At 42.6% G+C, this 72,089-nt stretch overlaps 1 protein-coding gene across 1 annotated transcript; it reads right to left on the bottom strand.

Annotated features, from left to right (window-relative positions):
- Nucleotides 1–20,321: 20,321 nt before the first annotated feature.
- Nucleotides 20,322–69,475, bottom strand: LOC126336414 (hemocyanin-like). The gene is made up of 12 exons (XM_050000105.1): nt 69,368–69,475; nt 66,141–66,274; nt 61,945–62,283; nt 57,075–57,280; nt 53,874–54,102; nt 44,578–44,739; nt 38,030–38,158; nt 37,396–37,548; nt 35,719–35,899; nt 29,010–29,146; nt 25,955–26,062; nt 20,322–20,884 (listed from the first exon to the last, which is right to left on the bottom strand). The coding sequence occupies exons 1-12, from the start codon at nt 69,435–69,437 to the stop codon at nt 20,696–20,698; spliced, it is 2,037 nt and encodes a 678-aa protein (XP_049856062.1). The 5' UTR covers nt 69,438–69,475; the 3' UTR covers nt 20,322–20,695.
- Nucleotides 69,476–72,089: the final 2,614 nt, after the last annotated feature.

The following is a 72,089-nucleotide window of genomic DNA, read 5'->3' as shown; positions in this document are numbered from 1 at the left end:
CCAGAAAAACACCTGACGTCCCTCCAAAGGTAGTACCACCGCACTAGATATCGATAACCGCTGTTGCTGCCACTCATGGACAGACAACGCTAGCAAACGTACTGGCCCCAGTAAACACAAGAAGAAAACGAGACGCCATGGCACCAACGCAAGCCGCAACACGACTCAACCGCCTTGCCTCCCAATGTTGTTGCCACCACTCACTATGGTTGCGGTCCTCTTGCTACTTGCCCAGCGCGAGTGGTGGTGCATCTGTCTGCTGTGGAATAAATGACTCCCACACGACGTGAGGCTAGGAGAGTTCTTACCAGTGCATATGGGTAAACAAAGAAATCCTCCCACACTCTATCCAGCAACAGCAGTGGAAACAGGTCGGCCTGCAGGCTACTGCAGGAAGACAGCATCCACCAGTCTTCCACATGCTCAAATTTTATTACTGCAGTATTTCCAAGAATGTGACTTTAACATTTCATCATCCTGGCAAGCATGATATCCCTAGCGCGATTATCCTGTACACAACTCTAACACACATTGGTCGCAAACATTTATAGAAGGACTAAACACTGGCATTGTAACGATACACTTTCTTTGATGGGTGGTCGATCTCCGGGACATATTAAAGTAATGAATCAACTGCATAACATAGATTCCCTCCATTCCATTAAGAGTAAACCCATCACTAGTGAACTGTATAGTAATCACCCATATTATAAGTTGGTAATAAGTAAGTGTATCTATATAATGTTAGTACATACACATAAAAATGCACGGAATAACATTATTACTCAGTAAACAGTGCTAATGTCTTGTGTAAGGGTGAGCCGAAGACTACATTTTATGGCCTGAATGTAACGAAGATGCAGGAAATCTATTCTGCACTACACATATTAGTTCCTTTTTAATTTATTGCTGCATGGTGCTGTATTTTCCTATATTCTTTGGTACAAATATACTGTAACAAGTCTTCCAATGCTGTCATTTAAACAACTGGTGTGGTAAACTAAATTTGCAGGTATTATTAAGTCTCATACCAGTAATTAGGAAGCAAGCATTAGCAATAGAGACAGACTGCGAAGAGATTTGTTGGTAAAACTTAGGGTTCAGTAACAACTCACTCTGCGTAGCTTTACACCACTGTTGTTGTTGTTGTGGTCTTCAGTCCTGAGACTGGTTTGATGCAGATCTCCATGCGACTCTATCCTGTGCAAGCTTCTTCATCTCCCAGTACCTACTGCAACCTGCATCCTTCTGAATCTGCTTAGTGTATTCATCTCGTGGTCTCCCTCTACGATTTTTACCCTCCACGCTGCCCTCCAATACTAAATTGGTGATCCCTTGATGCCTCAGAACATGTCCTACCAACCGATCCCTTCTTCTGGTGAAGTTGTGCCACAAACCTCTCTTCTCCCCAATCCTATTCAATATCTCCTCTTTAGTTATCTGATCTACCCATCTAACCTTCAGCATTCTTCTGTAGCACCACATTTCGAAAGCTTCTATTCTCTTCTTGTCCAAACTATTTATCGGCCATATTTTCACTTCCATACATGGCTACACTCCATACAAATACTTTCAGAAATGACTTCCTGACACTTAAATCTATACTCGATGTTAACAAATTTCTCTTCTTCAGAAACGCTTTCTTTGCCATTGCCAGTTTACATTTTACATCCTCTCTACTTCGACCATCATCAGTTATTTTGCTCCCCAAATAGCAAAATTCCTTTACTACTTTAAGGGGCTCATTTCCTAATCTAATTCCCTCAGCATCACCTGACTTAATTCGACTACATTCCATTATCCTCGTTTTGCTTTTGTTGATGTTCATCTTATATCCTCCTTTCAAGACACTGTCCATTCCGTTCAACTGCTCTTCCAAGTCCTTTGCTGTCTCTGACAGAATTACAATGTCATCGGTGAACCTAAAAGTTTTTATATCTTCTCCTTGGATTTTAATACCTACTCCGAATTTTTCTTTTGTTTCCTTTACTGCTCGCTCAATATACAGATTGAGTAACATCGAGTTGAGGCTACAACCCTGTCGTACACCCTTCCCAACCACTGCTTACCTTTAATGTCCCTCGACTCTTATAACTGCCATCTGGTTTCTGTACAAATTGTAAATAGCGTTTCGCGCCCTGTATTTTACCCCTGCCACTTTTAGAATTTGAAAGAGAGTATTCTAGTCAACATTGTCAAAAGCTTTCTCTAAGTCTACAAATGCTAGTAACGTAGGTTTCCCTTTCCTTAAACTTTCTTCTAAGAGAAGTCGCAAGGTAAGTATTGCCTCACGTGTTCCAGTATTTCTACGGAATCCAAACTGATCTTCCCGGAGGTCGGCTTCTACCAGTTTTTCCATTCGTCTGTAAGGAATTAGTGTTAGTATTTTGCATCTGTGGCTTATTAAACTGATAGTTCGGTAATTTTCACATCTGTCAACGCTTGCTTTCTTTGGGATTGGAATTATTATATTCTTCTTGAAGTCTGAGGGTATTTCGCCTGTCTCATACATCTTCCTCACCAGATGGTAAAATTTTCTCAATACTGGCTCTCCCAAGACGTCAGTAGTTCGAATGGAATGTTGTCTACTCCCGGGCCTTGTTTTGACTCAGGTCTTTCAGTGCTTTGCCAAACTCTTCAAGCAGTATCATATCTCCCATTTCATCTTCATCTACATCCTTTTCCATTTCCATAATATTGTCCTCAAGTACATCGCCCTTGTATAGACCCTCTATATACTCCTTCCACCTTTTCGCTTTCCCTTCTTTGCTTAGGACTGGGTTTCCATCTGAGCTCTATCTTACCCCTAGTGAGATAAGCCTCTACATCCTTACATTTGTCCTCTTGCCATTCCTGCTTAACCATTTTGCACTTCCTATCGGTCTCATTTTTGAGAAGTTTGTACTCCTTTTTGCCTGCTTCATTTACTGCATTTTTATATTTTCTCCTTTCATCAATTAAATTCAATATTTCTTCTGTTATCCAAGGATTTCTACTATCCCTTGACTTTTTACCTACTTTATCCTCTGCTGCCTTCACTACTTCATCCCTCAAAGCTACCCATTCTTTTTCTACTGTATTTCTTTCCCCCGTTCCTGTCAATTGTTCCCTTATGCTCTCCCTGAAACTTTGTAAAACCTCTGGTTCTTTCAGTTTATCCGGGTCCCATCTCCTTAAATTCCCAACTTTTTGCAGTTTCTTCAGTTTAAATCTACAGGTCATAACCAATAGATTGTCGTCTGAGTCCACATCTGCCCTGGAAATGTCTTACAATTTAGAACCTGGTTCCTAAATCACTGTCTTACCATTATATAATCTATCTTATACCTTTTAGTATCTCCAGGGTTCTTCCATGTATACAACCTTCTTTCATGATTCTTGAACAAAGTGTTAGCTATATTCAAGTTGTGCTCTGTGCAAAAATCTTCCAGACAGCTTCCTCTTTCATTTCTTAGGCCCAATCCATATTCACCTACTACGTTTCCTTCTCTCCCTTTTCCTACACTCGAAGTCCAGTCACCCATGACTATTAAATTTTCGTCTCCCTTCACTATCTGAATAATTTCTTTTATTTCATCGTCATCTGCAGAGCTAGTTGGCATACAAATTGTACTACTGTAGTAGGTGTGGGTTTCGTATCTATCTTGGCCACAATAATGCGTTCACTATGCTGTTTGTAGTAGCTTACCAGCATTCCTATTTTCCTATCTATTATTAAACCTACTCCTGCATTACCTCTATTTGATTTTGTGTTTATAACCCTGTAGTCACCTGACCAGAAGTCTTGTTCCTCCTGCCACTGAACTTCACTAATTCCCACTATATCTAACTTTAACCTATCCATTTCCCGTTTCAAATTTTCTAACCTACCTGCCCGATTAAAGGATCTGACACTCCACGCTCCTATCCGTAGAACGCCAGTTTTCTTTCTCCTGATAACGACATCCTCTTGAGTAGTCCCCGCCCGCAGATCCGAATTGGGGACTATTTTACCTCCGGAATATTTTACCCAAGAGGACAACTGCAGAACTAAAACGACGCATCGTACGAAAAAAGCTGTTCGAGGTGAAAAGTTAATAGTTCTACAGGGGACATATGTCTGTGCCACAACTGACCACCTCCTAACCACCCCTCCTTTGTGGACAACAATAGTTTTGCACATTCAAATGAGAATCCCAGATTTTTAATGCATATTCGGATTCCAAGACAAACAACTACACTTACATCGTAAATGAAATGTAAAATCCATTGTGTATTTTATTAACTGCAATAACAGGCACACTTGATATTTATCGATTACAGCGCCATCTACCACGAATGAGAACAGTGGTTTGAGTGAAGCGTACGTATGTTATTCGCACAGAATCCGAAAATGCAATAAAAATGTGGGGTTGCCATCTGAAAATACAATACCGACCGGGTCCACAAGAGCGGGGTTCTTAGAACAAGGCCAGATGTAGCAAAGATAGATGTTTACTAATATCAACTTTCACCTTAATTTTTATTTTCGTATGATGTGTCGTCTTGAGACATTTAGCTATCTCAAGGTAAAACAAACACCCTGTTTATATTGGGTGAAGAAATATTCTCGCAATCGGACTTCGCAACGCGGCTCCTCAAATACAATACATTTTTGTATAAAAATGCCTCACACAGTATTTCGTCCTGCGTATATTTCCGGTAGTAAATGGACGACGTATTGGAGTAGTGCTGTGCAGTTGCAATTTATAGCGTTTCTGTTAGCATGCGGAGTTTGAGTATTCAGTTCTGGACCCAGGCGAATTTGTTTTTATTTGCTAAATGTAGTCTGCGTGGTACGGTAACTAGCGTATTAATCGTTATACAGCGATTGCAGTGTATATTCTACAAAATACTTGTACTTAGATACTACGAACACAGAAACGGAGATACAATCGTTTTCGCAGGTCAGCTTTTAAAGAAGCCTTTTTCACATGCTGGACGAGAATTATTTCGTACCACAGCTATTTATTTTATTTATTTATTTATTTTTGAGTCTTTAGTTTCCTGACTGATTTGGTGCTGCCCGCCACGAATTCCTCTCCTGTGCCAAACTCTTCACCTAAGAGCACCAAGTGCAACCTACATCCTCAGTTATTTGCCGAATGTGTTCAAATCTCTGCCTTCCTCTACAGGCTTCAACAGCTCCCTCTAGTACCATGGAAGTCGTTCTCTGATGCCTTAACAGATGTCCTACCGTCTTGCCCATTCTCCTTGTCAGTGTTTTCCACATATTCCTTTCCTCTCCAATTCTGTGCAGAACGTCGTCATTCCTTACTTTTTCAGTCCACCTAATTTTCAACATTCGTCTGTAGCACCATATCTCATATGCTACGATTCTCTTCTGCTCCTGTTTCCCACATTCCATGTTTCACTACCATACAATTCTGTGCTCCAGACATACATGTTCAGAAATTTCTACCTCAAATTAAGGCTTACGTTGGATACTAGTAGACTTCTCTTGGCCAGGAATGCATTTTTGCCAGAACTGGTTTGCTTTTGATGTACTCCTTGCTCCGTCCGTCACTGGTTGTTTTGCTGCCTAGGTAATAGACTTCCATTACTTTATATATTTCGTGACCATCAATCCCGATGTTAAGTTTGTCGCTGTTCTCATTTCTGCTACTTCTCATTACTTTCGTCTTTCTTCGATGTAGTCTCAGTCCATATTCTGTACTCATTAGACTGTTCATTCCACTCAGCAAATCATATAATTCTTCTTCGTTTTCACTCAGGGTAATAATGTCGACAGCGCATCGTATCACTCATATAATTTCACTTTCAATTTTAATTCCACTCCTGACCTTTCTTTTATTTCCATCATTGTTTCTTCGATGTACAGTTTGAACAATGGAGGCGAAAGACTACATCCTTGTCTTTCTAATCCGAGCACTTCGTTTTTGGTTGTCCTCTCTTATTATTCCTCTCCTTAAAGCTTACCCCTATTTTTATCAAAATTTCGAACATCTTGCACCATTTGACATTGTCGAACGCCTTTTTCACGTCGACTAATCCTATGAACGTGTGTATATTTTTCTTTAATCGTGCTTCCATTATCAACCTCAACATCAGAATTGCCTCTCTGTGATATACTTTTTCTAAAGCCAAACTGACCGTCGTCTAACGCATCTTCATTTTTCTTTTCCTTTCTTCTGTATATTATTCTTGTCACCCACCTGGATGCATGAGTTATGAAGGTGATTGTGCGATAATTGTTACACCTGTCAGCTCTTGCCGTCTCCGGAATTGTGTGGATGATATTTTTCCGGAAGTAAGATGGAATGTTGCCAGATATTATACAAACCATTGTCAATAGCCACTTTGTTGCCATTTTCCCAAATACTTTTAGGAATTTAGGAAGTCGCTTACAAATAGATTCCTGTTTCTTCTTCTATCACATCAGTCAAATCTTTCCCGTCATAGAGGCCTTTAATGTTCTCTTTCCACCTATCCGCTCTCTCCACTGGATTTAACAATGGAATTCCCGTTGCATTCTTAATGTTACAACTCTTGCTTTTAATTTCAGCGAACTTTGTTTTGACTTTCCTTTATGCTGAGCCAGTCCTTCTCCCAATCATTTATTTTTCGACTTCACAATTTTTCAGCAGCCATTTCGTCTTAGTTTCTCTGTACTTCCCATTTATTTCACTGCTCAATGACTTGTATTTCTGTATTCTTGAATTTTCCTGAACATTTTTATACTTCCTTCTTTCATGGATCAACTAAAGTATTTCTTCTGTCACCCATGGTTTCTTCGCAGTTACCTTCTTTGTACCTGGTTTTTCTTTCCAACTTCTGTGATGGCCGTTCTTAGAGATGTTCATTCCTCTTCAACTGCACTGCGTACTGAGCTACTTCTTATTGCTGTATCTACAGCCTTAGAGAACTTCAAGTCTATATCGCCATTCCATAGTACGTCTGTATCCCACTTTTTTGGGTGTTGATACTTCCTGTCTGATCTTTTAAGCTTCGGCCTACTCATCACTACTACATTGTGATCTAAGTCTTTATCTGCTCCTGGGTATGCCTTACAATCCAGTATGCGATTTCGAAATCTCTCTCTGACCATTAAGTAATCGAAGTGAAATCTTTCCATATCACCTCGCGTTTTCCAAGTATACCCCGTCCTTTTGTGATTCTAGGACAGAGTGTTCTCTTTTACTAGCTGATCTCCTCTCAAATTCCTTGACCCAAGCTCATTCTCTCCTGTAACCTCTCCTCCTTACCCTGCAACTGTATTCCTGTCCCCCATGACTATTAAATTTTCGTCTCCCTTAACAACTTCTGTACTGTAAAACCCTTTCAATATCCTCATATACTTACTCTATCTCTTCATCTTCAGCTTGAGACGTCGGCATATATAGCCGAACTACCGTTCTCGGTGTTGGTTCGCTGTCAATTCTAATAAGAACAAACCTAGCACTGAAGTGTTCGCAGTAACACATTCTCCGCCCTGCCTTCATATTCATAACGAATACTTCTAACGTGATACGATTTACTGCTGCTTTTGATATTACACTATACACAGCTGACCATAAATCCTTGTCTTCTTTCCATTTCACTTCAGTGACCTGTGCTACATCTAGACTGAGTCTTCGCATTTCCCTTTCCAGATTTTTCTAGCTTCCGTACCATATTCAAGCTTCTGACGTTCCACGCCCCAACTCGTAGAACGTTATCCTTTTGTTGGTTATTCAATCTTTTTGTCATGGTCACCTCCTCCTTGGCTGTTGCCAGCTGGAGATCAGAATGGACGGATCTTCATGAAACTTTTTCAATAACAGACGTGGTGTGAACACGTTAAGCGTCGTTAATCCAGTGGCTTAGATTGTCTTGTGCGTCCTTATGCCGTTGATCATTGCTGAATCCTCCACCTTTAGGGGCAGTTTCCCACCCCAAGGACAAGAGAGTGCCCGGAACCTCTGTCCGCTCCTCCGCCGTCTTTGACGAGGCACAATGAGTGTGACTTTTTATGCTGGAAGTCTTCGGCCGTCAATTCTGGTTATTAACCAAAACTTAAGCAGCGGTGGGTTTTGATCGCTGGACAGAGGACGTTTTGAATATTAATCAAAGACGGTACCTGTTTTTTATTGTAATTTGTTGTCGAATTGATATTGCTCATTACTTGTCTGGACTTAATTGCTTTAATTGTAATATTTTTTTAATTATTTCTGCTTCTTTGTAACCTCATGTTAATAATCGTCGTAACGTTTCATTTGAAACTTCCTGACAGATTAAAACTGTGTGCCGGGTCGAGTCTCGAAACCGGGAGCTTTGCCTTTCATGGGCAAGTGCTCTGGTACGATGCCTCCCTCTTCCTGCCGCCGTGCTGAGGTTTAATTTTACTTATTTATTTCATTTTTTGTCCACATGGATATAGAGCGAAAACAAATTAAAACTAATCCACCCATCAGCAGTCCTGGAAATCCTGCAGGGTGATAAAGGGTGGCAGGCGGGCCGAATCCAATGTTTAGAGACGGCTTGTTTCATTCAGAATCGGGCGGCCACCTGCCAGAATGGAAACCCGCCAACGTGGCGGAGGCGTGGTGCTGTTAAGGTAATTTGCACAATACGAGTAATAACGGGAGCTGTGCACAACCTCCGCAAGTGGAGTCTGCAAGTACTGCCAAAAATGAAGGTGGGAGTGATGAGCATCTCCGTGCAGATATGCCCAAGTCCAGTCCGTCATCCAGAGAACCGCCTTACACTTTGTTGCAGGAAAATATTCCACTGCTGGGTAAAGAAAGGACTCGGGGACAGTGGCATGCGGCGGCACTCGTAGAAAACGCGCGACCCTTTGTCACCCCAACAACCAGACATCCGTTACGCTTACACAGTTGACTTGCTGATGATCATCGTCGACATTAGGGCAGACGCCGCAGAGGGGAGAGTCCGCCAGTCCTATGGCATGAAGCCACTGATTAGTTGCATATTTACTACAGGTCGCATAATACCAATTCGATTTGATATGCGTTGGAAAGAAGATGTGTTTAATGTGGCACCAAATCACAGTCCACTTCAGCAATGGGAACTTGCATTATACAATGTCACAAGTGACACCACGCATGAAAAGGACTTAGAAATCCTTCGCCCCCGGCACGCGCTTTCGTGCGAGTTCGGCGCGAGAGTAGCTGAGTTCCACAATGAAGACCGCGTTGTGTGCAAACGCGGGCACGATGCTGCCGACCTGACCCGTTGGGAGAGGGATACTGGCACAAGCAAATGGTGCGAAGTGGAGGCTTCGACACTGCGCCATTGTTTATGCGTCGTGGACGTGTAAAGTGCTGTCGCACGATAGAGGACGTTCGGAAGACCAAGCCCTCCTGCACTCGGGGGGCGTGTGAGCGGGTCACAGCGAACTTAAAAGATGGACCTAGAAGTCTGAAAATATCTGAATGTCGCTTGAATACAATGTCCTATCGCAATCGGCAACGGTAGAAAGTGCGCAGTATGAATCATTCTGGATGCTACACACACATTCAGGTAGACAACATGCTGTAAAGCATCGAGGCGGCGTAGGGATCTGTGACTGATCATCACATGGGTAATTGTTGAAACGTGACGAAAGCTGGCCGCCGCTGTACGGCGCGTTGACGACGTAAAGGTGATCTCAAGATGGCGGAGATGTTGGACACAGGGCAGGGGCGCCACATCTTCCCGCGGTCAGTAGACAGCGCCGTGGGTTTGCGCACAATCACCACACTTCCAGCCCCTCTCCCATAAGCCGTGATGGTGTCGAGGATCCGTGCGACCTCCTCCCGAGAACGAATCAGCAGCGGGAGGTCATCTACGTATGGATGACACCGGAAGGTGTAAGCACGTGAGGAGGGTCCAGACAGCTGCGCTGTCAGTATGCTTATGAGTGGCTCCACCACCACTACATAAAGTTACATGGACAGGGAGCAGCCTTGTCGACTGACCATTGAATCGTATCGGACTTGCACCATGACCAGTGACCTGGACCAAATAACGCGCGCTGCTAAAAAGCCGCTGAAGAACGCTGACGAACCGGGCAGTTAAGCGTCTCACTTCTAAGACAGAGTATAGGAAGACATGGGGCACCCTGTCAAATGCACTGTCGAAATCTATGGCAACAATCGCCGCATGAAGTCTGCGCGCCTCTGCCAGCGCAGTCACGTCACGACAGTCTCCAGCTGCTGTTTCGACGTTAACTGTGCCACCTGGTGTAGTTTGCGAAGTGGACAGGACACGTGGTAAGAAAGGTCTGCAGCACGCTGCCAATAACAGCAAAAAAATCCTGTAATCATTACTTAATAAGTTTATAGGACGGTAGTGGCCCGTAATAATTCCAGGCGTCGGTCTGTGAACGGGAACAATAATGCCCTCCACAAAGGCTGGCGGAATCGCATCTGAAGACATGATCGGTTCATTCTACATCTCCGTCCATCGTGTAAAGACGAACCACAAAACGAATGATAAAATTCGGTAGGGAGTCCGTCGATGCTTGGTGACTTGCACAATGCACCGCTCAAGATATCGGTAATAAAAGGTTCCATTAACGTAATCCCCTCCTGAACAATAAGAGTACGTGGAACGTTCTCGGCGCTAGGATCGTAGTCCAAGACGGCTCCATTATCGACACGGTAGACTCGGCGATAATTTGCGACAAAAACTATCGACTATGTCCGTTTCGTAGGTGACCTGCTGTGCACGATGATCTACGTGTTCGGTGACAGAGTTTTCTCTGCGGTGTCTCCGATTGGGCTCAATATGCTGCATGGAGACATTATCCCGCCACACCATACCAGGTCTACATGCACGCGCCACTGCCCCCTGAAGTTTCCGGCGAGTAATCGCTAGTAGCTTCGGTTTAATCATGTTGCATTGAGTTTACTTATGGGGAAGGTGCCGGGCCATGAAGGTCGCGGAGGGCGCTGAAGTAGAAGTCTGTAGTGTGCCTATGCCAAGCGGTCAAGTACCTGGTGTAAGTCTTGAATGTGCGCCTGAGCATTGGACTGGCACATTTCGTCCACCAGTCCACCACGAATGAGTAGGACTGGAGATGCCGTTAGCATCTTGTCCACGTCTCAGTGATACGTTGGCGACAATCAGGATTCTGTAAGATGCTGAGAGTTGAGTTTCCATGGTGCCCGACTCATCCAGACCTCCTGGTGGGGAAGGAGCAATGTGCACAGATAGGTAAGCGCAGTGGTCAGAGAACACCAAAGGCAAGCGCTCTACATCGAGCACGGCATCAACGAAGCTACGGAAGCCGAATGCCTCGAGTGAAATGTGAATCCCGGCGCTCCGTACCTCTCAAGTATACCACAGGGCTCGATCACTAACAATGAGACGCTGCTCCTGGCGCGGTGTAAAATTTGGGCATTGATCTACTCGGTCGAGTACTCAGCTAAAGTCCTTTCCATAGTTAAGATGTTAATGTCGACCTAATAACAGTGGGCAGATCTCCTCCTAAATAAAATCATATTCTTGCACGCCGACGTCTAGTACCACAAGACGCATTGACATTAACGACGCACGTGAAGTGAATCGTAAAAGCCATGTCCCTGGCAGACGGGAGATGCATGATCTCTTCAATGAGGATGACTTCGCGTACATAGACAGCCTTTCCAGGGCCAAAGTGATCGCCATGATAGGAACAGAAGTCGTATCCTGCGCGGCGTGGCGGGTTAGAATTGTGGCGTAAATGTTCGATGACTGTCTCTCGTCGTACTGTGCACTAAACAAGCTCCACCTACGTTAGTACTGCCTCTTGTCACCAGCCCGTTTCTTTGCGTACATAGATACTGTCCAGACGATGTTGAAAGCAGTGTTTAAGAAAAACACCGTCAGTACTTACACATCTGCAAAGTCCGCGCACTCTGGTAGTAAGCTATCCTGTAATATCTTACAATGAAATTCGTGTGGAGCGCGATTGCTTCATCTCTTTAGGAAAATGGCAGAATTGTGCAACGATTTCTTTTACTTCTATAGATTCAAAATTAAACAATTGCCGTCAGCCGGTATTTAATTAACGAATAATATCATTGACCTCAGCTGAAAGTTCTTACAACCCAGTAAACACACAAGGCAGCCAGGTATGTACCTAAGTCCCCCGAATTATTACGTGGGTTAGAGTCATTACTCCGCTACAGTATACGAGTTTCACATTCGGTCCTTTTTCAGTGAATTTCTAACAAAGAAACCGCTCGCCAAATATTCCATAGACGAATATGAATCATGCCACGCAGAATTTTACGAAGGCCGAAAATTCACACGTTTTTATCTCTCTAACAAATCACTTCATCAAGCTCAAATTGTCACAATCTGTCCGTAAATGCAACTGTTTTCACAATACGGACGCGGGAAACCGTTAAACTTCTTCATTTTACTCAAAATGTAGACGGACACATCCAACATGACCTGCATGTCCGATAGCTTGCCAGCGACTGACTCTCTGCCGTTCCTTCCAGGGCCTATAACAACTTGCAATGCGCGGGAAATAGTTAACTTTGATTGGTTGTTCAAAATGACCTGCCAATCAAAACAATCCTTCGAGTTCTTTTTCGCGCTAAAACTGTCTTACGCCAATCAACATTCACAGACACATTTACGTCACTTCATCGTGCAAATATTAATAAAATGTTTAACAAAACCAAACGAAAAGAAAACAAATCTTGAAACAACTTTAGAAAACTATTACTCTACAAATGGCTATTCTGGCTGCCTTCTTACAAAAGCAAGTACCTTTGAACACGCGTCATCAGCACGGTGGGGAAATTACAATTTCCATTTGCAACTTGCTTGCTTTTAACACTTTCCCATGACACAGTTACGAAATGTTTAACATGAGATAACACTGAATTTTTTCGTGTCCCACATACACACTCTCACTCATTCTCATTTACTCACTCAACAACACATTACATAAATAGTGATTTCTCTGAATTTTATATTACGAAAATTAAAAATAGTTAACTTTTTTTCTTACGAAAACTCAAACGAACTGATCTAACATTTTGTGAACTTCAGTAATGATTGCAAATGATACTAAAAGACAAACTGTTATGAATCCTAACTGACTTTAATCTTACAACTGTCGGTTTGGGGTGTTTTTGGTAATTTTCTCTAACTTTGAAAGGATGCCAGCTATAAAGCTGAGATTTCTACACAATTTTCTTTTTAGTAACAAAGGACAGTAAACTGACTTTAAACTAAATTGAATAATATGTAATATAGTTTATTCAGATTCTTAGGGGCTTGAATATTCTGTCGCTCGAATTGACACAGGTACCGCTTCCCATGGCTAGGCTAGCGACAGGTGCGAACGAGTCACGCTAAGATACATGCCGCTGTTTCTACCACCGCCAACGGCTCCAAAGCTACGAGCAGTACTGCAAAGTAGTGCAATAAATGCTATTGCGCATTAACTCGCAGCGTTACCGGAGTAGCGGTGCTAAGTTCACCTCCTGTAACAGTGCAGTGTGAAGTTCCGAAGCCCGTATAATTTCTTTCAGAAGATGTATCTTGATCGGCGTGCAGACGCCGTTGACATTCAGTTTCGCGATACGGTACGCGTGGAGAGGTGCCCTACCACGGTATGGGGCTGCAGGTCCCTGCTGTGGACATGCAGGGGCTGCAGGCGCCCGTCGCACGGCGCAGAAGTTGACATCAGCAGGTAGCCTCCTCTAACAGTGGAGACTTCTGTACGGGATCCGCGGTTTCTTCAAAATCCTCGCTCCATGCCCGCGGTGACTGCGTCGCTGTTATATCCATAAGATCAATGGCTGCTGACACTGCCTGCTCGGCTGGTATCGCTCCTTTTTCGATAGGGGCTTCAGAAGCAGGAACATTCCATTCCGTCTGTGCGAGAACCATTGATGGCCTCCGTTCCACAGACGCACTGACGATGCCGTCGTTCACGGTCTCAGACGCTGAAACGTTGACTTTCTCAACAGGCAGCGTATCATTTGGACAGGGCGAAGAGTCCTGTCCCGCCGTCGTACGGCGGCTCCTTTTGCGTCGTTTAGGGGAGCGTTGTTTACGCAACCATTCTTCCGTGTCCAAAGACGGCAGGAAGACATGCAGGTTAGGCAGACAGGACGCCGTTGGACGACCAGAGAGTACCCCAAGGAGGCTCGTTCGACACCAGAGTCGGCCATGGGCGCAGTCGGAGCAACCACCGGAATTGAGGACGTGGCTAAAGTCACCTCGTCAGTCAAGTCGTCCGCAACCGGTTCAAGAAGGAGCGTAGCACTATCCATCAGCTGCCCATTTGATTCCGAAAGCCACTATGCGGCTGGCGGGGACATTAGCGTCGTCGCACATGTGATCGGAAGTACCGCAGACGACGAGGGAAGTACTGCGCCTCCAGTTGGTAGCTGCGCCATTCGTCGCTGGAGACATTCATATGTGATGTGTCCCTCTTTTACACAGCCGGAACTTACGCGGGAGTCCGTCGAACATGATTAAGACCTGACATCCGCTGATCATCAGAGAAGACGGAACATGGGCGCACAAATCAATTGTGATCTGACGCATCTCGTTAAGAACAGGGTATTTGCGGAAGTGGGCCCGGCGTTCTCCCTTATAATCATCAACAGCGCCGTATGGCTGGAAATCCGTTTGACGTCCTCTGCAGGTACGTCGAATGGCAGTTCCAACAAGTGAATAGTTGTAACGCCTAATCTCACATGTTCGACTTTGACCTTGCTAACCTTACCATCCGCGTGACGGAAACGGAGTCTCCATTGGTCGCGATAAAACGCTTTCGCACGCAGTGTCTGTGATCATTTTAACGTACACGGTCTTGCTGAGAATCGAGAGGGGGATACCCTGCAGTTACGGTGGCGGGATCTTCGCGTCCTCGCGGCGGAAACGGGCCACATCTAAGGCATTATGTGGTGCATATTCTGCGCAAACATTGAAATGTAATATTGATTTCCTGAACTTATTTGCCATACCTCAGCGCTCGAAACCCGCGCACAGGTCAATTCTCAATGAAAACAAACATGAACTTCACCCTCAGCGGAAGTACGGCTCGTCCACTCCGGGCGGCCTTAAGCCGGACTGCACCGTAAACCACGGGCGCACTGCATCTACTCACTTCAAAAACTGTTTTCTGCGTACCCTGCCCCCGTGATCCCATCGATTAGTGCCAACTAATCTTCTTACCACGTCCAGGTCCATTACATTTCGTTTGGTATGTACTCTGTAAATGTCGAATGGGTGTGACTTAAGAAAGGGTGTACACTACAATATTATATGGTAGAATGAAACTGGAAAATAAAAACAAATACCCCAAGACCCAGAATCGAACGTTCGACCTTCTGCATGGTAACCCGCACATCACTAGTCCCGTCTCCTGACACAGGTACTTACCTTACATGTGAGAACAGTGTTGTCAGACGGCCTATCTTTGACTACCATTTACTACCAGAAATTAGGCCATCGAGAAATTTTGTGACAGACATTTTTGCATTGCTAGTATGTGAGGAATCGCACTGCGGATTTCGAGTACACGAATTTTTCTCCGAGCTGTATAAATGGGAGATTATGTATGAGTTCGAATATCGCTTTATCTTTACATGTTATTTTTGCTGTGTGATTCAAACAGAGGAAATTGTTCCGTTGTCAAAATAAAATGCTGCCATTGTCGAACAGAGCTCACAGGAACCTGTTAATTCTTTATTTGTGGAAGGAGATTACCACTATAGAAAAATAACGAGGGATTAGGACATTGTCGGAAGATTACCAAATTGTAATGTAATAATACACAAAGAGAAGCGCTAACATCAATAAACATACTCCATAGATGAAAGTTGAGTACCATTACTACTTCATACAACTGAATCTTCCTGTGGAGTGAAGATGCACAGTACACAACTAGTTCCGAGTACATAAAGATATGGGGGTTTAATACACGCGCTGTTCATTTTTCCCCTTAGTATTTGAGAGTGGAATGGCTTTGATATCGGATTTCGGCTATGGTAGTGTGTATCTCCTCATGCAAGTGTGGTGCACATATACGTATAGACGTAGTAGATGTTATCTTAGAAACAACCTCCTTACTTGCATTTATTTCCGATAGTGGAAGCGAACTTAAGCTTATAGCCTCTAATGTGACATGCAGACGGGGTTTGCGACCATTTGCCTTGTAAACCCAAGTCGGCCGGAGAATTGTTCGAATATCCACATATGGAGTCCCTGGCTGCTTCCTCTTCTATGCATTATAAATGGCATTCCATACATTTTAAGCTTTTTGTGTAGCCTAATAGTCTTTGCGGCTCTCTCAGAATCTAACTATAATGCATCCGTTAGATAATAACCTGTCTTGAACCCCCATCCATGTGCACGGACGTGAAGATGGGATAAAGTAAATCACACCTCTTTTAACATCTACCATAAGGAGTCAAGCCGACTAAACAAACGCTCTGCGGTGGATCCTCTATTAATCCAAGCTCGTAAGTGTCCCAGGCTGACGACCAATACAAAAAAGAGAGAAAGGAAAAAGAATAATAAGGTCACTCAAGTAAATGTTTTGTTAAATGCTTCTTTTGTGAATAGTTCACATTTCCTTAAGGTTCCTCCAAATAAATGTGAGCCCCTCCTCCCCCCTCCCCCCCCCCCCCCTCTGCTTTTGGTGTATGTAGTCATTCTATTTTAGATCCCTCCAGGGTGGACTGTGCGGCTGGTCCTTGCGGAGGTTCGAGTCGTCCCTCGGGCATGTGTGTGTGTGTGTGTGTGTGTTTGTTCTTACGATAATTTAGGTTAGGTAGTGTGTAAGCTTAGGGATTGATGACCTTAGCAGTTAAGTCCCATAAGATTTCATATACATTTGAACATTCCTCCAGGGACAGTTACTGCTAGGTATTATGTGCCTGTTACAGTTTCCACCGACTGTGTAATAGAACTGTACAGGATTTCATCTTCTACGTATCCAATTTCTGAATATGTTCACTTCACTACAGTCTGTCAGCAGTGCTGTCTTCTTCATATAGACAACCACATCATCAGCGATCAGCCTTTATACATTACGAAAAGCATCATGCTTGTGTTTTGTACACATAATGTAACTCCAGCCCCCCTCCCCTCAGAAGACCTACTTAGATAAGGTGATAATATAGCAAAACCCCAATCAATTAGCAACTTTTGTGATTATTGTAAGCCCACATGCGAATCACTGACTGACTGTAAGAGCGTCCAGATGGTTCCCTAGAGGGTGAGATACTATTAACTTATAAAATATTCATAGGTTAACAGTATCTCCCCCTTTAGTCAGGGTATATTATAAATTCGGTAGGTTGGCTACCGAATGTTAAATAGTGTCGGAGTCTGCGTGAAATCGACTTCCACATAGTACGTATGTAAGGTAAGCACTTTAGCAAAAGAAATGCTTGTTAAGTATATAGATTTTCAAAAGGTTAGCAAAGTGCTTTCCTACCACTAGATGCATACTGTGGTGTTCTTAAAACCAGGGTATATACACTGCAGAACACAGCACAAACTACAGCTTGCTAGTACGAGAAATTTTTAGCATCACCCTACAGTTATAAATCACAGTTTACTACCATGCTCTTTAGTCAGGAAAACAAGTGTTTTTGTATTTTATAAGATGCTTACCTAATTATAGATCTCTATGCATATCTCTCATACCCGAAGTATCAGTCAAACTAATGTGTTTTATGACATACAAGTACCCTTGTGTGCTTACTGGCACCTGCTACCCCAATACGGACAATAAGTGAGTCATTTGTATATTTCTACTGCTATGGAATAATTAAATTACGACAGTAATGCTACATAGGTGTATTATACCGGAAACGAAATCTTTAATAGGAAATTGTTGAAGTCTGTTCGATACATTGCATAATAACGTTGTTTGTAGGAACCAGTCCTAATTAGGTAATATCTATATTTAACAGTTCCGTGGAGAACAATGTCCTGAAATCAGCTGCAGTTGGTCTAGGAGTTTACAAGTGGATTAGTCACTTCCTAAACCATTCACTATTACTATCTGCTACATACCTCTTGGATCTTTCACGTATATTAAGAAGCTACAATTTATCAGTATTGTAGATTATCAAAGGACGAGTAATCCGTCATTGGTAGCTGATCATAGAGCTATTCTTTCTCTCTCCCTCTCTCTTTTTTTTTTATAAAGATCCGGTAAGATATAGTTGACTAAAGTCAACACACTCGCTTATGGTGCACTAACATTGTAACGTACTGAACTACCACCACAGTCCGTGTGTTTTTGGGTATATATGGAATAGGTTTGGGAGGTAGCATTTTTGTTTACAGAATTTTATGTACGTAGGCACTGGGAGGAAGAAGAGGATGTGCTCCCCAAAGCACTTTATAGTCTGGCTAGATGGTATATATATATATACAATGGTTGGGTGATAAAGGAAACAAGCCACACACGCTAGGGTAACAAAGAAGAACACAAATATTCTTGTACCAAATCTTTATTAATTTTCAAATACATGTACACGTGGAATCATATGTAAGTCAAGTAAATATTAGTGAAAGATGAATATTTTATTTCATGTGTGTATCCGCGCTACGAAGACTATAATTTAATGCACAAAGACTATACCAGGTGAGGGAGCTAAGACAGGTCATGGTGTGATTCGAATATCGTATACACAGTTATATTTTGAATAGTTTCACGAGCTAGTGCTTCAAGCGCGCGGGTGAACACCGGAACTGCACCTGAGTTACATGTTCTTTCTTACACCTGGTGCAGTTGAGTAGATGTTTATAGAACTTCCTCTCCTGGAACAGTAATTTTCGGCTCAGAAATGTTGTTATTGCTCCATCAAGCTATACGCAAATTATGTAGTTGTAGACCATTTCGAATGCTCTTTACGTTACTGCAGTTGCAAAAGATATTTGTTGGGGAAAATGCTTTTGGTTTTTCTCTTGGGGGGGGGGGGTCCAAAGAAATATTTGCTGAAAAACGTTTTACACTTGTCAGATTCTGTACCGGAACACTGTCAGCAACGTTGTTTAGCTCTACGACTGAAAAGTAACTGCAATGTTGAGTAAGTTTCTATCATCAGTCAATTATTCACGAGTTCCTAATTATGTCGTTTTTGCGAAGTGCGTCTCTTCAGCCAAACCAGAAAAATTTTTTCTTGAACTGTGTAGCGGTACAGCCTCCCCCAGGACTTAAATGAAATATCCGATACCATCTTTTTTTATATTCATCCGGATAGTTGTCAGACAATTCAGTGCTTCTTAAGGCTTTGTGTCTGTGTCTATATATCATTCTGTCCTATTTGATAAAAAACTTGATATTCAATGCGCAGGCCAGTGGAATGTTCTGGAAGGACGGGCGTTGTCGTAATTATCGGTGGATTATGTACATATACTAGATAAGGTAACTAATAAAGAAAATGAAGTAACATGTCCTTAGAAATAAAAAACTGCAGACTGCAGCGACGTTAGCATAAAAAATCAATGCTTCTAATTAACAAAATGGTAATATAAAAATCCAGTAACAGAAGACCACACTATCTTGAGAAACAGCTTAAAAGTTATTAGCAAGTGATGTATTTTCATTTGTTATATTACTTTTATGTCTTCCTCTATAATTAATATTCTTTGCATTTACATGTCTAATTAATTCTCCAATTGTTTGCATTTCACAGTTTTCCAGTTTCCAGAATTAGAGGCCTTCTTTGTGCATTTTATGTATATAACCAGATAAAGCACGATCTCTGTAGTACCAATAAATATTAGTAACCAATTCCAAACTGTAATTAATTACGTAACTAAAATAATATGAGAGACATTATTGTAATTAAAGTTCAGAATGATTTTCTTATGGAAAACTAAAGATATTAGTATAAAAGAATGTCACTGAATGTTGTCTTTTATACCTTATTCGGCTGTAACACAAGTTTCTTTATGTTTTATAAATTTTAATTGTAACATCAAAATTGTACAAAAGTAATAATGCTTTGTTTTGGAAGCGATTGTTAAAATTCTACATAAAGTGATGTAGAGATGTTGCGAAGAATCAGTTTTGAAGTTACTTTTGCAAGTCAAAGAGATCAGTGACGTCTGTCCCTGTTTTGTTTGCATGACGAGTGTCCAGTTAGGATGTTAATTAATGTGTATAAAGTTTTGTGAACCATGAAAATTTCCCATTCATTCATCAATGGATCAGAAGAAACTTAAGTAACATTCAACATGAATCGCTGCTACTGCAGTAACTGTTGTTAGAGAAGCAGTTTATGATCATATGCACTGGTAAATAACAAAGTGCTCTTCGTCTTTCTCTGGAGCGAAGAAAACAAAATGGTAGGAATGACAAAATGAATTAACAACAGTTTTGCTTGAGAGAGATTTATTTATACAATTAGGTAAGAAGAAAACACATGTTACAGCGTAGGCAACAAACTATGGTCTTGTGATATCTTCATTTACTTTAGACAGACCATATGTTATGAGCAGATGATGATATCCACAACTCACGCACATTTACTTTTGCCTGGGTGTAACTGTATCGTTAATAAAATACAAATGAGATTCTCCGTTGACAGCTATTGTCTGCCCACCAAATGCTGTACAGTTCATCGACTTTATGATGTGGATTTGGTTGTCGACTGCAGGCACCAAGATGGCTCTAGTTGCTGAAGCTGTTAACTGTGTTGTTCTGGTCGAGTCCGGCGGGCGTGTCTGGTTCTCAGGTGGGCATAACTTGCTACTTGGCGTTCTTGATGGTGATCTCGATGACTTTGGAGTTGGGCGTCATGAATTCATCGACAGACTCGATTCTACGGTCGAAGGGGAAGCCGAGCGGCCTGCGGTCGGGTATCTTGCCTTCCAGCACTCCACAGTAGCTGAGGGAGGTCAGGCTATCGATGTCATCAGGAGTCACCTTGTCGTCAACCTGGAGAGCAGACAAAAATGGTTAGTTCATGTACTCAGTCTGTGGGGTTTCAGGGTGGGGATAAGATATCACGGACCACGCTAGCATATTGTCTCACTCCTCATAGGTACAGCTTCATGGGGAATTAGCTTCTGATCCCCCAAATCCGAAGCCCTGGTCGACTAGGAAATGACTACACTCGTAATAACTTTTATGACAAATATAATTACGAATCATAATTGCTACAGCCTAAACAGTTATTAAGGCCAACGGCCTCGCCGCAGTGGTAACACCGGTTCCCGTCAGATCACAGAAGTTAAGCGCCTTCGGGATGGGCTAGCACTTGGATGGGTGACCATCCGGTCTGCCGAGCGCTGTTGCCAAGTGGGGTGCACTCAGCCCTTGTAAGATACTTGACTGAGAAGTAGCGGCTCCGGTCTCGCAAACTGACTGTATGCTGGCCTCAATTTCATATCACTTTGTCTAAAAAGTAATGTAAGTAGTCAGCTTCTCTCTGTCGAGCAATAAAACTAATGCTCCCATATCCTCCCAGTTACGTTTAGTTCTCTTTTCGCTTCTCAATCGGCCACGTTTCGTTCTTTCACTCTTCTCTCTCTTCTATCGTTGCCATTGTTTTCACATTAAAGCAACAGCCCGTCATGCATCTCTCTTGATCTACTTTTCATGGAATAATACATTTTTTTTCTATTATAGCTACTACCGTTTCCGTTATTTGTGTCCGCCTCAATTCATCTGCGTTACGGTTATTTCTAAGAGTATTGTCGCATATGTGTTTTACTGAACGCTATGTAAAATATGGTAAATGCCTGGTTAGATGTATACAAGGCCCTAATGACCCTAATTTTCGCAGAATAATAATAAAAACATAAACTACAGGGAAAAGTTCGCCGTTTAATGCATGACGTAGCCCCTAGTGATGTAAGATTCCAGCATGTGTTTCATTTATCTGCCAAATTCCATTGGCAACACTTCACCTATTACCAAAGCAGACCCAACTGTTACATCGGCCACTTACGCCGCTTTAACAGAGCAACAACGAGAGAGAACAGCTCCAAAATGTTATTCGTCGACAATATTTCCTCCCTCATCATAAAATTTGATAATATGTTGTCCTCGTCCACGTAGTTGGTAGTAGCAGAGTAACAACGAACAAGGGCTGACAATAAATAACATTATTCAGTAACGGAAGCAGGTCGTATTTAAGTGTGCATCCCTTGGGAGGGATGAGAGATGAGTTTTGCTGTAGTCTCTTTTCAGGGAGACCTGAGATATATGCAGACGATTTGAATACGGGCCACACTAATGTCTGCTGTTGTTCATAATACACTCCTGGAAATGGAAAAAAGAACACATTGACACCGGTGTGTCAGACCCACCATACTTGCTCCGGACACTGCGAGAGGGCTGTACAAGCAATGATCACACGCACGGCACAGCGGACACACCAGGAACCGCGGTGTTGGCCGTCGAATGGCGCTAGCTGCACAGCATTTGTGCACCGCCGCCGTCAGTGTCAGCCAGTTTGCCGTGGCATACGGAGCTCCATCGCAGTCTTCAACACTGGTAGCATGCCGCGACAGCGTGGACGTGAACCGTATGTGCAGTTGACGGACTTTGAACGAGGGCGTATAGTGGGCATGCGGGAGGCCGGGTGGACGTACCGCCGAATTGCTCAACACGTGGGGCGTGAGGTCTCCACAGTACATCGATGTTGTCGCCAGTGGTCGGCGGAAGGTGCACGTGCCCGTCGACCTGGGACCGGACCGCAGCGACGCACGGATGCACGCCAAGACCGTAGGATCCTACGCAGTGCCGTAGGGCACCGCACCGCCACTTCCCAGCAAATTAGGGACACTGTTGCTCCTGGGGTATCGGCGAGGACCATTCGCAACCGTCTCCATGAAGCTGGGCTACGGTCCCGCACACCGTTAGGCCGTCTTCCGCTCACGCCCCAACATCGTGCAGCCCGCCTCCAGTGGTGTCGCGACAGGCGTGAATGGAGGGACGAATGGAGACGTGTCGTCTTCAGCGATGAGAGTCGCTTCTGCCTTGTTGTCAATGATGCTCGTTTGCGTGTTTGGCGCCGTGCAGGTGAGCGCCACAATCAGGACTGCATACGACTGAGGCACACAGGGCCAACACCCGGCATCATGGTGTGGGGAGCGATATCCTACACTGGCCGTACACCTCTGGTGATCGTCGAGGGAACACTGAATAGTGCACGGTACATCCAAACCGTCATCGAACCCATCGTTCTACCATTCCTAGACCGGCAAGGGAACTTGCTGTTCCAACAGGACAATGCACGTCCGCATGTATCCCGTGCCACCCAACGTGCTCTAGAAGTTGTAAGTCAACTACCCTGGCCAGCAAGATCTCCGGATCTGTCCCCCATTGAGCATGTTTGGGACTGGATGAAGCGTCGTCTCACGCGGTCTGCACGTCCAGCACGAACGCTGGTCCAACTGAGGCGCCAGGTGGAAATGGCATGGCAAGCCGTTCCACAGGACTACATCCAGTATCTCTACGATCGTCTCCATGGGAGAATAGCAGCCTGCATTGCTGCGAAAGGTGGATATACACTGTACTAGTGCCGACATTGTGCATGCTCTGTTGCCTGTGTCTATGTGCCTGTGGTTCTGTCAGTGTGATCATGTGATGTATCTGACCCCAGGAATGTGTCAATAAAGTTTCCCCTTCCTGGGACAATGAATTCACGGTGTTCTTATTTCAATTTCCAGGAGTGTATTTGTAATTAGTCTTCGGCGAAGATAGAATAACACAAACTGAATTGGGTTGTAATCTTTTGCTTTGTCAGCTATTAAAACCGTGACCAGTGAAATACATTTAGGAAAAGACACAGTGTGTTGCTCAAAGTTTTAAAAATTACTCATTAAAATTAGTCCCGCGATTTGGATAACGACTTTCAGAAATTATAGTCAAGTAAAACACTGCAGAATAGAATATAAGGCCATCGGTTTTAAAGGCCTGCCGTTTATTGTAGTGGTACATTGCGGCAATCTGCTCGTATATGGAAAACAACAAAGGAGACGAATATGCAAAGAAGTTATAAAAATGCTTTCTGTGCGGCCATCATAAAGAAATGACAGCTGCTGATACCTTTATGTAAAGACAAGAGCACGAATAGTCCTTTACCTCTCTTAAAAATAATATGCAGTACACGGCACAGTTTAATGTTCCATACACTTAATATAGATTTAATCATCGATATTTCTCGACATTATATCATTCGTAATAAAAGCCCGGGTCTAAGACAGAGGATATGTAAGTGCTTCGAAGATGACACGAATAGGGAAAATATTAATTACTGAAATTTATTTAATTCTAACAATTTCTTTCTCTGATAGCGGACATATTTTTCGCTCTCTTATCGCACACACAGCCTGTCTCGTCATGTCGTGTGGAAAGACCTGTCATAAGTGGCACAATACTTTGTTAACTTTACATCTTCAGTGACAGTATCCATTTTTAAAACGTATTTTCGTTATTAAATCTTTCGTTTGTTAAATAGGTGTCATACTGGACTGAAAACATTCAAACAATGAGTATTTACTGCAATAAAACGTAATTACTCTTTTGTATAACTCCAGCGTCTGAACTGTAAAGAAGCAGACCACACACAAAATTATGAGCAATAGCCTTTTGTTACTCCCGAAGCGCAAACGCAGGTAAACAATGGCGAGGAAATTAGCTTCCGCGGAAATAATGACATCGAACTGCTATGGGTGAACTGAATTGTGATCAATAACCCGTCTTAGCAACACGCAGACAATCTTTATGAATGGAGTATCTTTCTTATTAAGTGGATGTTCCAGACAGACACTGTCACAAGAAATTAGAGTAGACCAAATACGAAGTAAATCCGAGTACATATTTCCTGCTATTTTCCAAAATAGGATATAGCTTACGCAGAGCACTATCAACTTATAGTGATTTTAATAGCTTCTTTTCAAGTAGCTTCCAGATACAGAGTCTTGATTCTGTCTTGCTGCCAGTGGGCAGATTTTCAATCAGAATATGTTTACAACTTTCGCCAGAGAAACTGTCTAGCCACTTGCACAGGCCAAACAACAGGTTGCACAAAGTTTATCAGATTTATTTTAATTGCTGCAGCTATTGACCCTCTTGGACATGTATGCTATATCAGGAGCAACTGTTTTTGAAACGCTATTCAGTTTCGATGTCTCTGATTTAATCTACGAAAACATCGTACCTTTCTGAAGACAAGTAACAAGATCCCGATGTTGTACTCCTAAAGTGCAATACCTGGTGAATCCAGTAAAGCAACTACCAGATACCAGCTTAATCACATCAACTACGACGGTGGAACTGCATTGAAACGCTGGGATCCCTAACAACTGTCATCTGATTATACAGTCCTTATTATTGTAGGTCGCTCCCTCTATGGTTTAAGGCACTGCGATAATAAACAGTGAAAATATCAACACGGATATTTTATCTCACGTCATAGTATTTGTGCTACGCAAACAAGAACTGTTGTACTGAGTCCACCTCAAGTAATGCCAACATCTTAGGTCATCAGTCCCCTAGAACTTAGAACTACTTAAACCTAACTAATCTAAGGACATCACACACATCCATGCCCGAGGCAGGATTCGAACCTGAGACCGTAGCAGTCCCACTGTTCCGGACTGTAGCGCCTAGAACCGCACGGTCACCGCGGCCGGCCTCCCCTCTCACTGCCTCTCCTCCACCGCAGCGATCCGTGACAAACAATTGCTTTTCATATCAATATTGCAGACAGCTTTTCTTTTACTTTTATGAGCAGTTTTTGTACTGTATGTTTAGGCTACTTACTAGTAGCAAGGTACCTCTTCACTACGAGCGAACACATGACAGGTCCATTTACGAGGTGTGGCCCATCACCTGCTACAAGATCCCTGATCTTTCAATATTCCCGTTTATCCTTTATTGTTTCCATCTCTGACTTCTCAATTAATGAGCCTGTAGATATGTAACTAGTATCTAACATACTTTTCTCTGCCTTGCTTTCCTATGTATGTTAGACTAATTATGATGTATACTCACCATGTCCTTCTGGTAGTCGGTGATGGTGACGTAAAGCAGATAGGGCATGCCCTCCTGCTTGCCCTTTGGCAGCAACAGGCGGTGTGGGAACCCACAGTGGCGGTGGTACTGCAACAGAATGACGACCTTGTGTTATTTACTCATCTGACTGGCGACGAGGGGCAGTCTATTTCCGATCATATTAGGAAGCTTATTCACTGGAATTAACAAATCGTCAGTGGAAAATTTGGCTGAGAAAGCTGAGTAGCAGGAATTACTGAAACTAAAGGAAGGAGGAAAGTTGTGCTTTTGCGCCACATTGACCCTGAGGGCGTTAGAGAAGTAGCAAAAACCCATCTACGACAAGGAAAAGCTCAGACGCAAAGCCAGAGCAACAACTGAAACGCTGAGATGATAAGGTATTAGGAAATACCAGTAATTTCTGTAATAAGATGCGCGAAGTACATGGATAGAAAAAAGAACCTCTCTCTTATTTTAGGTAGTACTGAGCAGCAACGTAATGGTATTTCACGCATATTTGCACATAACTTAGTGTTTCAAAAACGTAAGGAAGATTTATTAGTGTCACAAAAGAGACCCATTTTCTGGCAAATATGATTACGGTTGTGAATAAAAGTTACATATTTAATTTTATGTATTTGTATACGTAAAATGCTTCACATATATATGTTATGTCAATTGAAGGTGAAGTGGGGGAGGGGAGGGGGAGAGAGAGAGGTAGTAAAGGGAAATGAACGAATTCATGATGTCAGCCGCATCGGGCTTTTACGCGGAGTTATCGTCGTAACATATATGCCGGACTGGGGTTCGAACCCGTGATCTCCGTGAATGTGTGTTAACCACTGCGCCATCCAGACACAATCATTCTCTAAATTATGCAGACTGCTTCTGTACGCCCCTCGGCCGACCTACATTCGCAGCTGCAGCAACCTATCCTAAGGCCCCGTGCGTGACCACGTGCTGTCTATGTCCGAATGAACGGACACCACGTTACACAGTTTCTATTGTCGTCTCGAGTAGCAATGCAGAAGAATGGGAACAGAGACTGGTTATTACTGTAGGCAAACAGCTTCACGTTCCTCCAGATAACTGTGTTCTTAACTAAATGCAGATCAGTGGTGATTTTGTTAACGTTTAAGAAATATAAGGAAGACGGAGACTCTGCGGGATAAGGGACTGAATACCACTTCTCAATAGGTAAATCACATGAAGGAAAATGTTGGAATCCTGTGGAGATAAGTGGGAACATAGTGTATCGTTAGTATTAACGCCATCTTCTACATCTACAGCTATGTATATACTCCGCCAGCCACCAAGCGGTGTGTTGCGGAGAGCACAATTCGCACCAAAGTCATATTCCCCACCCCCTTTGTTCCAATCGCGGACCGCGCGAGGAAAAAATGACTATCTGAACGCCTCAGTACGAGCTCTAATTTCCCTTATCTTTGAATAGTGATCATTGCTTGATTTGAAAATTGGTAGTAATAATATATGCTCTACATACTCGGTGAAAATCGGATTTCGGAATTTAGTGAGCAGCCCCTTCTGTTTAGCGCGCCGTCTGTCTGCAAGTGTGTCCCACTTCAAACTTTCTATGTTTGTAACGCTCTCGCGACGGCTAAATGTACCACTCACGAATCTTGCCGCTCTTCTTTGGACCTTCTCAATCTCTTGAGTCAGGTTCAACTGGTTAAGGGTCCCATACAGACGAACAATACTCCAAGAATGGACGAGCTAACGGATTGTAAGCTGATTCCTTTGTTGAAAGACTGCATCGTTTCAGGATTCTACCAATAAACCGCAATCTTGAGTTCGCCTTACCCGTTACTTGTGTAATCTGATCATTCCATTTGAGACCATTTCGAATAGTCACACCCAGACACGTGACGGACGTTAGAACTTCCAAAGACTGGGCATTTATTTTGTACTCGTACATTAATGGGGATTTTCACCTTGTTTTACACAGTAGGTTACACTTACTAATATTGAGAGATACCTGCCAGTCATTACACCACGCAATTATTTTCTGCAAATCCTCATTGATTTGTTGACAACTTTCATATCATACTACTCTCCTGTAGACTACAGCATCATCAGCAAACAGTCTAAGGCTGCTGTCAATACCATCAACCAGATCGTTTACGTAAATCGTAAAAAGCAGAGGACCTATTACGCTGCCCTGGGGCACACCTGAAGTTACGCTTGTCCGTGTTGAGCTCACCCCATTCAGGACGCCTTACTACTCCCTGTCTGTTAGAAAACTTTCTATCCAACCACGTATGTCATCGGACAGACCGTAAGCGCGCACGTTTTGTAGCAATCGACAGTGCGGAACTGAGTCCAACGCTTTTCGAAAGTCGGGAAATATGACATGTTCTAACAGATGTATTTATGGGCGCCCCTCGTTAAGTTATTACGAAGACGTTTAAAACTGGGGCCAGAAAATTTGTGGAAACTCTGGTGAAAATGAACTCTACTCTCTCACATTTATTTAGGTGGCCGAATGGAATGAGAAACCTTGCGAAATCCGAGACTCCAGCCTGCGAAGGATATCTGTAGGATACAACTGTAGAAACAAAATGTCAAGTAAGCAACATAATCGCTCTATTCACAACTTACGACACGATTATTATCAACTAGTCGATTATAGGTACAAAATTTATTTTATTAACGAGCAGTCCATGAATTTTATCGCTTTGTCTCTGAAGGTCAAGAATGTACTTGAGCTCCAGAGTTCCAGTGCTACACAGATAACTAGTAATAAACTGTATGTAACAATCTCTACGACGTTAGTAGATTGTACAATAACTTATCTGTATGAATGAAAATCGTCCTCTTGGTGGCTTTTACGTGTTTGATTTTGATGCCGGACGAAATGTAGTAGGTATGAGAGGGAAATGATGTGTAAATTTCTGGGTTGGTTAACAATAACAAAAATTAAATTACAAGTTGATAGCTCGTAGCGCACGCAAGCATCGTCGTGTAAACGTACACTCGGCTTTGGGGGAAAGTGTCGGCGGCTCGTGGGTCAGTTGGGTTCTGTAGCCGTACTCACCTTGTCGAGGGCAAACTCCTGCTCTCCTCTCATGGCGGCTTGCACGTCCTTGACGAGGTCTGGGAAGCTGCGGGGCTCTGGGATGGTCACCGACGAGTCTTCAGAGCTGCGGACCACCACATTCTCGCCCACCCTCACTGCAACATCACACACACACATACGTACATATACCACACTTCCACTGCGTTCCACACTTCATTTCCGCTGTCTGGTGGGCTTGTCTGAGTCGTGTCTCTCCACGACTGGCCTACGACATCGCTTCTGCCGACTAGACTGATACAACAACTGAACGGATACGTTTTCTCTATCATTTCAGTCTGTGGTCTATATTAAGTGCCTCTAACACGTTGAGACGTTAATAATATGGGCCTGTAATTACGTTGATGACTCCTAATACCTTTCTTAAATACTGATGTGACCTGTGCAACTTTCCAGTCTTTCGGTACGGATCTTTCGCCGAGCGAACGGTTGTATATGAATGTTAAGTACGGAGCTAATGCATCAGCATACTCTGAAAAGAAACTAATTGGTATACAGTCTGGACCAGAAGACTTGTGTTGTATCCACTGACCAAACCAACCAACCAACCAACTCGCGCACGCGCGCCCTGACAGAACATCGTTGGCCACAGTTCCTGTCAAGGCCGTCGGCGTCTCAGGGCGTTACCGCCGACCGAAGAGGTCGCGCCATGGCTGAGCTCGGGTCCGCAGCGCCCTCTGCCTTTTGCATTAAAGGAGGAGCGCTGGCAGCGAGACGGACAGTCTATTGCCCATTGTCTATTGCTAGCCTTTCGTGGAGTTTATAGCGGAGCTATTGCAGTGTGATATTTGCAATTGTATTGGACTAGGCTCAGTACACGAATTACTCTTGGATATTACTAGGACTCGTATTTCTGGTGCACGTTTCGTCAGAAATAAAGATAAGTTATCTCTTCATTCTAGCTGGCGCAATTCTTGTCATTAATTATTTTTCGGCCAACAGACATAGCTACATCCTGGTCACTACTCACGCTTTATACAATTTGTGGTGGCTGCCCCAGAAGTACCGCCGAGGACCTTGGGTTTGGGAGCCGTCACAAAACAAGGACTGAATTCTTCGCTGTTGGAGGTACAGGAAGGGATCTTGTTATGGATGGTGCATCTATAGTGAAGTGTAGCCGTCCTCATAACTATTTAGGGACAATCATTTTGGCTACAGGTGGAAGCAACTAGGAAATAAAGCGCAGAATAGAGAACGAAAAGATGGCACTCAAGCTGTTACACTCCATTATTTAAAATAAAACAACGTCAAAAAATTTGCAAAGGAGTATATACGAAACTATAGATGAGAGCATAGTTATGTATGGTGCTGAACTGTGGGAAGTCTCCAGGGTCAATGAGAAGAAATTAAAGGCAATAGGAATGGATTTTTGGACAAAGTTGTGAAGTAACAAGAAGAGACAAAATACGAAATGAAGTGCTACTAGAATAAATGATAATTACAAGAGGTATTATAGACACAACTGAAAACAACGGCTAACTTGGTATGTACATCTTAGAAGAAAGCCAGAGGAAAGATGGTTCTCTAAAATATGCCACTGGAGACCTACACGATACAGTAAAGGGTAATGTACTTGCTACATTGGAACGATGAAGTGGAATGTGCGATGCAGGACAGAGTCAAGCGAGAAGAGGACTGGCATGATGGGAGAAGATGGAAACTTGGATGCGAGAGACGCTGCAAGCTGTAGAGAACTAGCAGAAAGGGGAGAAGAAGGCTATGAATTACGTGCCTGAATTTACAGACAAAGAGTACTGCTAGCGAGGTGAAATAACTGCAGTGCCATGTGCTGCGAGCATGACAAAAGGTTTCCATCGTCCGCGAGTACATTACGGACAAGTGAATTGTGCAGGTTACTGGAAATGTTACATGTAAATGTTGAAAATACTGAAGTAAATATGAACATATTAACATTTAGTACAGCACCAATATTTTCATGGACACGATTGTTCGCAATATCATTTAAAAGCCCTCTTTAAAATTGTAGTGTTGATGAACCATTTGTGTGGCACTAAACAGAGGCTATCAGGTATTTCCCTTTGAAATACAACTGACAAAAACTCTCTCTGCTTGACATACTGGAGATCAAGAGGCATCACTATGATAATCCAGAACAGGTAGTGAGTGATCATACAGACTATAGTTAGTCTCCATTCCCTAATTCTGCCAAACCCCACCAATTGGTCAATCCATATTTTTTCGTTTCAGTCCCACTACCAAGGCATTTCCAGTAATTTATTTTAATTGGGACTTACTTACTTGTACATTTCGTATCAGCAGTTAATTTCTTTGATATTTGTAAATTATTTGCTCTGTCTATGTTTGTGCTGGTAGACACAATAATATCTTTGCCACTGATGCTAGACAACTGTCAGACAACTCGAAACCTAGGTCGTAAAAATAAGTAATTAGTGAAAGAAATGGCGAAAATGTTTTTCTTCTGTTATTATATTCCAGCAACTAACCGCAGTGAATACAACAGCAGATCATAAGCCCTTGATTTCATACTTATCCGATCCTTTCTCTTCTTTCGTATCTTTCAGTTATACCTACTTTAGGGAGAATATAGCCCTCGCCTGTAATAGTTGTATCTTTACCAATAACTACCCTTTACCCTTCCTTTCCCATCATTTCCTATAAATTACATTCTTATAATGAAGTCTTTTTCACATCGTACCACGGTATGTTGAGTGACACTCACTTGTTTTCGTCAGTTTTCTACGTACTGAAATATTCTCCCTTCCATTACAACGTTTCAGTCATTAAAAACATTTTCTTCAAATGTGATATCCACGGAGTACTGACTTGCGAAAGTAGATTGAGCATTCGAATTGCTATCGTTCCAAATGAGAATTTGTAATTTTAACGCTTTGTGGTCTCTCTGCGAGCTCAAGTAAAGCTTCCATGGCGCGAAGATGCCACTGGGTTTAATTATACAAATGCACAGGCGTGACTAAAGTAGTTGGGGCCTGCGGCAGACCTAAAGTTTCCGGCCGTCCGCTACCGCCCCCACCCTCCCCAACCCCCGCCAACCTACGACCATTTCTTGATTAGTCCTCACCATAACCTACCAGTCCTTGTTAGTTTGCTGTATCTGGATGCATCAATAAAGCAAAATCGCAATTTGTGCGCTTTAATCAATTGCTGAATACTTTAGGCAAGAGTAATTTTGAGACTCTTTGGTTGCCTGTTCCAACAAGAAGTCAGCAAGCTTTCAATTCCAAAATCTACACAAACCAAATACTCTAAAATTGCAAGTTCTTAGTTATATGTAATGATACGTTGTTCAAATTATTGGGTATAGTTAAGTAAAAGGCCCACATATTAATGACTCTTTCTTCATATTGCAAGTTCACTACATGGAACAGTACACTGTCTCAAGTCGTATTGCTTGCGACAGTAACGCAATTCCATTTTCAGTGATTAATTGGCGCTCAATGCACAGTGTAATACATACAGTCATGGAACTCGCTGGTTCGAAAGTTGTTACGGTTTGACAGCTGGAGCGACACTAGCGCTCCAAACGGTGAGAAAGAAGAAAGTCACATGCGTCATAAGGATAATATTTGTTTGTAAGTATTTTCTATTTAACTAACGAAACAGTTGCTATTTTTTGCGCTCAGTGGGTAACTAAATAACCAAGAGGCAGGAGGTATCTTCAATACATATACAAAACAGCAAAGTCACACTGATTCAATGATATAAGATAGAACCTATTCATGAAGTAATACTGTCGAATATGTGTATATCTGTAGCTTATTCCTCTGAAAGCAAGAGACTATAAACGTATGCATGAGAAGCGTATGTGTGTTGTCGATATCATAGGCACTTTCTTTAACATTTAAAAATTTAGTTTAGAATCCAGTGATTCGGCCACTCTCACACTTTATTCGACTTTCTAATACAGGAACATTTTTGTAAATGTATTGAAGATTTTTGCCGTTTGTGTGTCAGATTCAGCAACAATTGTGGAATAGGTTTCCTCTGTTTTGGGAAACAGTTATATTGATTTAGACGATATGTTATCACAGCTGTCTGGTTTCCCCTTAAGCTACAGTTGTAGTGGCTTATTTTATACGTTAAATAATGTAGATATTACATTCCACATAGTTTCATACCTTCCACTTCAGTGATTTGGCTGGAAGTGTAACCAACAAAACTCTACTTGTTGGCTAGATACACGACGTCTTTCAGCAGAAGGTCAAGTACTCTGGTGTATACTATCAATTTTTTGTTATTAAAGGAAAACGACATAATTTAGTAAATGTCTCTAAGTTACAAGAGAATATTAAACTGTCTTGTAATGAACCGCTTTGTATCTCCTACGGTCCTTAGGCAACTAAATAATGACAAATGTTGCGTCATTTTTAGTTATTGTCGATTGTCACGGCACTACATACACTCCCAATTGTAAAAACTATATTAAAAATCAGCATAAATGCTAGTTTTCAGACTTATCCGATATCGTATGCAAAAGTGTTGATTGCTGGCTGATTGGGGCGCTGCTATCGCTGTGGTAACAAAAACAAGAGGGGCTGTCATGATTGTTATCTTACACTGTTGTCTTAGCATGAAAAAATACACGCGAAAAACGTTCTGCATTGTTCTGCTGTGATGGCTTACTTCGAATAATGAAAATAGCTGTATCTAGTACTCAATAACAAGAAATGAAGTCCTCTGTGCCAACCGGATTCACCATAGATCTATTGCTCATCACAGTCTAGTCCGAATCTCTTCATTAAACCCTTCTACAGGATTATTCGTTAAGTACCTCCAGTGTTCCAGAAGAAGATACGCGGAAACTACAAAACGTACAAAAGACAGGCACATTTCAATGGGTAGAGAATACTTACAAGTATTCTACTGATGTTACATGTCCTCAGTACCGTTTGTGACACGGCAAATGCCAATATCTGCGTGCAGTTCTTTGAAGTCGCTGATGCGAATTGCTCGGGAAGGCGCAACAACAGTCTGCTTTGGAAATCTATTAACTGAGTTACCTCTCTGTAAGCGTGAAATAATTTGATGCGTCAATATGTAGCAGATGATTTGTCTGCGCCCTAGCGCAGTTACGTCATTGTCGTATCACAGATCGATATTTGGTGAGATGCTCTACCTACTGACATGTATCATTTTTCTCTAGGTCCTTCAGTTATCATAGTTATCTTCTGAAATTTCGGATGTTCCTGTAAATAACTCTGTGTTTACCCACTCATCCATCTTTTTAGTTCCCTCCAATCCTTTCTTTTCCCTTCTTCTTCTACTTTTCCCTCACAGTTCATTCTGTAAAACTTTCCTTTTTGCCGTTTCTCTTTTTTCTTTCAAAAACTCATCACACTGAACTGCATTAACTGGTACTGGCCGTTTCGGGCGTAAGCTATTATCTGATACCTAACAACACAACATTGCAATTTATAGAACAAGATTAAGACAACACAAATTGGCACCTATTAATCACATAATGATACACTAACGAAAATAACTTAAAACATTTCATTTGTAATGACTACTGAAGCACAAAACACACAATATTTTAATCCAAGTAAAACACGTAATGAAAAACTCATTCTTAGCATTTACAAGTGCGGCAAACGTCCTAGTCATATGAGATGGCAACAAAAAATACAAATTGACTGGGTATCACTGCCCAAAGATTTCGTTATGTTGAAGATATCCCTAAGAAGATGTATCGATATGCATATTAATCAGCTTAAAAGTCTAAAAAATAACGTAATGAAAGCTAAATCTTATCTCCACTATCGCCATGTAGCAGACTAAGTTTTTTAATACAACCATGCCATCCTAACACACAGATAAAGGCATAATGAGAAGCATATATCTAGCTCTAAGTTGACCAGGTCACTATGTAAAGACTGAGTACGTAACACTGTATAAATTACGGTATTGCACAAATTATAATACAGACTAAAACAAAAACGAGACCTAACATAAAAATGGTACAACAACAGTCATGCACTTAAAGTTAGTGACAGAATAAGGTGAGATCTTCTAATTCTGTGGCTCATCCAAGTTATTACATATCCTGTCCATAAGCTTTTCCAGCTCTGTATAACTTTTTGACGAGGTAGATAACATTCTCAATATAAATTATCCTGTTAACGTACAGTAAAAGTACGAAGTGTGAAGACGTAGGTTACTGGAATTGCTGAACGAATGGTAATTAGATCAACAAATTGTACTTATCTCCAAAGTATGTTGCAACAGTAAAAATCTATCTCGATGACTAACCATTCGATTCACATGAACAGGTTATTTATCAAACAATCTGCCCTCAAGTGCTGAAATTCCAAGAATAAAACTCTACCTATATTAAAAACTGACAACAGATACTGTCATGTAAAGAGCGTAATTTATGATATGTCATATCAGTTTTATTCGTACTCAGTAATTTAGTACGAGTGGTCTGTTATAACTCATTGTAAAAACCAAAATTTTCCGCGTCCATTATCTTCAAAATGTGTTAACATAGTCAACATCATTCTTGATAACTAACCATTTGAGTGACACGTATAGAACAATCTGCACACAAATAGAGAAATTTCAAGAATTATTTTTTTCCCCTAGGACGGAAACGTCGAGTGGCACGCGCCCCGGTTGCTAAACACTAATCACCCTTCTGTAAAACTGTACAGGCGGAGCAGATACTCACACTTGACCGGGAATTTGTCGAGCTCGATGGTGCTCCAGCGGAGATCTTTGAGCGGCACCTGCTGGCCGAACCAGTTGAGCTTAGGCGCCAGGAAGATGCGCACCAGGCCATTCACCTCGCGCTCTGACCTCACGGTGATGACGTAGCGGAACGGTTCATGGTTCAGGCGGTTCACCACAGCCTGCGACACAAAAGGGTTACATCACTAGGATGATAGCTGCTACTCCGCTTAGAGGCGTAGGTTGAGTTGCGTTATGGAGAATGAAAATCGTTCTGAAGAGGACAAAAAGGTGAAGGATGTATAGGGGGCAGGAGGATGTTGCTATGAGAAAGAAATCTGTAGGGTGTCCGTTCAAGATGCCATCCACTCAACTGAACTGTTCATACTAAGTTGAGCACTGCAGAACTGAGCGAAATGAAATTGAACTAAGCACGTCTGCTTATACGTATTACTAATAGAAAAGTACACATATAAAATCATAGTTGCAGCTGTCACACACCCTTAGTCATAGTACTGAGAAAGTTGTTTGTATAAAGCTTAAGTGTAAAGTGCACCGCTATGTCTATCCACGTGTTTCATGAAGTCCAGAAACTGGGAAGTGATGGATTTGCTTCCATCGAGGACGTCTCGAATCTTTTTTAATATGTCCAGAAAGGGTATTTTCGGGACTTAGTACTGAAATGTTCATTAAGTAGTGAGGGAAAAAGTAACACTGAGCCCACATCTACAGCGTTAATGAATGCCAGGAAAACTGAAATATTCAGAACAAGGTGGCCGATCAGGAATTGACTGTACCTTCTCACAGTTAAGAAAATGGAACCTAAACCAGTCAGACCCAAGTCAAACATACGAAGACAGTGCGTGTATACAACAGCTTTACACGTGTAACGTAATGTTTCCTGGCCTCGATAATAGCTTATAATCTTACCGGCATTACGGGCTGATACTGCTACTTAAAATACCAGACGAAATGTTTAATTTCCCCGAGTACTCCAGAAACATTTCTGAGGCACTGTAACTGAAATTGCATGTTAAGCTTAAGAGATGTTCAACAACCATCATTTACTGGCATGGAGCACTGCAACCACATCTGACAGGCAACCTTTTGTGCAAGCGTCGTCAGCAGAAGAAATTAGCAATGCGTTAAAAGAAATGCCGATACACAGTTCATATATTTAAGTAATTTAGAATTTGTGAATTGATGATTCTATACTCTAAACGAAGCAAGATGGAATTAATTTGAACTTCCTTGTACGAGATTTCCTTACTTTCACAACTTTATACAAACGGTATTTTAAGCGATTTTTGTTTCTTTACCGATAGTTTGAGAAACGCTCACTTGCTGGGCCGCGTGCGGCCTGCGGGCCACGGGATGGAGACCCGTGGCCTAGGATGGGACTCTGGTGATCTACAAGTACAGCGTACATGTCGTTCCTATTCAGAATAGTCGATCGTAAACGGGTAGAGTAGTTTGCTAAACGCGCTAGATAATCCCTAAAAAATCAGACGGCTTTAAGCTAGTGGACGTATGTTACTGCATGTGTTCGGCCCTTCTTCTACTTGCATAACTCCACTGTTGAAAACTTAGCTCACTTTCAATTCAGTCGAAAATCCAAAGGCTTATTGTTGGGCAAACAGAAGCACCTGTCTACAGCACCTCTTCTTAGTTTACGCACCTTGATGTCGACTTCCGTCTTGTAGTCGGATTCGACGGCGTTGCCAAGATCGACGTGAGTCTCGTCGAAGTAGGTGACCAGCAGGTTGGGGACGCTGGCCTTGCACGTGCCCACCACTTTGACCGCTTCCACTTGGACGCCTGGGAAGTTAAGCTGAAACGCAAAGAGCACAGAGTGACAGCGGGTCCTGGCTTTCATATGTTGCTCTGTACGGAATGCTGTCGTGGACCGCACGAATCAATTTTACGCTAAGGGTGGCTGCAGAATTGATAGAGATCAAGGTAGAAATTTAGATGACGTAACTAAATAAGCAAACACAGGAAAGGAGAACAAAAGTAAACAAGGAAGAACTCAATGTAATTACAGGCTCGTCTGTGAAACAGGAGTGCATGCTTCGGATCAGGTGTACAAAGCACATCCAGTACAAATTTACAAACAATTACTGGGTACACCAAGAAAATCAATTGTTATCAAGTTATACTCCAAAAACTGCAATATCAACGTCTCGTATTACCACTTCTGTAAATTTTATCCAATCGCTTAAATCATTACAGACAACCCGTGTATTAAATATTGTGACGTGCAACCATTTCATTCAGGGAGGAGACTGACGACTAAGTGGGCGCATCCTTACCTCTTCTCTTTTGTAGGGCTGCAGGCGGTTCTTGTGCTCGTAGAACAGGTTGTCGATGTGCTTGTGTAGCCGGAAGAAGGCGGGGTCCCTGGTGGCTGTTTCGAAGTGCTCCATCACGCCGGGCGGCATCTGTCGATAGGAAAAGAGTTACTCCACTTGTAAACACACGAACTCAACAGTGGTGTCTATAGCACTCTTTCCTCAGAATAAGCATCAAACGTATTTGAGTGATAGTTTCAGAGTTTTAGAAAACTTCAGTTCAGTAACAAGGACGTACTTGTTTATGTGGTCTTCGGCTCGAGACTGGTTTGACGTAGCGCTCCATGATAGTCTATCGTCCTAAAGCTTCTTCATCTGTGCATAGCTGCTGCCACCTACATCCATTTGAACTCGCTTACAGTGTTCAGGCCTAGGTCCTTCTCAGCAATTTTTCATCCCGCCAATTCCCGCACACATTTCCTCGATTACCAAGTTAACTATTCCTTGATACCTCAACATGGGTCCTGTCAGCCGATCGTTCCTCTTGTCAAGATGTGCCATACATTTTCTTTTTCCCCATTTCTGTTCAGTACCTCCTAATTAATTATTATACCAACCCATTTAGTCCTAGGCATTTTTCTGTAGCAACATGTTCAAAATTTCTATTCTCTTCTTATCACAACTGCTTATCGTCCATGTTTCACTTCCAGTAGATGTAACACTCCAGGTGAATACCTTCAGAAAACATCCTAACACTTAAATTTACATCTGATGTTAAAAAATTCCTTTTTTTCAGAAATACATTTCTTGCTGTTACCAGTGTGCATTTTACGGCTTGCCTACTTCGACAAATGTCTAAATACTAAAACTCATTTAGTACTTTTCGCTTCTCATTTCCTATGCTAATTTTCGTAACATCGGTTACTTTATTCTACTACATTCCATTACTCTTTTTTTACTTTTGTTGTGTAGATCCTATTATCTTTCTTAACGACCCTATCTACTCCGTTCAACAGCTCATTCAAGTAATTTGCTGTCTCTGACAAAGCTTTTACTTTTTTCCTTGAACTTTTATTCTTTTTCGAAATTCCTAATTTTTGCTTAATTGCTTGCTCAATGCACAAACTAAATAACATAGCCCCGTTCCAGTTATTGCTATCCTTTCATGACCCTCGACTCTTATAACTACCGTCTGGTTGCTATACAAGTTGTAAATACCCTTTCGTTCGTTTTGCCCCGCGAATTTTATCCTCCCCCCCCCCCCCCCCCCCGTCCCCTCGCCTTAATTTATAACCCTTTATACAGTGCAGAAAAAGTACCAAAACACCACATTTAGTCGCAATGACCAGTATTTATTGGTGAAGATAAACCCCTTGTTTTGGCATGTATATTCAATACTAGGGCATAAAGAATGGTATATGACCAAATAACGTCGCTAATACATCGAGCCATAATAAACATAACCGCAAATGCATTGTGGTCCAAACTCCACCAGCAAAATTTCGAATTTTCTTCAGGGATGTTATCAGAGCTTTTTAATAACAGGTAGGTTTCGTCGCCCACCATGGATCGCTACAGTTTAATAATGTATTTAAAGTTTATTATGACTGTTATCCTTATTAGATTTGTAATACATTCACAACAAAGGCATGTAATTTTATTTCACAGTGTAGATAATTAGCACACCTACAAGAATGATGGGTCCTTATGGAAGTGAATATCAAAGAAATCGGTGAGACAGCTTTTCGCAAATGTTCATACATATAATATATGGGTGCCGCACTGATAAAGCTGGTTCACTGTACGATCAGCAGATGGTCTGCGTTCCTACAGACAACAGAATCATCCGCGAGCAGCCTTAAGGTGCTTCGACCTTGAATCACCGGAACAGTGATTTAAATCTTGAACAAAAAACATAGTACTGTGGTGACGGAAGTCATGGAATACCTTCTAATATCGTGTCGGACCTACTTTTCCCGGCGTACTGGAGCGACTCGACGTGGCGTGGATTCAACAAAACGTTGGAAGTCCGCTGCAGTAATATTGAGCCATGCTGCCTCTGTAGCTGCCCGTAATTGCGAAAGTGTTGCCGTTGCAGAACTTTGTGCACGCACTGACCTCTCGATTATGCTCCATAAATGTTCCATGGGATTCGTGCGGCCATATTACTCGCTCGAATTGTCCATAACATTCTTGGAATCAGTCCCGGACAATTGTGGCCCGGTGACATGGCACAATGTCACCCAAAAAAATTCCCATTTTTTGGAAAACTGAAGTCCGTGAATGGCTGCAAATGGTCTCCAAGTAGGCAAAAGTAACCATTTCCAAACAACTCTTTAAATTCCATGTAAACACAGCCCACACCATTACGGAGCCACCACCAGCTTGAAAAGTGAGTTGGTGACACAACCTGGTTCCATGGCTTCGTGGGGTCTGCACCACACTCCAACCCTAGCATCAGCTCTTGTCAGCATCTGAGCAGCAAACGGTTTTCCCGTCATCTATGGTCCAACCGATATGGTCACGAGCCCAGCAGAAGTATCACAGGCGATGTGCTGTTAGCGAAGGTATTCACGTCGGCCGCCTGCTGCCATCGCCCATTAACGCCACGTTTCGCCGCACTCTCCTAACGGATAGATTCGTCGTACGTCCCACATTGATTTCTGCGATTATTTCACGCAGTGTTGCTTGTCTATTAGCACTAACAACTCTACGAAAAGGGCGCTGCTGTTGGTCGTTAAGTGAAGGGTGTCGGTCACTGCGTTGTCCGTGGTGAGAGGTAATGCCTGAAATTTTGTGTTCTCCACATAGCCATGACACTGTGGATATTGAAATATTGAATTTCCTAACGATTTTTGAAATGGAATGTCCAATGTGTCTACCTCCAACTACCATTCCGCATTCAGTGTGTTAATACCTGTCGTGCGGCCATAATTAGTGCATAAACCTATTCACATCAGTCATCCAAGTAGGAATGAAAGCTGCGCCAATGCACCATCCCGTTAAATCTTGTGTAGGTGATACCAGTGCCATCTGTATATGTGACTTAGTGTAATACTGCCCTGTGCAACTCCAACAATTTCTTTCACATTTGCCGATTTAGGCTAGAACGGTGCATTGAACTCTGCTAGAAATTCATAAATATGTGACGAATTTCGTAGTTTATCTATCGATTTCTTCTTGGTGCAGCATCTTATCCTGTCAACATCCATTTCAATACAATTATATTATGTATAGCATTGTTAGAGGGCGGACTAGTCATTAGAATGAATGAAAATGAGCAAGGCAAACACCGAACTAAATTAAGAAAAGGTGTGATAGCCATAGTATAGTCTGGTGTCAAAAATTCAAGTAACAAACCGCTGTTTCTCCGTCCTGCGTCTAATTCACGATATAATCGTACAAACTGTGAACCAGATATCTGTACGATCGTGTTTTGCACGGAGGAAAGCATTCCGTTCATGGGCAACTATGGCAACGGTGACGTCAGGGCGGCTATGAAACGAGATAGTATTTGCCGGGTAGCCCCACATTCAGAATCCCTGTGTACACAGTCACAAACGTTGCAGTATGGCACAGAGAAGATGTCTGGCAGACTCTCTGCGGTGGAGGGCCAGAGAAAGAAAGGAAGCAGGACAGTCGCAAACTGATATGGCCCGATGGCTTGGTGTGAATTGTTCTGTTATTTGTCGGAAGTGGCGACAGTGAATACAGACCGAAATTCTATCCCGAAGACCAGGGCAAGGCCAACCACGTGTGGCTTCAGAAGAGAGATTCGTTATTTGGCTATAAGGGCACGACGGCACGGCATTAGTACTGCACGGCAGCTTGCATAGGACCTCACAGCATCCACTGGACGTGTTGTATCGAGGCAAAGTGTGTAGAGAAGGTTTCGGCAGAGAGGCCTTTAATGTTGGACTCCTATTGTATGTCTACCTCTGACGCGTCTTCACAGAAGGGAACATCTAGAGTGAAGTCATCAACATATCACCTACGCGGTCGAACAGTGAGCCAATGTTGTTTTCACAGATTAATCTGGAGAGTGATTCTCAATGGATTCGAATCTGGAGGGAACGTGGAACACGATTTAGGGAACCAAACGTTGTGGAAAGAGACCGATATGAAGGCGGATCCGTAATGGTGTGGGCAGGGATTGTGTTGACCACTTCAACATCTCTTCGTGAAATTGTACGGGTGAATCGGCAAGGTTTAGCTGCTGCCAGGTATTGTGACGAAATATTAGGTCTTAATGTGCGGTTGTTGCGAGATGCTGTGGGCCCAGACTTCGTATTGATAGACGATAATGCTCGATGTCGTAGAGCAAGCGTGGTTTCTGTTTTCTTGGAAACGGAAGGTACTGCTCGAATTGCGCGGCCTGCTCACTCTCCCGATTTGAATTCCTTAGAGCATGTCTGGGATGGACTAGGGAGAAGGCTTGCATCACGTCAGCATCCACCAACCACTCTCCAACGAATATGTGCAGCTCTGCAGGAACAATGGACGTTATTGCCGCACCATGAGACTGATGACATAATTCACAGCATGCCCCTTCGTCGTCAGGCCTGTATTACTGCCAGAGGTGGTCACACCCCACGCACAGCACATTAACGTGTTGTCGAAATGTGTTTGAAAATCCGTTAAGTTGGAAAAACGAACAATGTCTACTGTTATACATGTTGTAGTTGTTAAGTTGATCTACATCTACATTTACATCCATACTCCATAAGCCACCTGACGGTGTGTGGTGGAGGGCACTTTGAGTGCCTGTATCGGTTCTCCCTTCTATTCCAGTCTCGTATAGTTCGTGGAAAGAAAGAATGTAGGTATGCCTCTGTGTGGGTTCTAATCTGTCTGAGTTTATCCTCATGGTCTCTTCGTGAGATATACGTAGGAGGGAGCAATATACTGCTTGACTCCTCGGTGAAGGTGTATTCTAGAAACTTCAACAAAAGCCTGTACCGAGGTACTGAGCGTCTCTCTTGCAGAGTCTTCCACTGGAGTTTATCTATCATCTCCGTAACGCTTTCGCGATTACTAAATGATCCTGTAACGAAGCACGCTGCTCTTCTCTATCTCTTCTATCAATCATATCTGTTACGGATCACACACCTCTCAGCAGTATTCAAGCAGTAGGCGAACAAATGTACTGTAACCTACTTCCTTTGTTTGTGTATTGCATTTCCTTAAGAGTCTTTCAATGAATCTCAGTCTGGCATATACTTTACCGACGATTAATTTTATATCGTCATTCCATTTTAAATCACTCCTAATGCCTACTCCCAGATAATGTATGGAATTAACTGCTTCCAGTTGCTGACCTGCTATATTGTAGCTAAATGATAAAGCACCTTTCTTTCTGTGTATTCGCAACACATTACACTTGTTTACATTGAGATTCAATTGCCATTCCCTGCACCATATGTCAATTCGTTGCAGATCGACCAGCATTTCAGTACAAATTTCCATTGTTACAACCTCTGGATATACTACAGCATCATCCGCAAAAAGACTCAGTGAACTTCCGATTTTATCCACAACGCCATTTATATACAGTGTGAATAGCAACGGTCCTACGACACTCCCCTGCGGCACAGCTGAAATCACTCTTACTTCGGAAGACTTCCCTCCATTGAGAATGACAACCTGCGTTCTGATATCTAGGAACTCTTCAATCCAATCACACAGTTGGTCTGATAATCCACATGCTCTTACTTTGTTCATTAAAGAACTGTGGGGAACTGTATGAAACGCCTTACGGAAGTCAAGAAACACGGCATCTACCTGGGTACCCGTGTCTATGGCCCTCTGAGTCTCGTGGACGTATAGCGCGAGCTGGGCTTCACACGATCGTCTTTTTCGAAACCCATGTTGATACCTACAGAGCAGTTCTGTATTATTTACGTCGTTTTTACTTTACTACTAACTGTTTATACCGTTTTGTAGCAAAATAAACGCAACCATACAAAATTTACGTTTGTTGCTTTCATTTTGAACACCACTGTATTTTAATACAGCTGAAGGAAACTAGTTATCTTGTGCAAGCTTCTTCATCCGCCTGTACCTACTGCAGCCTACATCCTTCTCAATCTGCTTACTGTATTCATCTCTTGGTCTCCCTCTACGCTTTTTACCCGGCACGCTGCCCTCCAATGCTAAATTGGTGATCCCTTGATGCCTGAGAACATGTCCTACCAACCGATCCCTTCTTCTAGTCAAGATGTGCCAGAAGCTCCTCTTCTCCCCAATTCTATTCAATACCTCCTCATTCGTTATGTGGCCTACCCATCTAATCTTCAGCATTCTTCTGTAGCACCACATTTCGAAAGCTTCTATTCTATTCTGGTCCAAACTATTTATCGTCCATGTTTCACCTCCATACATGGCTACACTCCATACAAATACCTGCAGAAAGGACTTCCTCTTCAGAAACGCTTTCCTTGCCATTGCCAGTCTACATTTTATATTCTCTCTACTTCGACCATCATCAGTTATTTTGCTCCCCAAACAGCAAAAGCGAGATTACAGGTAAGTGAAAACAGAAGCGGTGGCGACGGTACGCGCGGACTCACCCCGTAGCGCTGGTCGGGGTCGACGATCTTGGAGAGCAGCACGTGGGCATCGTTGTGCAGCTGGCCGTAGTACAGCGGGTTCACGCTGTGCCTGGACGACTCGATGATCTCACCCAGCACGTTGATGCCGTCCGTCTCGTTCAGGTACAGCACCCCCGTCGGCTGCGGCACAAGCAACGCGTCATCAACTCACACGTCGGCGAAAGAGGCTACATCTACATGGTCACTCTGCACTTCCGGTCCAGACTGCATACCAGGTAGGTTCCTCTCAGAGTATCCTAATGCAATAGCTCCGTACTTAACAATCATACACAACCGCTCGCTCGACGAAAGATCCGTACCCAAAGACTGGACAGTTGCACAGGCCACACCAATATTCAAGGAAGGTAGGAGGAGTAAACCACTATATTACAGGACATTATCATTAACGTCGATGTGAAGCAGGGTTTTGGAACGTATATTGTGTTCGACAGTTAGGAATTACGTCAAAGCCGGCCGGTGTGGCCGTGCGGTTAAAGGCGCTTCAGTCTGGAACCGCGTGACCGCTACGGTCGCAGGTTCGAATCCTGCCTCGGGCATGGATGTGCAGGTTAGTTAGGTTTAAGTAGTTCTAAGTTCTAGGGGACTTATGACCACAGGAGCTGAGTACCATAGTGCTCAGAGTCATTTTTGGATTACGTCAAAGAGAACGGTCTATTGACACACAGATTTAGAAAACATCGGTTTTGTGAAACACAACTATCTATTTACTCACACAAAGTGTTTAGAGCTATTGACAGGGAATTTCGAATTGATTTCCTAGTCCTAGACTGCCAGAAGGCTTTTGACACTACGTCGCAAGCGGATTGTAGTCAAATTGCTTGCTTATCCAGTTCTACATCTACATCCATACTCCGCAAGCCACCTGACGGTGTGTGGCGCAGGGTACCCTGAGTACCTCTATCGGTTCTCCCTTCTATTCCAGTCTCGTATTGTTCGTGGAAAGGATTGTCGGTATGCTTCTGTGTGGGGTATAATCTGTCTGATTTTATCCTCATGGTCTCTTCGCGAAATATACGTAGGAGGGAGCAATATACTGCTTGACTCTTCGGTGCAGGTATGTTCTCGAAACATCAACAATAGCCCGTACCGAGATACTCAGCGTCTCTCCTGCAGAGTCTTCCACAGGAGTTTACCTATCATCTCCGTAACGCTTTCGCGATTACTAAATGATCCTGTAACGAAGCGCGCGGCTCTCCGTTGGATCTTCTCTATCTCTTCTGTCAACCCTATCTGGTACGGATCCCACACTGCTGAACAGTATTCAAGCAGTGGGCGAACAAGCGTACTATAACCTACTTCCTTTGTTTTCGGATTGCATTTCCTTAGGATTCTGTGACTAGATTCGTGATTTCTTGTCAGAGAGCTCACAGTTCGTAGTGACTGACGGAAAGTCTTCGAGTACAACAGAAGTGATTTCTAGCGATCCCCAAGTTAGTGTTTTAGCCAGTATCTTCTTCCTTATGCACATAAACGATTTGGGAGACAATCTGAGCAGCCGTCTTAGATTGTTTGTAGATGATGCTATCGTTTATCGTCTAGTAAAGTCATCAAAAGATCAAAACAAACTGCAAAAGGATTTACAAGAGATATCTGTATGGTGCGAAAATTGGCAACTGATTCTGAATAACGAAAACTGTGAGATCATCCACATGATTGCTAAAAGGAAACTTTCAAACTTCGGTTACACGATAAACCAAATCTGAAGGCCCAAATTCAACTAAATACCTAGAAACTACAATTACGAACAACTAAAATTGGAAGGAACACAGAAAACGTCGTGGGGAAGCCGAACTACATAGTGCGATTTATAGGCAGAATATTTAGAAGATGCAACAGATCTCCTAAAGACACTGCCAACACTACGTTTGTTCGTCCTCTTTTCGAGTAACGCTGCGTGGTGTGGGATTCTTACCATATAGGATTAACGCAATAAATCGAGAAAGTTCAAAGAACAGAAACACGTTTTGTTTTGTGGAGAAGGAGGGGAGAGAGTGTCACACACATGATAGAGGATTTGGGGTGGACATCATTGAAACAAAGGTATTTCTCGTTGGGGCGGATCTTCCTACGAAATTTCAATCACTAGGTATTTCGTTAACGGTGACCTGTATAGGGAGAAACGATCATCTTAATAAAATGAGGGAAATCAGAACTCGAACTGAAAGATATAGGTGTTCGTTTCTTCTGCGCGCTGTTCGAGAGTAAAATAATAGAGAATAATTGTGGAGGTGGTTCGCTAAACCCTCTGACAGACACTTAAGTGTGATTTTCAGAGTATCCATGTGAATGTAGATGAAAGGTCTGGCGTAGGGTTTACAGAACCATTATCAGACTATTTCTCTACCGCTCCACTCTCGAATAGAACTTTCTCTAAATGAAAACGTAAATGTTTCCGTGTGAGCAACGATTTCTCTTATTACGGTCACTATTTCTCCATATGTGTGTGAGAGCCTCAAAAATATTATCACATTCGGGGAAGAAAGCTGGTGATTAAAATTTCCTGAAAAGATCTCGCCGCAATGAAAAACGCCTCTACCTGAATGATTATGACCCCAATTAGCTCACTCTCTCCCCTATTTCGTGAAAAAGTTAAACGAACTGCCCTTCTTTGAACTTCATTGGTTTCTCCGTCAATCGTATCTCAAGACAAGTCTAACGTAGGCAGTGTCTATAGCAGATTAATTGCATCTTCTGAGAGTTTTGCCAGTAAAACACTACTTTTTTCACCTTCCTCAGAACAGTTTTTATAGAATGGTGGCAATTCAAGTTATATTTGTGTGATGTACCTTGTAATCGAAATTTAAAGGATTTTTTTTTAGTACTCACGTGGAGAATTTCTCCTTTGGTATTGTTAGGGTCAACTGAGTGTATTGCGTCATTTTAAAAATCGCCGGCCGCGGTGGTCTCGCGGTTCTAGGCGCGCAGTCCGGAACCGTGCGACTACTACGGTCGCAGGTTCGAATCCTGCCTAGGGCATGGATGTGTGTGATGTCCTTAGGTTAGTTAGGTTAAAGTAGTTCTAAGTTCTAGGGGACTGATGACCACAGCAGTTGAGTCCCGTAGTGCTCAGAGCCATTTGAACCATTTTTTTGAAAATCGTTTTGATCTTCTGATGACTTTACTAGACAGTAAACATAAACTTCATTTCAAGCAATGTAAGGCGGCTGCTCAGATTGTGTTCTGAATCGTTTGTATAGATTAGCAATAGCATAGGTTCTATAACACTTCCTTGGCGAACCTTAGATATGAGTTCTGATTCGGTCAGAGACTTTCTGCCAGTTACTGCGAACTGTGACCATTCTGACAGAAAATCATGGATCCTGTTAGACAACTGAGACGATACTGCACAGACAGATAATTTGATTAGAAATTCCTTCTGAGAGAATGTGTCAAACGCCTTCTGGAAATTTGGAAATGTAGAATCAACGTGCAATCCCCTGTCGATAGCACATTACCTCGTGTATATTAAGAGCTAGTTGTCTTTCATTAGAAAGATATTTTCTGACTGTTTGCTGGTTATGTGTCATTAGATCGTTTCCTTGGAGATATTTCATAATACTCGAGTACAATATATGTAGCAAAATCGTAGGGAAATTCGATAACTATTAGGAATTCTTCAGTGCATCGATTTAAGGACCTCGACAGCTACACATGCATGGATAGTTCAACGCCAATGCAGTGCCCATCCGAAGAACGTAAAAATTAAGAACGAAATACAAAAAACATATTTATAGGTGCGTCTGTCTGTCTCTCTCTCTCTTTCTCCCTATCACACTCACAGACACACACACACACACACACAAACACACACACACACACACACACACACACACAGCTTAACACTCCTAGAAAGGAGTGAAGATTACGTACCGATGTCCCATCTGAAATAAGGGTTAGGGACGTAGCAAAGAGAAGAAGAAGTTGATAAATCGACTAAGGAAAACCACACAGAACATAAATCTGGTGATTACGGTTGGGATAGGATCTCTGCTGTCCCGATTCATCCCTCATTAACGTTTTCGCACGGTGTACCGAGAGAACCGTACATAAGCCTGATATTTATCAGAGTGTGAAACACATTCTAAGTTGAACGATTAATTGATAAAGGAGTAACTGGACCCATGTGTCAGATTACTAACAATGATGTATACGCCGTCCTATAGAGCACGTACTTCATTAAATTTGTTATGAACGCGCGACTTGTTTGTCTCAGTAATTTGTACCCAGAAGTAACCTCATAATGGGGAAAAAAGTGTGATCTTACACACAACGTAATAACCGAGCAATGCATTTGCAAGCATCGCCTCGGCAGTTGCCTAGGAAATCAAGCTCTCTTTATTCACCATGAGCTCTGTGTACTTGTAATGTTTTATTGTACACATTAAAATCCATTATATTGACGACGTCGCGTAATGAGCGTACGATGTACTGTTGTTTACCGAAATACATTTATTCCTGTTCTCATGTCACATTTCACTGTTTCATTACGCATCAAAGCAGTGTTTCCAGGTTCCACGTTAAGTGAACGTGACAATTTAAAACCTTACGCTCATATACGATTGCGTCAATTCGTTATGAGTAATGCCCTCCTAAAGCTTATCGGAAAGCGAAAAGCATTCAGCTGCGATGAAACAATCGCGCAGATGGACGTTTCTGCTTTACAATTTTTCAGCGTTTGGAGGTCATAAATTATTTCGCCAGGCCAACAGCACTAATTGTATCACAGCACTAGGGAAACTGCAACAGCCTTTATTCATGCAATCTTAATTTCATATTCCGAAATTTTCACCAAGTAAGGAACACTAATTTGATTATATTTGTTTCGTATGGTTACTCCAGTCACTTTAACTGCTTCAATAAAGCAGTATTAGTACCTTAGTATTAACCATTAATATAAATAGAAAGCTACTATAATTATGAATTTTTTTTACAGTCGATATCTTTGATAAGTTACTCTGGCTTCGACTTTCTGATTGCAAATTTGCATTACTGTGATTTTGATAGAGACCTCGGAAGGCCTGTGGATGGTTGTGAAATAATGTAGCTTGTTTGCCAAGCATTTTTCTCAACACCTTCATAAGTTTTGAATGAACAGTATAATTAAATTTCAGTTATTTAGTAAATATTTTTCTGTGTCACTGTATTGCAACATTATTTTTATACTTGCTTGCATGAGGCGATGAATTTTAGCTCTAAAAATGTTCAACAGTGTTTGACTTCTCAGGCAACACTTGTCTCCTCGCAATCTCAAACAGAGCTATTCAGTGTCACCAGTTCTTCAAAATGTTACTAAGACGTAATTTGACAGCTTACTAAGTGGGACCTACGATCAACAAACCATTTTTCTGGTGCTTAATGTCAAATTTAGGGCAAAAGTCAATACTTAAATTAGCTGTTGCTATGGCAGTAGGGGGGGTCGATCTCACGTCTTCCACAAATACTCATCCATTTGTGAAATCCGACTTATTAACTTCAGAAAAATTCTAATATTGAACAGTAACTTGTAATTTTATACAGGGTGATTTTTCCACCGTGTACAAACTCTAGGGATTGTTCGATGAGAGGATACGGAACAAAGAAGGTCTAATGAACTTACTTTCGGAAATACATGGCATCCACGCTAGAGACCATTTATTCAATCATACATTGTTACAGAGACTGCGGTCTAATAAGCGTTGTACGATGCAGCCTTAGTTACATTACGTATTGAAAATGGTTTCTATGTGCCTCTACGTATGTGGGTACACTCTTTAGCATGTTCTGTCTCACACGTTCACATTGACCAAACTGCATCGGAACAGCTTCGAAGGCGGCATAAATATGCTGCTCCATTGTTTCCACATCAGGAATGGTCTTTGTATACATGATACTTTTGACATGGCCCCATAACTAAAAATCGCACGGGTTGAAATGTGTAACAGCCATCTAACATTTCGAATCATCAATGGCACTTTTTTCAGCAGGGGAGGCAAAGTCACCCGCAAGAAACGCCGATAGTTCCGGCCTGTTAGGTGACGTGGAAGGAAGACTGGTCCCAAAATACGGCAGCCAGTTATCTCGGCCCACACACTCTGGCTGCACAGATGCTGATGATTCGCTGTCACCATACGACAGGGGTTCTGCATACCATCTCACAGATGACTGTTATGAATGCTGAAGACACTACTCCGCGTAAAGGTGGCCTCATCTGTGAGTAGGATGGATGACACAAATCCGGGAACCATGGTTGTTGGTGAAGAAAGTAGTGATAAAACTGCTCCCGAAGTGGAAAGTCTGTCGCTAGTGTTAATCATATTTTCCTCCAAGTCTGGTGTCCGAGCATTTCGGATGCGTCCTTCATGACTTCCTGTTTCCTGACGCCCTGTCTCAGACAAGGGGCGAAACACTGTCGCAAACATTGAATCCTGTGGTGTGGTTGTTCTTGGTATGGACAGGTCTCGTGATACAACCTTGCTGCCTGCCGCCAGTTGCCATTTGCCTTTCCGTAAGTAAACCCTCTGTCGGCACGCTCTCAATTCGAATACGGACCCATTGTGTACAACGCTGTGTCACATCCACTGCAAAGTGAGTCAGCAAGAGAAGTGAATCGGACACAACATTACTAATTACTATGGGAGGAGAGGGCGCTACGGCATGACGTATGAGGAACAATACCACCCTCTAAGAGGTAACTGTGAATGCGTCGTACAGAACGTATTAGACCGCAGTCTCTGTAACAAAATATGTCTGAATAAATGGTCTCTAGCATCGAAACTATGCATTTCCGAACATAAGTTCATTAGACATTTTTGTTCCGTATCCTTTTGTCGATCAAGCTCTAGATTTCGTACACGGCGAAAAAATCATCCTGTGTGCGTACTTTTAAATTCTTCATTTGTTTGATCGTACTGCCGGCAGTCGCTTTATACTTATTGAGAGTGTTTTAATTCCGTCATTGCAACTACTTTGGTGACAAAAATATGCATACTTTGTAGTTCCAAGGACGTAATTAAAACACGTTCAATAATTGCTTACTTTTACGTCCTCAGATAGTAAATTAAAGAGTTTAAGAGATAAATATTTTCCATAAATGTAGAGAATAATGGAAACAAAGAAATCTGATGTATCATCAGTCTTATGTATTTTCTGGTGTCACAACTGATGTCTCAGACACTCTCATTTGTCAGATTCATTAATCTGCGACGGCAGCATGTAAAAAATCAAATCCATACTTTAACTTCAACGTCTGTATACCGTTTAAGTCAGTGTCTTGAATAAATTACGTTGTGGGAACCAATTCCAGTCAGAGTCTAGAGGGATCAACACTTAATACTCATGTATCAAAGTTCTCTGCGAGTTTGGCAGGGATGGGAAACATACTTCGAAATGCTACTAGACAAAACAAAAAATGCAACACAAAATCACAGTCTCTCCTTTCTCTATAACTTTTTTGGAGAGTTGATTATAGACTGAAATTTTACGGTAAAAAGTGGGAAGAGAAGGAAAGTGGTTTTCTCATTTTTTAGTGCTCATTCTCAAGAGAGGGCAGCATCAATTAGGAAGGTGATATCTGTCTGCGTAAGCTTCATAATGTATTCACTCAGTTAGCTTCATTTTTAGTACTAAGTATAAAGCGAAGTTAACAACAAGACACGAGGAATAAACAGGTGTTAATTTTTCCCTTTAACCGCACCCTTCCCATTGATCGTTTCAAACCTAGGATCCGGCTGAGTGTAGAAGACATGCTTACAAGACAGGAAACACAGTGTGTTTACTATCACCACCTCTTAATATGAAATCTTCTGCATACTGACAGAAATATTAATCTACTCCATTAGTGAAGTTGGGAATGTAGTAAGTGCAAAGTTTGAGATGTTTCAGAAGGATTGCTCGGAAAGCTCAGTGGGAACGCAACAAGGCGCAGCTACGTACTGGGGTCTTCGATTTTCTTCAAACTTATGGATCTAGAAGGTCAATGCCCGGCCATCAATTTTTAAAGCAGTATGTTGCAAGAACACTTGCCAGCGAAAGGCAAAGGTCCCGAGTTCGAGTCTCGGTCCGGCACACAGTTTTAATCTGCCAGGAAGTTTCAGTATGTCGCAGTTCTCGTTTGAAGATAAGGAGGTTTCCGAGCGTTGTCATGTATAGCCCTTTAGCCCTTTCTTAAGTTCTTATCGTAGTCACTATTGGCTGTGTAGCACGATGTTAGTTCACTGCTGGAGTCGAATCTCGTTACTTGCCAACTCCATTTTGCTTTTAAGCTATTGTGAAATGGAAATGTTAATTAACAAATATTGATCAAACTGCTTTAACAGAAATACATCATTTTAAAATAACAACCGCATGAAGAGAAATTAGAACTTAATGCATATATGGTAATTTCCCAGTGTTAAATGAAAAAATTATGTACATCAGTAGTATAATTGTATACTACAGCAATCCTGTTGCAACAAGTTTTAACTTGGCCTTGTTCGACCCCGATTATGGGTGTCTTCATCAGCAAAACTAAAATCAGTTATATAGAGTGACATATGAACACAGATTTACGAGAAAAATGCTCTCGTCGTATGAAATAACTTCTTAAAGTCATACTTAATACCATGTAAAAATTATAAGTATTGGAACTGACGTAACAATGGTACTTCTCAGTAAAACTTATAGCTACATGTGTAGCACGTTGCATGCCGGTGTACTGAACTGCCACAATATGATTTTAAGGAGTTATTTTATATGCCGAGACCAGTTTGTTCTTAAATCTGTTTTCATCTGTCACTACATGTGATTGATTTTGTTTTCACTGACGAAGACAGCCGTAGTCCTTGTCGGAACCAGGTCAGTTACACATTCTTGTAACTGGTTATCTGTATTATACAAATCATATTTTTGTGCGGCTGCTGCCTCACAGCCATGTTGAAAATTGTACATTAATAGTACTGTTCACAGGCTACAAATGAAGGAGTTCTTATTTTATCGTCGATTTGCACCAAATTTTAGTTTGTTGCGAATTACACATATTTTCATGCAGTCAGTAATTAAAATAATAAGATATTACTTTCAAAATGATTTTTTCCATATTTTTGTTTAACATATTGCTCAACGGCCTTGATGCGTTTTCGCCCGACCAAGGAAGTTAAGCAACGTTGGGCTCGGTTAGTGCTTGGAGATTATGTCACCTCACGAGTATAGTGCACTGAACAGAGCTCCAAAACTTCCAAAGACGATTCTCTTTAACATCACAGCATACACTGTACAGCGTGTTTCGTATCAGTTCTTACCGTTCTGACGAATCCGGCAGCGATGGCGTCCCGGATGCGGTCCTCGTAGGCCTGCATGCTGGAGATGCGCAGCCAGGGCAGGTCGCGGAAGCTGACGCGGTCGGGCCGCATGGGGAACTCCTGGCCGTTCTCGTACATGGCGCCCGGCGCGAATCCCTCCTCGATCTGCTCGTACCAGCCCAGCGGCCGCACCGGCGGCAGGTCATTGGACAGCCGCTCGGCGTCGAATCTGCACCACAAAGAGTTCTCTCGTTCACTTTGCCTCACGGCTGACGAGATTCTGCAGGGCCGCTTTTTTTCAATGTCCGGTGACACAGCCACAATTTTACTGAATGTCAGGTCCGTTTTCCCCCGTAGCTGTTTAACAATCATACGATCAGCTGAGCTTGGTGATGTGTCGTTTGCAAGTTTCGAATCAGTCCGTGTACAGCAATCGATCTATCTATCTATCGCTTGAACCTTGTCCCGCAGGTACGCAGGGTCAGCCATCGTTAATCGGATTTGGCATTTTAATGTTTAAGGTGTGGCCGGAAGCCCTTCCTGCCGCCACCCCATACCCCCCTGGGACGGAATTAGTGTACCCCAACTGTCTGCATCGAGTGTAATCCATGGAACAGTGCGAATGTGTTCAGATGTCTGCGAGTCGTGTAACTGAGGCGGAATATGGGGACCAGCCCCGTATTCACCTAGCGAGATGTGGAAAACCGCTTAAAAACGACATCCAGGCTGGCCGGCACATTGGCCCTCGTCGTTAACCCGCCGGGCGGATTCGATCCGGGTGTAGAGCAATGTTCTGTGCAATATGTTACAGGTTGTTTAAAAGACGTGTCGCATATTTCTATGGCTGCAGTACGCGTCAAACCTAAAAGAAAATTCCTATAGTGATACACCCGGAAACCCAATATTTGCTAAGATATGGCCCATAATACACATCTGTCTGCTATGCGGAAGTAGATACTATAGACAGTGCTGGATGTGTTTACTACCTATTCTGACACAACCTTTAGCTTTTCTTCACAGTGAACTACGTACTGCTTTCAAATACACCTAACTCCACTGGGATTGCGTCACGTGCATTGGTCAAACACTTCTGTAACTTCAGCCCCCTTGTCAATGGTTTTGAACGTATACCAGCGCCTTTAAATGTCACCGTAACCGGAAATCTAACGGATTCATGTTCGGGGAACGGGAAAGCAATGCTACTGGACCTCCTAGACCAATCCGTCACCTATGAAACGTTGCGTTCAGGTACTGTCACACGAACCGTAGAAAATCGGGTGGTGTTCCACCGTCACTAAATCGCAGTCGCTGACTTTACGCAAAGGTAACGTTCTCCAACAGCGTGGTGATTCATCGCGTAGAAGTCTGTGTTACATAGCATCTGACAATCTTTTTGTAGAAGTTTATGGCCCCATCAGTTCGTCACCGATAATTCCTGTCGTCCACAGCTCGTGATATAGTCGCGCCGGCACGATAGCTCAGCGTGTTTGGTGAGACGTTTAGCTGCACTCTGTAATAAAAGAAAAGCTGAGGGAAGGGATCAGCGATGAACGTGGTGTCATGGGACGTCCGCCCCGAACAAATGCAACCCTCAGCAGTTTGGTCCCATAGGAACTCACCACCAAATGCCTCTGGATCACGGGGTCCTTGGTTCGATTCCCAGACGCGTCAGGGATTTTCTCCACCCAGGGACTGGGTGTTGTTCTCCTCATTTTCATCTCCATTCAGGAAGTGGCGAGACTGGAGTGTGAACAGGTTGGGAATTTTTACGGGCGCTGACAACCACGCCCCACAAACCAAAATTCATCATCATCATAATTCCTACCCTTACATAAATACTCAACCAATCCTGATGCCTTAAGTGCATGACTGCTCGAGGATTTGCACCTGTCTACGCGTGAGTATTGCGGTAATTTACTGTTGCATCTTTTGTGACTCTTGCATCATCTGGCATTAAAATAAAAACTCTGAATTGCGGATCGGCATCGGCCCACATCTCTACAGGAATTGGTTTCCGGACATATCACTATCGGAACTTTTCTTGTAGTTTTGACATTTAAAAAAATGTATGTTTAAACAACGCCATCATTTTTGTACCCGCAGTGGGTGACGACATAAAATTAGGTCGGTAGGAGAAACACTGAAAAATGGTACACATCTGAAAACAGCTGAGCTTGTAATAAAAACCAGAATGTTTGTATAACAGCCGAGATGGCTAAGCCACCTGCCGCTACTCTGAAAGGAAAATTAGTGATCCGTTTTGATCCACTAGCTAGAGTTTCATGACTTCCGAGATGGCTCAGTTTTAATGTAAGAAGCAACAGTGTCCAATTTCAATTTGTCAAGATGAAAGGGCTACTTATTCAATATTAAAAGTATTCACCATTAGACTGTGTGAATTTTATAAACACAAATTAATGTGCTGATTCCTTCCACTGATATTATAACGCAAACTAACACATAGTCCAGTAACGACATTGGAAAAGTATCCTCTGAAGGATCGTCGCTTTGTGTGTGACGGGTAACTGATTTATATATGAAAGCGATGTGACTAGGCTGAACTAGGTGAGTCAGATGTCATGTGGATAAAATTTAATTTTCTAGATAACCATTCAATAAAACAGCTCAAAATGAGAATGGGCGCTTGACATTAGGTTACTTTGTAAATTTTCGATTTGTCGTAAAGAAAATTCACGTATAACTGAAAACACAGGGTGTATTCCAATAACAGTCCTACGAAGCTTCCAGGTGCGAAAAACCTGCAGTGTGATCAAAGAGAGACTTGCTGTCGACGTTTTGTCCCAGATTGATTTGATCACACGAGAACTTGAAACTGTCTGTAAATATCATGGAATGATAATAGCATGAGTTTAAATAGTTGTAAATCTGGTACTAGAAAATTTGACATGTTGCTTCGTACGAAACGTCAGCACAACAAACCTACTTGGACATAGGCTGCTAAGCCTGGAATTTAATAAATTGTGTGTATGCGACTAGGGTCAAAAGGGTTCAAACTTTTATTCGCAGTTCAGTCGGGCAGACAAGCGAACTTTAAGAGCAAGAAAAGTAATGAGGAATTTTGGAAACATGTTTCTCGTATGTGAGAGCCAAGTTGATATGCTGCACGGTATGCAGCCAACACTGTAAACGTCATAAAGGGAGGCAACCTTGCTTTATTACTGCATGTTCTGAAACACATACCTGGCGGTCATTTGGTGGTGCATGTAGAAGAAGAGCTCTCCCTTGCGGTCCTTGGGCTGGTCGTACGTTGGCTTCCACCAGAAGGGAAAGTCCATGTGCCAATGCTGATGGTGCGAGTTCATGCCCAAGTCCTCGCCGAAGTACGCTACCCTCTGTTCCGGGTTGTTCACCGAGCCAGTAAATTTCATGGGGATGATGGTTGGTTTCTGCAAATAATAATTAACATTTGGTGTATGACATGTAACACAAAAATTGTAGGATATAGATTAATGTACGTATATACAAGGGGAAGTCAGAAAGTAAAGAGACTTTTGCAATTTCTCGCTTTGGTTGTTGGTAACACTGCTGGTATTCAGGGCTGAAGTATCTTCGTCTATAACAATTCTATTCAACGTGTCACTCTTATTCCCGCGTTAGTCGCAGTATTGTTGAACAGCGTTAAACATGGCAGCTCCATTGTCGATCTGCACCAAGGATGAACGGAGAACAGTAATTCACTGTTTGTTTGCAGAAGGTGTCAAACCTGCGGGTATTATTCGTTGGAAGCAAACGCACTGTGGTGACAGATGTTTATCGCGACGCAGGAATCAAGAAATACGTACCAGCCGATGTCACCCAGGCCATAATGGACCGACAGAGACATAGAGAACTATTGTCATGTGTTGCGAACTAAACTGAAAATTGTAGTCAGATACAAGCGTTGCGGAATACTGCAGCAAGATAACACTCGACCACAGTTTGCCAAGCGGACGGACGAAACAATAAAGGAGTTAGTATTCGAATTACTGGAACACCCGCCATACCGCCCTGACCTGGCTCCATACGATTTCCATATATTAACATCATTGATGGAAGGATTCAGGGTAAGAAGGAGGATGGGGTGCATTATTGATTACAGATGCAATCAAAAAACTTTCTTGCCTCCGGAATCAAAAAACCTTTGGAACATAGGGCAAAGAGCGTTCTGTTTTCTATCAATAGAATAAACATTCCTTTTCTCAAAAGTCCCTTTAGTTTTTGACTTGCCGTCGTAAATTGACAATACTGTTGTCCTATTCGAGTATTAGTTATGATTATCTTAGCAAGTTATATCCGAACTTTCAAGCAAACGATAGGTTAGGACGTGTCGTTCTCAGCGAGATCATAGAGGTAGACCACTGGCTGAGTTTTGCAGCCCTGGGCGAAGGAGACGGCAGCAGATTTTTTTTAAGGGGCCATTCCAGGACTGAGCGGAAGCAATATTTGCGTCTCTCCTCCAGAATGTGGTTCCAGAGGCTTGACAAGCTCTCACGGTAACGTTTTACAACACATTTCTGTCCTCTCACATTCGATCTAGTACCTCGACATCTTGTGGATTTCTATCCAACAGTTGTAAAATATTTCGAGTGCTTCCAGTTCGTCTCCATTCTTCCCTGGGCCCAACATTCACATCTTTGTAACGTTGTACACCATTATATAAACTCCATTATCAAATTGTTAGTATCATTGAAGGACGTTTTCTTCCAGTTATCTTTCTGATTTCTGCAGCATATGTAACCATTCGTCCTTGAGACGTGAGACTTTTTTTCACTTCTCCCACTTGTACGAATGCGTATGATAAAGGGGTTTTCGTTGGACAAATATGGTATACTACAACTGACATGTGATTACATTTTCAAGCAATTTGGGCGCCTAGATCCTGAGAAATCAGTATCCAAAAAAACAACCTCTAGCCGTAATAACGGCCTTGATACGCCTGGGCATTGAGTCAAACAGAGCTTGGATGGCGTTTCCAGGTACAGCTGCCCATGCAGCTTCAACACGATACCTCAGTTCATCGAGAGTAGTGACTGGGGTATTGTGACGAGCCAATTGCTCGGCCACCATTGACCAGACGTTTTCAGTTGGTGAGAAATCTGGAGAATGTGCTGGCCAGGGCAAGAATCGAACATTTTCTGTATCCAGAAAGGGCCCGTACAGAACCTGCAACGTGCAGGTGTACATTATACTGCTGAAATGTAGGGTTTCGCAGGGGCCGAATTAAGGGTAGAGTCGGGGTCGTAACACATCTGAAATGTAACGTGCAATGTTCAAAGTGACGTCGATGCGAACCGTTGGCACCCCATACCATCACGCCCGTTGATACGCCAGTATGGCGATGAGGAATGCATGCTTCCAATGTGTGTTCACCGCAATGTCGCTAAACACGGATGCGACCATCGTGATACTGTAAACAGAACCTGGATTCATCCGAAACTATGACGTTTTGCCATTCGTGCACCCACTTTCGTCGTTGAATATACACCATCCGTTCCGTGATGCAGCGTCCAGGGTAACCGCAGCCATGGTCTCCGAGCTGATAGTCCATGCTGTTGCAAATGTCATCGGATTGTTCGTGCTGATGGTTGTTGTCTTGCGAACGTCCCCATCTGTTGACTCAGGGATCGCGACGTGGCTGCACGATGCGTTACAGCCAATGGGATAAGATGCCTGTCATCTCTACTGCTAGTGATGCGAGGACGTTGGGATCCAGCCTCCTGAACCCACCGATTCCATATTGTGCTAACAGTCACTGGATCTCGACCAACGCGAGCAACAATGTCGCGATACGATATACCGCAATTGCGATAGGCTACAATCCGACATTTATCAAAGTCGGAAACGGGATGGTGCGCATTTCTCCTCCTTATACATCTCATCAACGTTTCACCGGGCAGTGCTGGTGAACTGCTGTTTGTGTATGAGCAATCGGTTGGAAACTTCCCTCGTGTCAGCACGTTGTAGGAGTCACCACCGGCGCGTATCTTGTGTGGATGCTCTGAAAAGCTAATCATTTGCATAGCACAGCATCTTCTTCCTGTCGGTTAAATTTCGCGTCTGTAGCACGTCATCTTCGTGGTGTAGCAATTTTAATGGTCAATAGTGTATTTGCACAGTTCGTATCGTAGGTTTAAAGCTCCATCATCAGTTGGATTTTTGTTGATAAATATCACATATATGAAAAGGAGGGTGAAACCTCCGAAACACGTTGTGTAAATAAATAGTTAGTGGCTGGTAAAGATAAAATTGTTGTTTCTTTCTGTAATAATGTATCACTGTTCATTTTTCCGGAAAATAAATAAAGCACGTGTGAGGGTGCAAACAGCATATGACCTCTGAACTGGCCTGCCTTGTTGTCTAAGGAGGAGGATTTGGAAAGATACTTAAGGGGGGTAGGACGTCAAACTGGTCGACTTGGAGCAGGAGAAGCACCACAGGACATTTTAATTTCCAGTGTCTATACTTTTACAAATAAATTCATAAAACTTTGTCAGGATGACAAGGAAGGATTCAGGATTCACACCCATTGCAGTGGAAGTTCGAAAAAATAGCAAAATATTTTTTTTTACGTGTGAAATTTCATCATTTTTTTTCTCTTACTAATGGCTGCACTTGCTGCTATATGTACATTTTTCTTCATAAGTTAGTTTGGTCTATCGATTATTCACATAATTTTGAAAAACATCTCTGTTGGTTTTAGAACATTTTCGAACACATTCTAACTTGATTTCTGAACGAAACATAAGTTGATTGTTGAATGCATGCGTATTGTACTCAAAGTACACCGTCAGGTGGCTTGCGGAGTATGGATGTAGATGTAGATGAATTTTGCACAGCATACATACCATACTTACAGGTGTATAAAACTCTAGAATTTATTTAATTTGTGCAAAAACGAATGAGCTGTTGTATTTTAAACTTCATGTTTAGAAAAAACACAATTTTTGTAGTTAATTACCTCAATTTTTACCACAGTTTTTAATAGATTTGAAAAGTTCTAGAGTTACATACACCTTTAATTATGGTTTGTATGCTGCGCAAAATTCATCGCAGAATCTCTCTTACTTATGAAGAAAAGGGTACCTATAGCAACAAATGTTGCCACTAGTAGGTGGAAAAAAATTATGAAATTTCATATGCAAAAAAAATTTCACATGTAAAAAAAATTATTTCGTTGTGTTTTACAACTTCCATTGCTACTAGTATGAATTCTGAATCCTTTCTAGTCATGCTGACAAAGTTTTATAAATTTATTTGTACAAGCATAGCCACTGTACAAGTATAGACAGTGGATCATCAACAAAAGCAAAACGAAGATAATGGAATGTAGTCGAATTAAGTCGGGTGATGCTGAGGGAATTAGATTAGGAAATGAGGCATTTAAAGTAGTAAAGGAGTTTTGCTATTTGGGTAACAAAATAACTGATGATGGTCGAAGTAGAGAGGATATAAAATGTAGACTGGCAATGGCAAGGAAAGCGTTTCTGAAGAAATTTGTTAACATCGAGTATAGATTTAAGCGTCAGGAAGTCATTTCTGAAAGTATTTGTATGGAGTGTAGCCATGTATGGAAGTGAAACATGTACGTTAAATAGTTTGGACAAGAAGAGAATAGAAGCTTTCGAAATGTGGTGCTACAGAAGAATGCTGAAGTATGGGTAGATCACATAACGAATGAGGAGGTATTGAATAGAAATGGGGAGAAGAGGAGTTTGTGGCACAACTTGACAAGAAGAAGGACCGGTTGGTAGGACATGTTGTGAGGCTTCAAGGGATCACCGATTTAGTATTGGAGCGCAGCGTGGAGGGTAAACATCGTAGAGGGAGACCAAGAGATGAATACACTAAGCAGATACAGAAGGATGTAGGTTGCAGTAGGTACTGGGAGATGAAGAAACTTGCACAGGATAGGGTAGCATGGAGAGCTGCATCAAACGAGTCTCAGGACTGAAGAGCACAACAACAACATAGACAGTGGAACATGAAATGTCCTGCGGTGCCTCTCCTGCTCCAAGTCGGCCCGTTTGACGTCCTACCCTCCGTTAAAAGATACTAAGGAGCGTGTACTCACGAGCCGCATCCTGGCCTGGTAGGCTCGGCGCACGACGTCGGTGGTGAGGAACATGTGCGGCGTGATCTCGTAGGCCGGCGGCAGCGTGAGGCCGCGGCAGTCGCGGCGGTGCAGCAGCGCCACGCTGAGCGCGTACAGGAAGAGGCGCGGGTTGAGGCGGTCGCGCAGGAACAGGGCCGTGCCCAGCAGCGCGTCAAAGTCGCGCGCCGCGTACAGCGCCTCGAACACGGCCACCATCTCCTCGCGGTGGCGCTCGTCGAACAGGCTGAACACCGCGTTCCTCGCCAGCGACCGCCCGGTCGACACGTAGCTGCAGCACCGCCGCACCGCCTCCGGGTCCTGCGGGCACACACGGCCGAGGTCTCAACCATCGATGCACCTCCCGACGTACTCAGTCCTCTGCCGCACTGCTCACAAAGGAACCTCCTCATCGCACCCCCTTCAGATTTAGTTATGTTGGCACAGTGGACACGCCTTGAAAAACTGAACACAGATCAATCGAGAAAACAGGAAGAAGTTGTGTGTAACTATGAAAAAAGAAGCAAAATATACAAACTGAGTAGTCCATGAGCAAGATAGGCAACATCAAGGATAATCTGAGCTCAGGAGCGCAGTGGATACGCCTTGAAAAACTGAACACAGATCAATCGAGAAAACAGGAAGAAGTTGTGTGTAACTATGAAAAAAATAAGCAAAATATACAAACTGAGTAGTCCATGAGCAAGATAGGCAACATCAAGGACAATCTGAGCTCAGGAACGCCGTGGTTCCTCGGTTAGCGTGAACAGCTGCGGAACAAAAGTCCTTGGTTCAAGTCTCCCCTCGAGCGAAAAGTTTTTCTTTATTTTCGCAAAGTTATGATCTGTCCATTCGTTCATTGACGTCTCTGTTCACTGTAATAAGTTTAGTGTCTGTGTTTTGCGACCACACCGCAAAACCTTGCGATTAGTAGACGAAAGGAAGTGCCTCTCCAATCGGAACCGAAAACATTTGATCGCAAGGTCACACGCCAACCGATTCCTCCACAGGAAAACACGTCTGATATATTCCATACGACACTGGTAAGGGCATGTGCGTCAGATGACAGGAATATGTTGTCGACCCACCTAACTAGTACACTCAGCGAATGGGTAAAACGATTCTTCTACCTTGCCCGATTTAGGTTTTCTTGTGGATGTGATAATTACTCCCAAAAAAGTGATGAAAACATAAGAGTTTCTCACATAAACTGCAACAAATGAATCCAACAGTTTCACAGTCGCACACTTTTCCCTGTGCTCTGTCAAAACATATGTTTCTAACGTTTTCCTATTTTTCCGTGAGTAGACCGCCAAATCCTGCAGATGTCCAAAGAAATCTGAACATGTCCTGGAATTTTGGAGAGCGTAGTTGATTATGTGTGAGTGCCTGAACTTTGATAATTGTCTGAAAATAAAAAATTAAACTTTTCTCTTGAAGGAAGACTTGAACCAAGGACTTCACGTTCCGCAGCTGCTCACGCTAACCACGGTAACACGGCGCTCCTGAGTTCAGTTCACCATTGATGTTGCCTATCTTGCGCATGGGCTACTCAGTTTGTATATTTTGCTTATTTTTTCATAGTTCCACACAACTTCTTCCTGTTTCTGCTCGAGAGTCACTCCGCAGGGAGGAGTGTCCCATTCGGCGCACGGGATTAGCCGGGCGGTCTAGGGCGCTGCAATCATGGACTGTGCGGCTGGTTCCGGCGGAGTTTCGAGTCCTCCCACGGGCCTAGGTGTGTGTGTTTGTCCTTACGATAAAAACGGTTCAAATGGCTCTGAGCACTATGGGACTTAACTTCTGAGGTCATCATTCCCCTAGAACCTAGAACTACTTAAACGTAACCAACCTAAGGACATCACACACATCCATGCCCGAGGCAGGATTCGAACCTGCAACAGTAGTGGTCGCGCGATTCCAGACTATAGGGCCTAGAACCGCTCGGCCATCCCGGCCGGCTGAAACGTGTGTCTTGCGACGTCCGCCCCGAGCAGATACAACGAATGAAAAGGAACAAAATGAGATTAAAAAATAAAAAAGTTGGTAGAGCACATGCCCGCCAAAGGCAAAAGTCCCGAGTTCGAGTCTCGGTCCGGCACACAGGAAGTTTCATATCAGCGCACACTCCGCTGCAGACTGAAAATCTCATTCTGGTGGTGTACGTTTGTTTAGCTGAACTACAAATTTTCGGACCGATTCCGTAGTTTACTGTGCAACGTCAAGTTGACGAGTTGAAAACAAATTCTTTAATGAACGATAGAATAATTTTGTCTAGCTGAACTACAAATTTTCTGACCGATTCTGCAGTTTGCTATGCGTTGTCAAGTTGACGCTTTGTTTGAAATTTCTTATATTATGTCTTCCAGTTCTGTGGCACTGAAGTTATGCAAGGATGCACTGCTTCCCTTGAAATCACTGTCATCTGTGCCGCGCGCAGTTTCATGTGCATTAGGTAGTCGGTCATTATCATGCACATCCAGACTGTAGCGTCTAGAACCGCTCGGCCACTACGGCCGGCCCCTTAGGGTAATTTAGGTTAAGTAGCGTGTAAGGTTAGGTAGTAGTGACCTAAGTAGTTAAGTCCCATAATAGATTCCTTTGTATAACGGCAGAAATTTAACTTTGAATTTTGCCTAAATCTTTGAGGAAACAAATTCTTGGAAGCTATCAACAGCTCACATAAAAGATATCATTATATGGGGAAATGGATTGTCTCAGCAGAGAGATGAAATATGTCCACACTGAAAGCAATGATGTGTATGATGTCGAGAGTTCAGCACTTACTGGTCCGCAGCAGCCTGAGGTAAATATTACTGATTCAAGTCTCTTCAGTACGAAGGAATGTTGTCCGTTTTAGTTCTTATATATATTCAGACAGGATACAGTATTTTCCACTTTGTAACACTCAGCAAACTTCGAAGTCAAGAAATGGAAATCTGATGTATGTGACTCCATTTTTCAGAAATTTCTACCTGTGTTTTATTCAGATCCTTGTGTAGCATATTAACATTGACGGACTTTACTTTCATAATTCATATATTGGCACGCAATGTGAAATCCCCCAATGTGAAATGTAATTATTACAGTTTGAATGTACAACTCCGAATCCTTGTGAAAACAATTGCGTCATAATTTTCATTGAATGTTTGAATGAGTCCTCAATACTCTGCACCTGTCAACGTTCTCTGTCTACGCCCATCGCGTGTTCTCTTCCATGATTCCTCTGGCGCCTTACTGCTCTACACATATTGAATCTAGGCTACGTTCCTGATACCTGTTGATCAGGCAAAAAAGAAACCTATTATTTAATCTGATGTTCGGTACAGAATATTAGAGTTCAGCAGATTAGACTCGTGTGGTGATAAAACTTTTCTGCTCTGCCATTGTTCGCTGCATAGGTGGCAAAAATGTAACAGCCAAATATTAAGAATAACAAGAAGAAAGTTTCGTTTAGCCAGTTTCTGCGCAGCAAGTTGACAGCACCTACAGTTTCACTCCCTCACATAAATTCCTCTACAACTGAACACTTGATTTCACACACAGAACTGCTCCGCGAATGTAAAAATTTCAGTGTTTACCTAGAACGTGTAGGTCTCTATGTAGCACGTTAGGTGAGCCAGTTCAAGGTCGTACGGAGACCAGATCATGACAATTCTAATAGGAGACGCATAGTGAAGAATTGTGGTGTTCATCCTAGCCTTTGCATTGATTACATCTTCGCTGTTACACATCTGTTAATTTACAGCTGCAAATGATATGAGAACCCTCAACTTAGGGTGGTAAAAAATTGGATATACTGAGCTCTACATCTGCAGTAAATCAGTATAAACAAGGCCGGAACCAGACAGGTGCAGGAGTGGACAACTGCGACCACCCCACCCTCTCCCCCCCCCCCCCCCCCCAACTCTCTAGAAAAAATTCTTTGTGAATCTAACTTGTATCCTGTCCCACCGAACACATAGACGTATCAATTCAATATCGATTTTGATGGAAACAGGTACTTTTAGTGGATGATGAGTAGTAGCAAGTGTACTTAAGAGATATTTGTCGTGAAATCTCACTACAATTCTGTCATTCGTCGGTAAATTACCTTGAGTTGCCTCTTGTCTACAAAGATCTCCTGCTATTTCTATCAGGCATATTCACAGAGAACCTCCTCATTCCTCTGAACTTACCGAGTACTTCTCTAGGTTGTTGAGCGGCACATAAGAGTTCTTGATGCTGACGAGGTCGGGGTCTGCCACGGGCTGGCCGATGTGTTTGAGCAGCTTCAGAACCAGGAGCTGTCTCTTCAGGAACACCCCATCAGCTGCAACAACGGAATACTCATCTGAACTCAATCCAACAAACATAGGCAAACATGTCACTCATAAAAACTTGCAGGCAAATAAATTGATAACAGTATCCTCACAAAACAAATCAAGACAAAATTAAACACACACATATACTCAGGATGTTAATCGGTAAAAGTGTACATACTTTTTATATGGAGTATCAGCACCTTAATATGTACACATATTAGTCTGTTGGTTGTTTTTTCTGTGTGTCGAACTGTCTTCCCACAAGCACTTCACAAACGTTACGACTTGATGTTTTCTGCATAGCCGTACCAGGGCCACAAAGTCAACAACGCCTGTCAGTATAGACTAAAGGTTTTGTGTCCAGTTGTCTGTACCTCAACATCTGATCTGTTGCCCAGGGTAAAATAATCATTAACGGCTTACTCTTGTCACATGTACTCAGAGGTACTAACCAACCGCAAATGTACTACTTAAGACTGAAAATGACGCAATGATGTAATGTTGTTCAGTACACCGACCTTAGTCATCATTAGAAATATCTGCACTTATAACCTTTGCACACTGAGGAAATTAAATAAATTTCTTATCAGCGCACATCTCAACAATCAATAATTGATTTCTTGTAATCATTTGGTAACAAGAAAGAAGAGAAGAAATATAACGAGCTGGTATTAAAATTGCTTCAACAAAGGAGCTAAGTAACCTACATTACTACAGACGTGCAGCGTTTGTTCGACCTGAGAGCCTGTCAGCCACTCAGAACCCTCTGTTCTGATTTCGAAGATGGTTGAGTATACATCGATCATTGCGGCGTTCAACAGAGGAAACTCCATTAGGATTCGTCCTTACCCACTCCCCTCCCCCACCCACATTCTTATGTCTTTACCAGTCGAACATCGAAGTGGGTAGTATACTGTTTATATGTTACCTGAGTGTATACTAACTCAGTTTTCACTAGTCTCACTGCTTACGCAGTGCATAATGGAAGGCAGCAGTCTAGGCAAGAAGAATAAATAACACGCTAAACCTTTCGTTTCCTGTTTCCCTGCTGGAACGCATGAGAACTGGGTTGGTATCACAGAACACCGATCTAATCCCTATTCTCTAATTTCTTCTATCTGTGTATGCTTTACGAAAATCCATCTTTTTGTGCCCATTTTCTACCCGCGGAAAATCCTACAAATTAAAGGGTGGACAGTATGAGTGTAAATAATTAGCTTAATTTTCAGTTTTGACAGACACATCAACGCAAAGAAGAGATAAGCATCAATTATTTCAAAATCGATCGTTTTGCGATACTGCTGCCACACTTGACACAATTCCTCTAATCTCTGTTCCCGTAGACGTTGTCTACATTCATCGCGTGTTTGACTACATCACATTTCCCAAGCACAAATTCGGTTATGTTTTGCGTCCGTGATTCCTCTTGCACTATAGGACTTTACAAATACTGTGTCGAAGCTACATTCCTCATTCCTGTTGCAACTCGCCGCTGTTGCTTTTCAGCCCCTCATAACTCTTTTCCATCGACACGCAGGGCACACAGAACTATCTTTTCCACACAACAGCCGAAAATTTAAAAAAAAAAGATATACAATATACTAGAAATGACCGGTAGTAGTCACTACGTCATCACTCTCCTCACCACAAACATTTTCAATACTGTAACAATGAAATTGTTAGTAACTGGAGAAATAACTAAATAATAGCAGCATGTTGAATCTTCTTTCACTCCACCGTTTGTTGGAATCACATAAACAGTCTTATCTACCTTTGATTTTATGAATGTTTCGCATAACATTTAGTTTCAGTTCACTACAGTGCTAGTCAGAGGTCATGTCCAGCATTAATTAACATAAATTTCTAGAAAAGTTCATTCATGATTTCCTAAATATTTATGAATTCGACTTGGTTGACAGCATCAGCGTACTTATTCCTCTATCTGTGGTAAGTTTATGTTAGATAAGCCTCGCCTGGTAGTGTCTCTGGGAAACATAATATGTTTTCAAGAGACACTGCCATGCTAGGTTTATGTAAGATAAACTTACCACAGGTAGAACCATTAGTACGTTGATGCTGTTAAGCAAGTCGATTTTTGACACCAAAGTGATTCTAGCAACTTTATGTCGATAAAACGCAAAATATTTTCACAAAAATAGTAATGAGTTATTGAGACACCCGTGTACAATATTGAAATTACAACTCCATAGTCGCTTGCTATAATTAAGTTATATATAAGTCGTAGTTATCTACTAGCTATGTTTGTAATATGAAAACATATGTATTGTTTAGTTTTTTTATTTCCATGAATTATTTTAGCACTAAATATTCATTTACCACATGTTAAATACTGAACTCAATTAATCTTGAAAAGCTCATGGTGGCTCGAGATATAGGTAAGCCATACTCATCTGACCAGTATTCACTCCAAGGTTTCCCACTTGCCATATATAGGCCAGCTTTTATTAATAGACCAAAGATTGGAGTTCTGCAGAGTCAAGTTCAGTTCAGCGCTCAATATACGGGTATAGAATTTTACTGTCATCTGCATTATGCATTAGTATCACACTCTGACTGGTGACAAAATCTCTGAGACAGTCTGCCCACGTCTGTAATTTTGGTCTACAGTGACGTAAAATATGTGCTGTAATGTTACCATAAATATTTCGAGTATAATAAAAAGTCCATAAAAATCTTATCTGGAGGATGAGAAGTCTACATCCAACTGAACTATGTAATATAGCAATAAATTTTACGAGTATAATGAAAAGTTCGTGGAAATAGTATCTGGAGGTTAAGAGGTCTGCATCCACATTGAAACTGTTACTTTGCAGCTAAACGAGCCTTGGTGTCTAAAAAGACTTCCGACACCATTATGCGGGCTAATGAGGAAGCCTCGGTCACAGAAAAATATCGCAAACGTGGAGATATTGAACACGTCGTCATTGACCTGTTAACTCGAGCGAAAGTTATATGCCTAATGGTCCTCATAACGCACCGATTACTTCGAGATTTGGGTAAAAGTTCGTACTTTTACCGTGCAACTTGACACGTGATGACGTGGTTGCTGTTGCAGGCCATCCACGTGGCTCTGGACTTACCCTTGTCTTCTGGGACGGGGACTGCTACCACGCATGCGCAGAGCGCGGCTACGGCCAGGAGCAGCTTCATGGCGGCGAAGCGCTGGGTCGCCGGTCACCTGGCCGCCCCGCCGTATATAGTGGCCGTGGGCCGTGCGCACCGCCCACCCGCCGGGCCGTCTGCAAGCGCCGAGCGCACCTCCACACTTCAAATAGTCTACGTCCAGCCGCTGACGGCCTGCTCAGCGCAACCACAGCAACTGCCTACTCGTTCCACATAACGATCCGGTCCTTCGAATGTGGGAGTACCACTAACTTAACATTAAACTGCATTCAGAAGGAGATTTTCACTCTGCAGCGGAGTGTGCGCTGATGTGGAACTTCCTGGCAGATTAAAACTGTGTGCCCGACCGAGAATCGAACTCGGGGCCTTTTCCTTTCGCGGGCAACTGCTCTACCGTCTCAGCTACAGAAAGATGGTAGAGCAGTTGCCCGCGAAAGGCAAAGGCCCCGAGTTCGAGTCTCCGTCGGGCACACAGTTTTAATCTGCCAGGAAGTTTCACATCAGCGCACACTCCGCTGCAGAGTGAAAATCTCATTCTGGAAACATCCCCCAGGCTGTGGCTAAGCCATGTCTCCGCAAGTAAAAATTTCTTTCAGGAGTGCTTGTTCTTCAAGGTTCGCAGGAGACCTGCTGTAAAGTTTGGAAGGTAGGAGACGAGATACTGGCAGAAGTAAAGCTGTGAGTACCGGGCGTGAGTCGTGTTTCGGTAGCTCGGATGGTAGAGCACTTGCCGGCGAAAGGCCCCGAGTTCGAGACTCGGTTGTGCACACAGTTTTAATCTGCCAGGAAGTTTCTTAAACAGCATTGTTTAAGTGTGGTCATGATCACACTTGCGAGATGCTTTTAATGATTTCCACAACGAAATTCTGTCTCGAAATATGGCAGAAAACCAAAATAGATTCTGGTCATACATAAAGCATACCAGTGGCAAGACACAATCACTACCTTCACTGCGCGATAACAACGGTGAAGTCGCTGATGACAGAGCCACTAAAGCACAGTTATTAAACACGGTTTTCCGAAACTCCTTCACCGAAGAAGACGAAGTAAATATTCCTGAGTTTCAATCAAGAACAACTGCGAAAATGAGAAACATAGAAGTAGATATCCTCGGTGTAACAAAGCGACTTAAATCACTTAATAAAGGCAAGGCCTCCGGTCCAGATTGTATACCAGTCAGGTTCCTCTAAGAGTATGCTGATAAAATAGCTCCATATTTAGCAATTATATAGAACCACTTGCTCACAGAAAGATACGTACCTACAGACTGGAAAATTGCTCAAATCACACCAATACCCAGAAAGGGAAGTAGGAGTAATCCGCTGAATTACAGGCGTATATCACTAACGTCGATTTGCAGTAGGGTTTAGGAACATATGCTGTATTCGAACAGCCGGCCTTTGCGGCCGAGCGGTTGTAGGCTCTCTTCAGACACGAACAGCGCTGCTGCTACGGTCGCAGGTTCGAATCCTGCCTCGGGCATGGATGTGTGTGCTGCCGTTAGGTTAGTTAGGTTTAACTAGGTCTAAGCCTACGACACTGATGACCTCAGATGTTAAGTCGCATAGCGCACAGAGCCATTTGGACCATTCTGTATTAGAAGTACCTCGAAGAAAACGTTTTATTGACACATAGTCAGCACGGATTCAGAAAATACCTTTCTTGTGAAACACAACTAGCTCTTTATACTCATGAAGTAATCAGTGGTATCGACAGGGGATGTAAAATTGATTCCATATTTTTAGATTTCCAGAAGGCTTTCGACACCGTTCCTCACAACCGTCTTCTAACCAAACTGCCTGCCTACGGAGTATCGCCTCAGTTGTGCGACTGGACTCGTGATTTCCTGTCAGAAACGTCACAGTTCGTAGTAATAGACGGAAAGTCATCGAGTAAAACAGAAGTAATATCTGGCGTTTCCCAAGGAAGTTTTATAGGCCCTCTATTGTTCCTGATCTGTATTAACGACGTAGGAGACACTCTGAGTAGCCGTCTTAGATTGTTTGCAGATGATGCTGTCATTTACCGTCTTGTAAAGTTATCAGATGATCAAATCGAGTTGCAAAATTATGTAGATAAGATATCTGTATTGTGCGATAAGTGGCAATTGACCCTGAATAAATAAAAGTGCGAAGTTATTCACATGAGTACTAAAAGAAATCAGCTAAATTTCGATAACTCGATGATTCACACAAATCTGACGGCTGTAAATTCAACTAAATACTTAGGGATTACAATTACAAATAACCTAAATTGAAACGATCACATAGATAATGTTGTGGACATAGATAATGTTGTGGGTAGAGCGAACCAAAAACTGCGATTCATTGGCAGAACACTTTGAATGTGCAACAGGTCTACCAAAGACACTGCTTGCACCACGGTTGTCCGCCCTATTTTGGAGTATTGCTGTGTGGTGTGGGATCCGCATCAGGTAGGACTGACAGATGATATCGAAATCGAAAAAACACAAAGAAGGGCAGCTCGTTTTGTATTATCGTGAAATAGGGGAGATAGTGTCACAGATATCATACGTGAATTATAGTGGCAATCATTAAAACAAGGGCGTTTTTCGATGCGATGGGATTTTCTAATGAAATTTCAATCACCAGTTATCTCCTCCGATTGCGAAAACATTCTGTTGGCACCCACCGCCATAGGGAGAAATGTTCATCACGA

The sequence above is a fragment of the Schistocerca gregaria genome, chromosome 2 (genome assembly GCF_023897955.1).
Source record: "Schistocerca gregaria isolate iqSchGreg1 chromosome 2, iqSchGreg1.2, whole genome shotgun sequence".
Classification (NCBI taxonomy): Eukaryota; Metazoa; Arthropoda; class Insecta; order Orthoptera; family Acrididae; genus Schistocerca; species Schistocerca gregaria.
Note: the sequence above shows the minus strand (reverse complement) of the source record. Positions and strands in the feature narration are given on the sequence as shown.

Coding starts and splice junctions, on each gene's coding strand:
- LOC126336414 (XM_050000105.1), bottom strand. CDS start 69,437: ATGAAGCTGCTCCTGGCCGTAGCCGCGCTCTGCGCATGCGTGGTAGCA. Junction 37,549..38,029: donor AGCCCTACAAAAGAGAAGAG/GTAAGGATGCGC, acceptor TTTGCGTTTCAG/CTTAACTTCCCAGGCGTCCA. Junction 29,147..35,718: donor CGACAAATTCCCGGTCAAGT/GTGAGTATCTGC, acceptor GTGATGTTGCAG/TGAGGGTGGGCGAGAATGTG.